A 62,239-nucleotide genomic window follows, 5' to 3' on the forward strand; every position below is an offset into this window, starting at 1 on the left:
ATAGAAATTTCAATGTGGAAATGGGAAATGATCAATATGGATTTTGTGGTAGGGTTACCACGCGCTCCACGTAAGTTTAACTCAATCTGGGTGATCGTGGATCGACTCACGAAATCAGCACACTTCTTACTAGTTAAATCCACCGACACTGCGGAACAATATGCTCGATTGTATATCAAGAAAATAGTCAGGCTTCATGGCACTCCAGTTTCCATCATTTCTGATTGAGGGGCTCTGTTCACAGCTAATTTCTGGAAGAAATTGCAGCAAGTCTTGGGTACACAGGTAAATCTTAGCACGACCTTCCATCCACAGACTGACTAGCAAGCATAGCGGACTATTCAGATGCTTGAGGACATGTTGCGTGCTTGTGTGCTTGACTTCAAGAGTAGCTGGGATGATCATTTACCGCTTATAGAATTTGCTTATAACAACAGTGATGTTCTTAAAGTCAATACCACACAAGACGGGGGGGGGGGGGGGGTGATTTGTGTGGTACCCAATTTTCGCTCTAGAAGAACCTGGGTTCTTCTAGGTGTACTAACTACTACCGTTTGCGGAATAATAAGTACATAAAATAAAGAACACAGAGATTTTTACATGGAAAACACCTGGCTCAAAAGGTGAAAAAACCACGACCTACTACTCAGTAGGATTTTCCCAAACTTCCACTAAAATCACTGAGCCAAAACAACATTTACAAAACTCTTTGTAAACCTAAGGATTAACTCTAATCCTGTTGTAGCACACAGCCTCAACTGTTGTGACAACTTCAAGTTAGCATATAACTTGAACACTCTAAGTACCTAATACAGTTGCTTCTATGAAAGCTGAAAGGTACAAGTTTAAATCACTTACTACAATTGAACTAGAAATAAAGAAAGACACAATGGAATTTGTTCTTCTATCTCGTTCAAGTAGCTTCAGGAGTGCACACTCAAATCTCACATAAATTGCTTGCAAAATCGCCTTGATCTTTTGCTCTCAATTTAGTTTAACTTCTACGTTTGTGCAATCCCTGTAAAAGAGAACAATCACTATTATTTAACAGGTTAGTAATTAGAGTTTGATTGGGACTCAATTGAAGTTGAGTCCTTGAACATCACAAACTCCAACACTATCTTTTATCCGCATTTTGTTCTCTTCACATAAGGAGACTCTCTCCCCTTATCCAATATGCAACCTTTTTGATCATATCAGGAGATATTGCTGCTTAATCAATGGGACTTATCTCCTTCACATGCATCTCACATGTGTAGGTTGATCATGACTGTGCTTCACATGATGGACCTGGTCCATGACTGAGTTCATTTGTCATTCTTCAAAACTTCACCTATTCTTGGGCCAACAAATTCCCCCTTTTTGATGATGACAAACTCTGTGCTTCGAAGCCTGTAAGAAATCAGCTTAACCATCAACACTAATTTAGAAAATTCACTTATCATTAAGGACCAGATTAATTAGGTTATAGACATCACTTATTTCAGAATATGTAAAGCACAATATCTCTTTCCCGTTTTGGCATCATCGAAAAGTTGCATACACAATGTGAATCCCAGATTTTAATAAATACTCATGGCAACAGGGGAAACTGCAAGTGCAATCATGGTAATATCATCAGTAATCAACAAACATATTTAAACTATCAAGGTCAAAATAATCATAGAACAAGAGAAAACAGCAGTTGTCATTGTTAGTGATATGTTGCCATTAACAATCTACAAAAAGAAAGAAAAATATTCAAACCATGAGCAAAAACAGAAAAATCCCTAATCTGGGTCACTGGGGGTCACTGGGGTACTAGACAAGTTCAGGAAATAAGTGCTAGGAGTCCTAAGGCTTGGAGGAATTAGGAGGTTGAGTTTGGAGAAGATTCAGCATGTTCTAAAGGATTCCATCATTCTTCTCCTTTTCTTTGGCAAGCTCAGTTCTAAGAAAATCCCTCTCAGTTTCCAATTCAACCACACGAGCCTTGAGCCTAGCAATTTCAGCATCCTTAGCTCCAGATTCCTGAACCAAAGTTCTAACTTTGCTGTTGATGGGTGTCTTCAGAGATGAACCAGGTTCAACTGGAATGGCATTGACTGGATAATCACAGGCCAGAAGAGTTTTGATGCCAAAGTATTCCTTGCTCGAGGCCATTTCCCATTTCTTCAAGGGCACATTTAGCCTGTCCAGAATTGTGGTCAGGATAAAGCCATATGGAGTAGCATGAGCCTTGGAGCCATTTATGACCCTGTCTAGCAATTTGACAATGAGGGCAGGCCAGTTGATTTGCTTTTCTCTCTCAAGGCACTCCATAAGAACCAGGTCCATGTAATTAGCAGTGTGCCTTCTTTCTTGTCTAGGCAATAAGCACTTGTTGACAAACTCAAACACCACCTTGTGCTCAGGCCTCATCTCACTTTTCTGCACAGCCCTGGCTTCATTCACTTCCTCAGAGTCACAGAACCTTTTGGTGATTTCAAGGGCATTAGGGAGGGAGTCCAGGCATGGCCACCTTTGCCTAATGTAATCATCAAACCCTCTAGAGGGTATGTCCAGAATTTCTCCCAGTTTCTCAGCATCAAACTGCACTGGGACTCCCTTTACCAAACTACTGACTAACCCATCCTTAACAACGCATTGGCCATAAACTCAATTGGCTCATTTCTAGCTAGTCTCCCATCCATCTGAAGGACCATGTCCTTCCAACCTTGAGCAGCTAAAGAGTCAACCAATCTCATCATCCCTGGTTCCACTAGGTCTTTCAACAATCTACCTTTTAAAAATTTTCTTTTGCCAAAGATGGCAAACTTTTCCTGTTCCTTCTCAGATTCATCTTCTTCTTCTTCTTCTTCTCCACTCCACTCTTCATCATCTGAAACTTTTGTTTGTTTAGCTTTCACCGCAGATCTAGTCCTTTTGGCTAGTGAGGGTTCAGCAGACACAGGTTCAGTAGAAGACTTCTTGGAGGAAGTCTTTGGCTTTTTAGGTTTGGGTGTAGGAACCTCCACTGTTGTACCCCTTTCTTGATGGACCAGTTCCATTTCCTCTTCTCTACAACCTCAGAGGATTCTGCTACCTTTCCCTTTCCCTTCTCTATTTTCTTTTTCTTACTTTCTTCTAAGGCATTTTGTAGATCGGCTTCACTTTGTTTTACCCTGCTTCTTGTGGCTCTACCCCTAGGCATTGAAGAGGCAGTAGGTGTTGGGGATGAGGCTTTTCTTTTCTTGGATGGCTTGGGAATATTTTGGGCTTTTGGTGTGGTAGCTTTGCGTTTATTTGGGTCATAACTTGCTCCAACCTTTTTCAGTAGGTCAGCCAAGGTTTCCTCAGTAGATGAAACAGGTTCATCTCTTTGTTTGCTTAGATGAACCAACCCCTCAGCTGCTTCCCCAGAACCACTTCCCCCTGACTTCATGCCACTCTCTTCTACCCTCTCTTGTGCAACCCCATACATAGCCAAAACTTCTCCCTTCCCATTTCCCCTCTCTACACCACTTGCACCCTCTCTCTCTTTTCCTTTCTTTTTACCTCCACTCCTACTCGACTCAGGCAACTTAACATCCCTAATGGGGCCAATCAGAACGAACCTAGTCTCTAAGTTTTCAACCATAGATGAACTTACCTCAGTGGGTGATTCTTGAATTTTCTCAGTGTCAGAAGACCCATGTCCTTCACCTTCAGTCGCAGATTGAAAGAATTCAGACTCAGAACTGGAGTCAGAATTTTGAGCCGGGCTTTCTTTTACTTGGCTAGCTTTCAACCTTTCATTTAAAACCTTCCTCAGAGCCCTAGATGCTACAATTTTTCGAGCAAGCATGTTCTGCCTTCGAAACTTAGGTTTTGGAGATACACTGGGTGGAGTAGATGAGGATGAATTTGAGGGTGATGGTGGTGGAGGAGTGCCAGGATGATCTTGTGGGTTAGACATGATTGTTCATTTCTTGAAAGAATTTGGGAATTTCGGAGAAGAGGGCAGATTGAATTGAAGAAGAATTTTTGACGGTTTTAGAATAATGAAGAAGGCTGGAGATGTGGTGTGTATTTAAAGAGAATTAGACAATAATTAAGTAACGTCAGCTTTTTCAGGGGTCAAATAGAAGTCTAATGAAACTGAGAGTACAGAAATTTTAATGATCAATTTGGCTTCCCTAGATATTAGGAAAAAATTACGGTTTAAAATTTTAGAGGGACGAAACTGGTTCAAAGCCTATGGATAGGATTTTCTAGGAATTTGACAAGTATTGGACTTCTGCTCATGATTGAACCGTTAATCTTTCTAGTTCTGCAAAGTATAGAGAACATACCTGAGCTTTCATATGAGCCTATACTGATGAACCAGGTTCTTCATTTAGAATTCTCTTGAACATGCCTCAAATACCATAATAGAGAAAATTTTGTAAGAGATCAGTGAGTCATATAAACACATGTCACAGGATTATACTAGTTAAAGTATGAAGCTGAGTAAAAGTTAATCTAGATATTTACACAAGTTCAGAATTCCTAGCCAATTTTTTTTTTTTCAATATTTTTTTTTCATTGTGCATTCTGAACTGGACCTCTTAGGTGATCTTTATCATCCCTAATTCCAACCTGTTCCTCTCAAAGTTTTCTCTACTTAGTGCTTTAGTGAAGATGTCAGCAATTTGTTTATCAGTAGCACATAATTCTATGGAGATCAATCCTTTCTCATAGTTATCTCTTAAGAAGTGGTGCCTAACATCTATGTGCTTAGTCCTCTTATGATGAACAGGGTTCTTTGTCATACTTATAGCACTAGTGTTATCACAGAATACAGGAATGCAACCAACTTCAATACCAAATCTACCAGCTGCTGTTTGATCCATAGCAATTGAGCACAACAAGAAGCAGCAACAACATATTCAGCTTCAGCAGTAGACAAGGCCACTGAATTTTGCTTTTTAGTAGCCCATGACACAAGACATGAATCAATGAAGTGTGCCATAACTGAGGTGCTCTTCCTATCTACTAGAAAACCTGCATAATCAGCATCAGCATATCTTACTTGATTGAAATTGCTATCTTTGGAATACCAAAGACACAGATCAGTGGTGCCTTTCAAATATCTTAGTATCCTCTTGACAGCAGTCAGGTGAGACTCTTTAGGATTAGCCTAAAAGCGAGCACAAAGCCCTACACTAAAAACAATGTAAGGTCTGCTAGTAGTAAGATACAAGAGTGAACCAATCATACCCCTATACAGCTTTTGATCAACTGATGAACCAGGTTCATCAACATCTAATTTAGTGGCAGTTGTAATGGGTGTGTCTATTTCTTTAGATTCTTCCATTTTAAACTTTTTGATTAGCTCCTTTGCATACTTCTGCTGATGGATCATGGTTCCATTTGGACTTTGTTTGATCTGTAAGCCTAAGAAGAAGTTAAGCTCACCCATCATGCTCATTTCAAACTCACTCCCCATTAGTTTTGCAAAGTCCTTACTTAGCTTATCAGTGGTGGCCCCAAAGATTATGTCATTAACATATATTTGTACCACAAGGAGATCCTTACCTTTTTCTCTTAAGAATAAGGTACTTTCAATTTTACCTCTTTCGTAGCCATGCTCAAGCAGGAATTTGGACAGTCGTTCATACCATGCTCTTGGGGCCTGCTTGAGTCCATAGAGAGCCTTGTCTAGCTTGTACACATGCTCAGGACATTCCTTCCTCTCAAACCCTGGAGGTTGTTTCACAAACACTTCTTCTTTCAGGTAGCCATTCAGGAAGGCACTTTTGACATCATCCGATGAAGAGTGAATTCCATGTGTACTGCAAAGGCTATGAGAAGTCTGATTGCCTCTAGTCTTGCAACTGGAGCAAAAGTCTCATCATAATCTATGCCCTCCTCTTAGCTGTAACCTTGGACCACTAGTCTTGCCTTGTTTCTTGTAACAGTTCCATCTTCATCAAGTTTGTTTCTAAAGACCCATTTTGTACCAATAACTGATCTATCCTTGGGCCTTGGAACTAGATGCCAAACTTGACTTCTCTCAAACTGATTGAGTTCATCTTGCATTCATTGACCCAATATGCATCCTGCAAAGCTTCAACAACATTTTTAGGTTCAATAAGAGATAAAAAGGCATCAAAGGCACACAGATTCTTCAGTTGTGATCTAGTTTTGATTCTAGATGTTGGATCAGTAATAATGTTCTCAATAGGATGAGAACTTTGATACTTGTGAGGTTTCACAACCAACTGGTTTCTACTAGATGCTTCTCCCATGATCTGTTGCTGAGGGACAGGGTCAGGAACAGGTTCATTTAGGGGATTTATTTCAATTCCTCTTTGACGAGTTCCCCCTGTCAGGTTGCCCTGGATGGAAGAACCTGTTCCATCATGTCGACGCCCCCTTTTTCTCGCGAAATCGGGTTTACGACATTTGGGAGGACAACTCTATTTCCTTTTGGGATTTGGGTTTTTGGAATTGAAGAGTTGGCACCTAATGATTAAGTGCATTAGGACACTAAGGGTTTTTGAGTTGGAAACCAGAGTTTGGGTAAGGGCTAGAAATTATCTTGAGGGGAAGGTGTTAGGCACCCCTCAAGATCCACTAGTGTGGTTCCTGGCCATGTTATATTGTGACTTCACATAATCAAGTAGGCAATTAAGGGCTCAAATAGAAAGGGTTCACATACAATATTGCAAGTAAGTCGAAACTTGAGTAAAGGTAAAGAGGGCAGGAATTTTATGAATAAGATTTAAACAATTCTAAAAAAAATAAACAAAAGCAAGTAAAGGGAGGGGGTCCTAGGTTTATGATTAATATGGATCACGTCAATGCAATACGCAGTAATCACTCCTCTAAAGAGGGGCTACATGAGGTATTATCGCACCGGTCATCATATCCATATCTACCCTTCCCACCCCGTTAAGGTATTAAAGCGCGGATTGGTCTCGGTTACTGTTGCATGCTATTACCCGTCCCATTCCTATCAGTCCCGGAGGCACTTAGGACTACTAGTCCTAAAGGGTGGGATATTAGGCTGATTGGTTTTAAAGGATAAAAATCTAAGGTGACATACAAAAACACATACTGTACGTTGGGGGGGGGGGGCAATGTAAACATATAAAGGCTCATGTATACCTCCTCAAACAAACACATAAATAGCATGACTTAAACACAATTAAGGTCTCAAAGATAGGAACTTTTACAGCAGTTAAAACATGGTTTAAAAAAAGAAGTAGTAACAGTAGTTTAATGAGGTGCAGGACAAATAAAATAGCACGATTCTGGGCAGAGGTTGGTAACACAGTGATTTGAGGACATAAAAATCAGAAACTCAGTAAGAATAAATGGGTGCACCATTTCAAAATCATTTCCAGATGAAGCAGAGTTTTTTTAAGAAAAAAATAGAGTGAACTTTAGAGAATCAGAGCAAAAATGGGGACGGCAGAGTTAAAATTGAAGAAGTTCGTAGGTCTTAAGCTAATAAAAACACGATCAGTTCTTATTGGGCCTAGAGTTTGCCTAGGTGTTATTATACATTGTCTGATTATCTTAAGGGACAGACATGTATAAAGGTACGCGTGATAAGGTATTTGCAGAAAACGTTTCAAACCACTTAGCCATATTTTAACAAAGTTATTAGACAAACGTGAATTAACTATTGCAACTCGAACGAGTGAAAAGTCCTAAGGGCAGGATATCTAATGCACATAGAAGTACCTAAATCATGGTTTCTAACATGCCAATGCAGTAATGTCAAATTATTTAGCTTGTTGTTAATTATCTGCTAGTTATTAACTGATCGTGATTACAAGAGAGCATAATGACAGGCTGAAAGTAAAGAACCTAAAGCAGGATCTCTAATGAATGAGATGCATGGCCTATACAGGTTATCCATTGCGCAGATAAGTAAATAAAATCCTATAAGCATGTTTTATACCCATTATTTATACTAAGCATGCATAACCCTCCCTCATATTCACTATTCAACCCCAATCGTTTGTTTACAAATTATTACAAACCAGTATCATCTGGATTACAGTAAATAAGAACAAAAAAATAAGAAGTTATTCTATAGGGAGCCTTCAATCAGGCCCAGTCTTCCAACCTCAACCCCTTCGAGTTCATAGCCTTTGCCATGGTCTAGGTGCGGCAAAGCTCCCTAGGGCCCCACTGGGTCCCTGGCCAATATCAGCACCTAGACATTTAAAAGAAAATGCATGACATGTGCAGTGTGGAATACCACCCTTGTGTGCCAAAGTTCAGTGAGTACTCAGAGGTACTCAAAGCAATGCTCACACGAAGGGGGCAGAACCTATTTTCTAAGAGTAGTGTGAAGTGCAGGAAGAAGAGTTTTCGAAAATAAGGGGGTTTGTTTTAAAAGAAAACAGCAGAACTATAGTTCAACAGTACATGATTGCATACAAGGATCATGGGGAAAGGGAAACAGATAGATCACACAATGCTGAAGGGGATACAGGTTTAATGAACATGACTACACAAAATCAAGGGATTCAGGGGAACCTGGAAGTAGTAAAATATAGGCATGCTAATGTATAACAACGGACATAGGCATAGCAAGGAATAGACAAAGTCAGACTTAGCATGTAAATCAGAAGACATGGTGAAGTATTAGAGCAAAGAATCAATTACACATTGAGCAGGAGAAGCATAAGTAGAAAAAATCACAAAGATAACGAACTGAAACAAAAATAAACACATTGGTGTGAGACTTGAAAATTAATTAGGACATACCAGTAAAAGAGCAGGATGCAAAGACAAGGTAGTAACACTATATTAGCCTTGGCTTTCAGCCGGCTAATAATAAGCAGGAGCAGAGAATAGCAATAGAACAAAGAGCAAGAGAGAATGCAGATTTTAAAGTATTCAGTGTGTGTAAACCAGGAAGACTTGTCGTCTGCTATGTAAAAGTCTTAGGGTATTTATAGTTGAAAGTAGGTGGTAAAAATAAGGTTAAAAAAATCACAGAAATATGTCAATTTAAGAACTCGGAATCAATTGACTGAAGAATCAAGGAAGTACTCCCATTAATTAAGGGAATCAAAATCAAACGAAAAAATTCAGCACCATATAAGGCAAGTAGAAAAATCAGGGCATGGTTAAATAAGGAATGAGTCAAGGTTCAGTATGCATATAGTAACCAATTAAGACCAAATTCAGGAAAATTACAATTAAGGAAAGGCTAGGTAGAATAGAGTACCATAGAATATAAGGTAACAAAGATCAGTTAATCTAAAACAGGCGAATAGAATGCTAGGGTTTTGAAAGAAAGTTTTTGAATTACCAATCAATAAAGGAAAATCAGAATCAATCATGCGAAGTCATGATTCTGCATTCTCAACGTATAAATAGAGGTGAATGAACAAGAGTAACAAACAAAATCAGCCATATAGACATAAGGGGGACAAGAGATGAACAAACACAACCATCCAGAGATAGTGAAAATAGGTTAGGATTCAACAAGGCATATTCGAAGCATGGTGACCATGAGACATTAACAAGAATCAAGTAAATAGGCTAGCAGACAGAACCAAAGTAAGGAAAATCAGGCTATCACACATAATCAAACGAAGAAACATGCTAACACATACAGACAAGGCAAAGGAAATTAGGCTAACACATATAATCGAAGCAAAGAAGCATGCTAACACACATAATCAAACGAAGAAACATGCTAACACATAGAGACAAGGCAAAGGAAATTAGGCTAACACATATAATCGAAGCAAAGAAGCATGCTAACATACATAATCAAACGAGGAAACATTTTTAGAAATTAGGGTTTTTAGCAGAGTCAAGCTAAAAAATAGTAAGAGCATAAAATCAGTCAAAAATAAACAAGGAAAAGGTTTTAATCATAAAGAAAACTGGTCGAAACATGTGTAAAAGAAATCCAAGAAACCCTAGTTTTTTCAAAGAGAGTAAAAATGGTTCAAAGTAGAGAATCTTTCAGAAGAAACTCGAGAATAAGCAGAACATAGAGAAAAATATGAAAATAGCATGAAAATAACACTGTTTTGAGAGATTCAGGAGAGGGTTAGGGTTTCAAAAAAGGGGGGGAAACCCCTAATAGAAGTGGTGAGAACCTGTTAACACTTCAGAGATAGTGACATATAGGGTGTGATTTCGCCTGAAATCACACCGGAGAACTCACAGGTAGCATATGTACCTCAAAGTCTCCAAAAGCTCTCCCTGCCTCAAGGATGGTAAGCCTGTGCAGAAGTACCTGGATCTGCACATGAAAAACATGCACAGAAAGGGCATGAGTACACCACATCGGTACTCAGTAAGTGCCAAGCCTAACCTCGGTAGTGTAGTGACGAGGAAGGTCATGGCCCTACTGAGGTTAAATAAGGTATAAGGTTTAACAGTGTGAAATAAACAGTGTAAATAAGTAACACAAGATATAAAGGATAGCAAAAACTATCACAAAGGTAAGTAAAACACAGTAAGAGAACACAACTCAGCTCCAAGATAACAACCGGGGATCTCCCAGGATACCATCCTGTAGTCCCCAAATATAAATATCATCTCTAGTGGATCTCCCGGGTGTAGTCCCGTAGTCCAACTCATAAATGTGCAGGGGGATCTCCTGGAATGCAATTCCGTAGTCCCAAAGTAAACATACAGGGGAGCTCCCGGGATACCGTCCCGTAGTCCAAAACTAAAAGTGTAGGGGGATCTCCCGGAATACCGTTCCGTAGTCCCAAAGTAAATACACAGCAACAACAAGAATTCAATCCAATCAATTTCATATCCAAATGAAGCAGGTAATCCTAACCTAGCATGGTTCACGTAATACAATTAAGGCGGTTAAGGCAAATAGAGCAATTTAGTCAAGTAGCCACGTTTCTCTAAGCTACAGCAGGTTAAATGTCCAAACACTGTAAGCAAGGAAAGGAAGAACACAACTCAAGGCTATTTTTAATGAAAAACTGGATTTTCCAATAATTAGCACAACTACGCGCTCGTCACCTCACGTATGAGGAATTTCAATTACCACAATATCAATCCTAAGGGAAAAGGTCCCCCATACAAAGTTAGATAAGCCACTTACCTCGAATAAGGCTCAAAATCAACTAGAAACCACGCTCTTGCCACGAGTGTCCGACTCCAAATGGCCCAAATCTATTCAATTCCATTTCATAATGTAAATAATACTTCAAGAAGCTGAATCTACAATTAAATTCTAACTAATACGCAAAATGATGTAAAATGACCAAAATGCCCCTCGGGCCCACATCTCGAAATCGGGTGAAATTTATATTTTCAGAATCCTCACACTCACACGAATCTATTTATATAAAAATCTCTCAAATCGGATGCCAACAACCCAATCAAAACCCAATAATTCGGTCTATGAAGTTTATCCAATTTTTCCAACAAATTCGAAATTTAAGGGCTAGATTCAAGTTAGGAATCATGGAAATTGATCTAAGTTGGGTAGATATCACTTACCTAAGTTGCCCAGGTGCAAACGTCTTCAAAAATTGCCCCTCTCGAGCTCCCAAATTCGGAATTTTGAAAATAAGCTTAAACCCTCGATTTGGGATTTTTAATAATCTACCCAGGTAATTTATGCATGGCGAACGCGGAAGGACAATCACGTTCGTGAAGAAGGAACTAAAGCTGCCAAGAAAAAGGCCATCGCGAATGCGAGATAAGGGTCGCGAACGCGGAGGGTAAAGAGCAGGGGCTTTCGCGAACGTGGAGGCTGGGTCGCGAACGCGGAGAAGAAAATAGACACAACCCCTCAGCGCCAAATTCTACTACGCGAACGCGAGGGGCTGGACGCGAACGTGAAGAAGGATACCAGCTGACAGTTTTTCTGCAATTCAATAAATTCTAAAAATGACTCGTTGAGCATTCGAAACACGCGCGAGGCCCCCGGGACCTCAACCAAAAGCACCAACATATCCTAAAACCTCATTCAAACTTGTTCCAACCTTTGGAACGCTCAAAACAACATCAAAACACCTATTTTTCATCAGATTTATCCTTAAGAATTTCAAAAACTCTAAAAACACATTTTCGATCAAAAAGTCTACCAAACCTCGACCGAATGACCTGAAACTTTACACGCACATCCCAAATGACATAACGGAACTACTGCAACTCTCGGAATTCCATTCCGACCCTCGGATCAAAATCTCGCTATCGAACCGGAAACTTCCAAAATTCAACCTTCGGCATTTCAAGCCTAAATTAGCTAGGGACCTCCAAAACACAATCCGACCACGCCCCTAAACCTGAAATCACCTAACGGAGCTAACGCAACCATCGAATTTCCATTCTGAGGCCGTCTTCACACTGTTCCGACTACGGTCAATTTTCTAACACTCCAGCTCTCATTCGGGGACTAAGTGTCCCAAAACTCTCCGAAACACAAAACCGAACATCCCGGAAAATCAAAATAGCTGAAATAAACTTGGGAAAAATAGTTAATAGGGGATCGGGGCATAAATTCCAAAAATGACCGGCCGGGTCGTTACAATGCGTCTGATAGATGTTGTCACAACCTATTTATATGGCACATTATACAAGGAAATTTATATAAAAATCCTTGAAGGGCTTAAAGTTCCTAAAACTAATAAACGTTTTCAAGAAACTTCAATAAAGTTTCAAAAATTCTTATACGGATTGAAACAATCAGGCCGAATATGGTATAATCACCTGAGTGAGTATTTGCTGAAAGAAGGGTATAAATATCATTGGAACTCCTGGGGAACTTCCAAAAGCTGTAGAGTGTTTGAAGAAAGAGTTTGAAATGAAAGATCTTGGAAACACAAAATTTTGTCTTGGTCTACAAATTGAGCATGAAGATGGATTTTTTGTCCATCAATCAACTTATACCGAAAAGATCCTAAAGCATTTTTATATGGATAAAGCACATCCATTGGGTACCGCGATGGTTGTGAGATCACTAAATAAAGATCCATTCCAACCTTATGAAAATGATGAAGAGCTTATTGGTGATGAAACTCCATATATCTTGCAAATAATACTCGACCAGATATAGCTTTTGCGGTAAGATTATTAGCAAGATTTAGTTCCTTTCCAACGACAAGACACTGGAATGGTGTTAAGCATATTTTTAGATACCTCCGAGGGACTACTAATATGAGATTATTTTATTCATATGAATCCGATTCATAAATGATTGGCTATGCAGATGCAGGTTATTTGTCTGACCCACATAAATCTCTATCTCAAACAGGCTATCTATTTACTTGTGGAGGTACAGCTATTTCATGTCAACAAAACAAACTTTACCTGCTACATCTTCCAATCATGCAGAGATAATAGTTATTCATGAGGCTAGTCGAGAGTGTATATGGTTGAGATCAGTGACTCAACACATTCAACAACTGTGTAGTCTTTCTCTTAAAACAAAGATTCCAACGATATCGTAAGAAGATAATGTTGCTTGCATAGCTCAACTTAAAGGAGGCTATATCAAAGGAGACAGAACAAAGCACATTTCACCAAAGTTCTTTTTCACATATGATCTTCAGCAAAATGGTGAGATAGATGTTCAACAAATCCGTTCAATTGACAATCTAGAAGATTTATTCTTTAAGGCATTACCAACATCAATGTCACGTTAAAGGCTTTATAAATTTAAAATGTTTGACCAATTTTTGACTTTTTGGAAAACGGGTCAGTATTTTGGTTCCGAAATCCGGTATAGGTCCAATACCAATATTTATGACTTGTATGTGAAATTTGGTGAGAAACGGAGTTGTTTGACGTAGTTCGGACGTTCGGTTGTGAAAATAGAAGTTTCAAAGTTTTCTTGAAAATTTCATTTGATTTAGCGTTCAATCTTTCACTGCTTTTTCTAAGATTTCAACCTAAACTCTAAAGTTTTCATGGTGGAAATTGGGGGTTTTGAGTAGAATTAGGGATTTTTGAAAAATGGGGATTTAGACCTCAAATTGAGGTCGGATTCCAAAACAAATTACATAACCAGGCTCGGGGGTGAATGGGTAACCGGGTTTTGGTCCGAATATTGGATTTCGACCAAGCGGGCCCGGGTGTTGACTTTTCCAATAATGACATAAATTGAATTCTTTACAATCGTGGGTAGCTCTTAAGGCTTAATTTGAATCGTTTGGTTGGTAATTTGCTAGATTCTATTGGTTCGGAGGCTTGTTTGAAAGGAAAGGCCGTGGTTGAGCTTTGAGTTTGGTCTTTGGAGCGAGGTAAGTGTCGTGGTTAACTTTGACTTGAGGGAATTAGGAACCCTCGGATTATGTACTATATGAATTTCATGTGAGCGACGTATATGCGAGGTGACGAGTACTTATACGCCGCCGAATTATCTGTTTTCCCCAATTTTCCGCTTTTACTTAATTATTTCCTTCCCTGTCTTAACTGTTATATGCTCTAAATGCTTTCCCTGCTTAACTGCTACGTGTTAATCAATATCTTCTCCTATTAATGATGTTAGCCCTTCCATAGTTCCATGATTCCCTGCTATGTGCTTAAATTGGCTTACTTGCACCTTCTAATTATCAATTACAGGATTGGTCTCGCTGTGTAGCATTATTCGTATAGATTTCTATATTGTAAAAGTTTTCCTTTTGGTTCAGTTTGGTAATTATTGATCATAAAGGTTTGTGGTTTGAATTGTTGATTTGACTGTGCATTGATTTTTTGTACTGATATGGTGGGATCGGGCTGCACACCGCAACATGTGTAATAAAGGTGAATGATATGATGGAATAAGGGTAAATATGTACTATATAGTGGGAATGTGTTGCAAGCCGCAACAGGTGGAATAAGGGTGGATTGATATGGTGAAATAAGGGTGACTCTTAATACTGTTTAGATATATGGTGGGATCAGGTTGCGCGCCGCAACATTTATATTTTATCTCTGTTGTTGATGTTATTATAGTGAAATAAGGGAGGATTATGTACTGTAAGGTGGGATCGGATTGCGCGCCGCAACAGCCTATGTATTTCCATTTCTTGAGCCGTGTTTGATTTTTTTCAGTGTTCTCATTTGAAATCCTAAGGATTGGTATATTCGGGACGACATTGGTTCATTTCTTGAGGCTGTAGCCATTGTTTATAATTGACTGTTAAATCTTGTTTTGTATTTCCATTTTCTGTCATTATTATATATTGCGTACAGGTTGTAGAGTAGGTGACCCGCCTTAGCCTCGTCACTACTTCGTCGAGGTTAGGATCGACACCTACCAGTACATGGGGTCGGTTGTACTGATACTAAACTCTGCACTACTTGTGCAGATTTTAGAGTCGGTCCCAGCGGCGGCTACTAGAGAGCTCGAATCGGCAACCTGTGGAGACTTGAGGTATAGCTGCTCAGCGCCCGCAGCTCCTGGAGTCCCCTTCCTGTTTTTTTTATTTAGCTGTGTATCTTCTTTTCAGACAACTTGCTGTTATTTCAAACCCTTGTATGTACTATTCTAGTAGCTTGTGCACTCGTGACACCGGATTTAGGGATTTGCAGTAGATATTCACGGTTTTAGCTTCCGTATTTATAAATTTTGGATTATTACAGTTGAAACGGTTCTTATTCATTAATAAATTTTAGACTGTTAAAAAATAAATTGTTCTAACGTTGGCTTGCCTAACAAGTGAAATTGTTAGGCGCCATCACGGTCCCAATGGTGGGAATTCAGGTCGTGACTAGTTGGTATCAGAGCAATAGGTTACATAAGTCTCACGAGTCACGAACAAACTTAGTAGAGTTTGGAGGATCGGTATGGAGACGTCTGTACTTATCTTCCAGAGGCTATGAAGTTAGGAACAATTTCACCTCTATTCTTCTCTATCGTGCGATTTTTATTCTATCATTGCTGATTAGACCCTTCTCTGTTCTCTCGCAGATGGCGAGAACACGTACTACATCCTCAGTTGAGCAACAGCAATAGCCCCTAGTGGTAGCTCCAACAAGGTGCAGAGGTTGAGGCCGAGGCCGTGCCGGAGGCCGAGGCAGGGGCAGGGTTCAGCCTAGAGCTCGAGCGGCAGCACCAGCAGCGAAGCCTCAGGTGGAGTTTGATGAGGAGGCTCCAGCCCATACTGTTCCAGTAGGACCACCTTAGGTCCCGGATGGGTTCATCGCCACCCCAGTGCTACAGGATGCTTTGGTCCGTTTGGTGGGCCTTATGGAGAGTGTGGCCCAGGCCGACACTTTTCCCATGGCACCAGCCATCTCTCAGGCTGGAGGAGGAGCACAGACTCCTGCTACTCCCACCGTGGAGTAGATAGCTCCCCAGTATCAGACTCTAGCAGCTCAGCCAGTTAGAGTAGTTCAGCCAGTTGTTGCGGCACAGGCCGGTGGCGGACATGCTATGTCTCCTGAGGGTTTATTGAGATTGAACAAGTTCACCAAGATTTTCCCAGATCACTACAGTGGGGCACCTTCTGAGGACCCACATGATTATCTTGACAGCTGCCATAAGGTGTTGCGGAACATGGGGATAGTGGAGACCAATGGGGTCGATTTTGCTGTGTTTCAGATGACGGGTTCCGCTAAGAGATGGTGGAATGATTTTCTATTGACCAGACCAGCTAGGTCGCCTTCTTTTACTTGGGACCAGTTCTCTTAGATATTTAATTTCTTGAGAAGTTCCTTCCTATCACTCAGAGAGAGAGCTACCGCACGCAGTTCGAGCGCCTCCAGCATGGCAGTATGACCGTCACCTAGTATGAGACCCGTTTTGTGGACTTAGCCTGTCATGTTATTCTTCTGCTTCCTACCGAGAGAGAGAGGGTGGGGAGGTTTATTGAGGGCCTAGCTCATCCTATCAAGTTGTAGATAGACAAGGAGATCGGGAGTGAGATTTTTTTTAGACGGCTGCCAATGTCGCCAGGCGAATCGAGGATGTTCTTTCATAGGAGAAAGGGCAAGGGTCTGACAAGAGGCCTCGTCATTCCGGCGGCTTTAGTGGCACCTCATCTGGAGGCAAGGGTACTTTTGGTAGGGGTCATCCTCCAAGCCAATTCATTCAGTGCTTCAGGCATCCTATAATGCTTCAGGTAGTCGTGGTCCTTATGTACCTCATTCTGGATAGCCAGCCTACAGTGCACTGCCAGCTCCTATCAATGCACCTCCTATTCGGAGTTATTACCGTGATCATCCACCCCGTTCAGGCCAGTCTCAGTTTCAGCAGCCACAGCACCAGGATGGATGTTATGAGTGTCACACCTCCTTTTTCTTACTACACCCCGTAAATGGTATAATAAAGGGAGTTATTTCCAACTTGAAGTGACAATCGAAACGGGATTATTATTAAAGATTCAGAGTCGCCACTTGGGAGATTTATGGTGTCCCAAGTCACCGGTTTAGAATCCCAAATCGAGGAAAAGAATGACTCTGTTTAACAGTCCGCGAACCAGAAATCCGAGTAAGAAATTCTGCTAACACGGGAGAAGGTGTTAGGCATTCCCGGGTTCCATGGTTCTAGCACGGTCGCTCAACTGTCATATTCGGCTTAAATTATCTGATTTTAAACAATTATGAACCTATGTGCAAATTTTAACTTCAACCGCTTTTATTTATTTTTTTAGAGAAAATTGCAACGTTATTAAAACACGTCTCAAACCACGTCACATAAATGCACCCGTGGTCTTTGACATATTTTAACTTCGTTGGGATTTGGATTTGGGTCACATAAAGGTGCACCCGAATTTAGAAAAGTAATATTATTAAACACGCTCCTAAAGCAACTACGCGTTTGCACTTTGCGAGGGCCATGGAATTTGCTAAATGGCACGCCTCGGAATCTAAGGATCAATTCAAGATTAAATAAAGTGAGGGCCATGCAATTGTCATTTTTGTTTGGCATGGCACACCTCGATTCTAATTTTAAGAGAGAGTTCGAACCAAGTGTTCGAGGACCATAACTATTTGTATTGTGATATATGGCTCACCTCAATTATCTGATGGAAGCCGGTCTTCTAATATTAAACGCAACAACAGATGTTATACTACCAGAATTATATGATGGAAGGAATTATTTAGGGAAGGAAGATTCAAATCAGCGAAATAACTAACAACCTAATAACAGGGCAATCCAGATTCTGTTTCAAACGTTTGGGCCCAAAGGTGAGCCCACATGAATAATGCAAGGTTCACACTGTTGCTCACACGAAAGTATGAACGCAGAAATTGGGCCAGCGTTGAGGCCCAGGCCCGATACTTCATCAGTAGCAATCAAAATCAAGAACTAAAGCTGAGTCAATTTGACTTGGATACTAACAATCACGGTTGAATGCATACTATCATTTCCAAGCTAAACTAACACATGATGGATGAGGACACTTCATGGACAACTATTTGTAATTCAATACTGAATTTAAAGCAGTGCAAACCACGGGTATTCATTTCAAATTCATGCCTAACGAAAAATGCTTTCGAAATGAAAAGGTAAGAGCATGCTTCCTTTTAAAGTTCCAAACCAGTAACTTCATCAAAACGCTGGAGATTAAAACTATACTAAACTAAACACTTGAAAAACATGTTACAAGGCGTTATACTCTATCACTTCTAATTACCCAACTCCACAAAGGAGCTGCCCAGCAAGCATCAAAAATGGAAATCATGAGGCCCACGTTAGCCTCCTTAACACTCACAGATGCAACAAACTATAAACACCATAATGAAAGCCTCTTTATTACAAAACCAAATACTCAGCTATAGAAATAGCAACTAAGAAAACAGTAGTGAAGAGTGAGTGATTACAGAAGATGAATCAGTTATAGCCTTCTCACGTAAATCTAACACCAATCAATGCCACTACGAGGCTATGTATCTCAAGCAGACTTTAATACACAGAAAATCAAACAGGAACTAAAGAAGCAAATAATTCAAGGCAAGTGAACAGCAGTCTCATATTCCAAAGTCAAGCTCTCCATTACATTCAAGTAATATCCACAAGTGTCAGGGTATACCTGGAAGTTGAAAAGCAAAACAGAGAAATGAAGGATCAGCAGTGGAATCAGTAGCAGGAACAGGAGTCAGCCACAAAAGCAGCCCAGAAATGATTGAGAAAAGACCACTTTAACCCAATTTTGAACCCACAATGATATCCATAACGTTCAGAATCAAAATCCACCCAAGAGTGAACCAAAAAACTTGAATACTAAACAGATTCAGCTCATTTTTAACCTTCAGTTGCTCAGAACTTGTCACAGAATGAGTACCACAAAAAAATTCAAAGATTTTCAATGGAACAGTATTTTTTTGTATTTTTGTTTTTAGCCGTCTCTTGTTTCTGATTTTCAACCCCCTCCTCCTTAAAGCCAACTTAATGCCTTTATAGGCCAGCCAAATAGGGCAGCCCTCCTCAAATTAGTTTTCCCCTTAGGCCCTCTTTTAACTTTAATTTTAGCCTAGGTAACCCTCAATTTCTGACTTGTTTTCCAAGTTAGTTATCCAAAAACCAGAAAAATCAAATTAACCCCTATACTAGAAGTTTCCAATCTGTTATGAAAGATTCCCCAACCCGTGCCCCTATTATTACCGTTAAAACCAACTGGGTCAAACTGACCCAAATACCCAACCAAACTGGATTTCATCAAACTAGTTCTTCCCCTTTTCCTTGGGCTTCAAATCAACCAGGCCCCAAACCAAAATTGAACTCAAAAACAAAACGGGCTAAAGGGAATCAAAACCAAAAATTTATTATATTGCAAACAAAACATGATGAAATAAAAATGACAGAACTATCAAACTTGAAACAAACATGAACTAATAATTCTCAACACAAGCAGGCATGGTTGACTTGGAGAAAGAAATGACAGAGAGCAGAAGAGAGAGGCAAACAAAGCGTGGAATTGGAACTGAAAGATAAAAGGAACTGAAATAACCTAATTGCATAACAGGACCAGCTTCCCAACCAATGGCCTTTCAAAACGGACTTCCACTATCCGAGTTCAAGCCAAAATTGGCATTCGTCATGGGTTTTTTTGAAAACCGACGAAAAACACCAATTTCGACCCCGACCGGCCATAAAATTCGAAGAATTTCTGCTACCCGTTTTCAGATTCGAAAGGTTTTGGGGGATATTCGAAGGAAGAACTTTGTGGATTCAACATGAGGGAGGTGTGGGGTTTTCAAAGCGTTAGTTTGGCGGAGTTTAGGAGCCAAAACGCTGATGTCCATGGCGGATTAGGGTTGAGAGGTGCGAAGGAGATGAGAGAGATGGGAGATGAAAGAACTGACCCGTCTCTGAGGTTTTTCGGAAAGATATAAGGAGATTGAATCTTTAGTTTCTAGCCGTTGGATGGATCGAGATGAATGGCCAGGATTGACAAGGGTCAAACGACGTCGTTTAAGCTGGGGAAATGCTGGACCGGGTTACACTTGGGTTGGAATTGGGGCGGGATTTGCATTGGGCTTGGGTGAATTGGCTAAAAGATGGCCCAAGCTAAATCTCTTCTTCTTCCTTTCTTTTATTTGTTTTTTTTATTCCTTTTTTCTAAATTCTTTTAATTCCTTTTTCTTTTATTTTCCACCTTTTTTTTAGAATTAATGCAAATCCTAAAATAATTCCGAGAAACTAATTAACTCAATAAAGTCTCTAAATAATAGTTAACTCAACAAATTAAAAGGAAAATTACTTAAAAATAAAAGTTAAAATTAAAGATGCAAATTACACTATTTTTGTGATTTTCCATTTTTATAAAACAACCAATTTGTTGATTAATCCTAAAATGCAAAGTTAAATCCTGAATGCAAAAAATGCAAGATATTTTTGTATTTTTTTATAAAATAAACATGCACAGACAAATACAAACAATTAACGGAAAATGCCACAAAAATCCACAAAATTGCAAACACTGAAAGAAATTATTTTGTGTTGAATTTATGAGAGTAATTCATGTAGGGCAAAAATCACGTGCTCACTGTTGCTCCAAAACGCACACGCAAGTATACGCGGTCGTCAAGTAATGAAGTGACTAAAAGTCGGATGTCGGTCCCACGAGGACTTGTGATTAAATATAAACTAAATTAGACTATCCTAATTATCTAAACAAGAATTAAACCTAGAAGTTCTAAACTAATTAAATAAAGAATATAAATAATGAACTTTAAACAAAGGAAGAGCAGATTTTTATGATATCAATGTAATGAAAATGATCTAGGGTTATGGGCTATCTAACATTCCTATTGTATTCTTCAATTGAATTGACTAACTAATTTATCTAGTTTATTGGTTGACAGGGTTAATATTGCTCATAAGAATCTGTCGAGTTCTTACTCGCCTATTCAAGCTAACCTAACGCCTATATGTCTATGGAGTTAGAATCAACAAGAACGCATTTATAATTCCTGTATTTCAACCAAGCAAGGCAATTAGGTATATGTCTATCCTAATTGCGAATCCGTTCCCCGATGCCCAGGTTCAAGAACTTGCTCTACTCAATCCTATATGCAATCTAGAATTCCCACTTTCGAGTTCAACTCTAGATTCGTAGATAGTATTCAATTGGTGATCAAGCAATCAAATAATTAAGTGCAGGATTGAATAAATAAACCAATATGATAAACTAAGCAATAAAAATCAATATTCGAATAACAATAGTCATGAAAGAACCACAACCCTAGAACGTGAAGTTTAGCTCCACATAGACATGGTAGCAAAACAACAAATCATACAAAGAAGCATAAAAAGACTAAGTTTGGTGGAAGAAAAGATGAAACTCGGCCTCCACGATGGCTCTGTGCTTGTGTTTTCCTCTCAAAAACGTCCTCCCCCCTCAAAGTGGTGTTTTAGGATGTATTTATATGACCTAGGGTTGATGAGGGGCGGAATTCTTCAATCCAACTTCGGATGGGAGAGCTGGAATCCGTGTCTGCCTTCGCGTCTAGACGCGAACTTTGACGCGGATCCGCGTCTGCCTTCGCGTCTAGACGCGGACTTTGACGCGGATCCAACTTTTGAGATTCTTCCATTTCACGAAGCGCTCCGTGACTTTGCTTCGCTTTGCTGTTTTGTGCCTTAACTTTTCTCCTTTTTCGCGTCCGACTTTGTGCCACGCACGAGAATAGACGAGCTCCCACTCCTTTAATTTCTTCTTTTTGTGTCGAATTGCCATCTTTTGATCATTTAGCATCCAAACTCGTTCCTACACATAAGAAACACATAATGAGTATATTTCACTTCGAAAATCATGTAATCTCCCGCGACACACACAAAAATTAATATGCAAATATACTAAAAAATATGCACTTTTCATCATTTATCACCAAACATCACTTACAGTTGCCCCTCTTTGCTCGGGAACACGAAGAGTTTTCGTGCAAAGATAAGTGAGCGGATATTTTTGCCCGTTTGAACACTCCGTGGGAAGCATTTTTGAAAGATTTGACCGCACCCTGCTTCTGAGGTTGCCTACATATCCTTGGCTAAACAGGAATCAAGTCAGTGTAGTTCGGGAAGGTCTGGTAGCTGGGACTACCATGAAGCTGTGGCTTCACTGTTACTGCTGCTGCTGCTACTGCTTACTGAACCCCTTAATTACACCATGTCACAATAAAAAGAACCTAGACTATGCTATGATAGATGAATCACAAAAGATCCTATTTATATCTTCAAACTTGCTCTTGTGGTTCTTGTTGCCTTGTTGACTTGTATTCTCCCAGTGAAATCCCTTTGTTGCCGCCTTGAATTGTAATCTGAGATGTTTTCTCTTTCTCTAGGTGGATGCCTAACTTCAACTTGAAATGTATTCTCCTGCTCTCCAGGCGGGCTTCTGACTTCAAAACTTGAGATGTATTCCTCTGCTATACAGGCGGACTCCTGACTTCAACACTTGAAATGTATTCCTCTGCTATACAGGCGGGCTACCGACTTCAAAACTTGAAATGTATTCCTCTGCTATCCAGGCGGGCTCCCGACTTCAAAACTTGAAATGTATTCCTCTGCTATCCAGGCGGGCTCCCGACTTCAAACTTGAAATGTATTCCTCTGCTATACAGGCGGGCTCCTGACTTCAAAACTTGAAATGTATTACTCTGCTATACAGGAGGGCTCCTCACTTCCAAACTTGAAATGTATTCCTCTGCTATACAGGCGGGCTCCTGACTTCAAAACTTGAATGTATTCCTCTGCTATACAGGCGGGCTCCTGACCTCCAAACTTGAATGTATTCCTCTGCTATACAGGCGGGCTCCTGACTTCAAAACTTGAATGTATTCCTCTGCTATACAGGCGGGCTCCTGACTTCAAAACTTGAAATGTATTCCTCTGCTATACATGCGGGTTCCTGACTTCAAAAATTGAAATGTATTCCTCTGCTATACAGGCGGGCTCCTGACATCAAAACTTGAAACGTATTCCTCTACTATGCAGGCGGGCTCATGACTTCAAAACTTGAAATGTATTCCTCTGCTATACAGGCGGGCTCCTGACTTCAAAACTTGAAATGTATTCCTCTGCTATACAGGCGGGATCCTGACTTCAAACTTGAATGTATTCCTTTGCTATACAGGCGGGCTCCTGACTTCAAACTTTAAATGTATTCCTCTGCTATACAGGCGGGATCCTGACTTCAAACTTGAAATGTATTCCTCTGCTATCTAGGCGGGCACCTGACTTCAACAAAATAGACAAAAACAAGGAAAATTTTCTGTCCCAGTTTGGTAGCTGGGCACATGGGTGAGTGTAAAACATGAATCATTCTACCAACTATTGCTAAGAATTTAAAAGCTAAGCCCTATTATACAGGGAGGTCCCGACAACTGACAGTTATAGATCTAAGCTGCATCTTCTAAAGGTATTACTTTCGCTAAGTTCTGTTATCTAAGAGGGTTGTAAACTACATCCTATTATCCAGGAAGGCCCTGAAAACTCCTAATTGAATCCTATCTTAAACGTGCAAATTTTGAAACCAACTTATATTCCTTTGGGGTGTATTTATGCTAAATTATGCTACTCATGATTGTTTTGAAAATTTAAACTAGGTCCCATTTTCCAGGAGGGTCCTGAGAGTTTACGGTCAAACCTGTTTTGGTGCTTGCTCTTTCCCCTACGGAGGGTTCCTCCGAAACAAACGAAATTTTCTGCCCCTGTTTCAATCAAAGAAAAATCTTGTCAGTTTAAAATGTGGTGGTTGGTTTGTGGCCTTGAACTTTGAGGGAGATTGCTCCTTCACTTCCAATGATGACTAATTTCCACTCGAAGACCTTGCTTGTTTATGGACTAACCCCTTTTCTGTCGTCCTCATAAAATACCCTTTCTTTGTTTAAACCCAATATCCTCTATTTGTTGCATTGCATGAACCGGCACCTCCCCAACCTTTGTTTCTCACATAAATCCCAAAGCACGTCCATTGCTCCCCACTCCGTGTATATGTTTTTCTTTCTTGACTTATCCACTGGCCTTGGCCTTGAGGTCTGTTGCTCCTTCACTTGTCATGATAACTTTGATTTCTGCTTGGAAGACCTCGCTTGTCGCTGGTTAACCATTTTTGTCAATCTTTCCGCCGAAAATACCTTTGATCTGTTCACCCTAACCCTTCATCTGTTGCATTATTCATGAATTGATATACCAAGCCTCTTTGTATTTCACAAGGATCCCCAAAGCATGATGATTATTACCAGCTCAGTGCTCTTGTTGTTTTTCCTGACTTGTGACACTTTGATGTGCTAGCCAGACCCCGTTTTGTGCAGTTGGAAAGCTGGTGGCAGATTTTGAAGGCATTTCTCACTTGTAATGACCAAACAGACTCAGGAGGAGGAAATAAACAAAACAAAAGAACCAGAGTGAAGGACAAAAGGAAGAGATGATTCCTAAAAAGAAAACTACAAAGTAGAAACCTATCAGATATGGATACCAACTCTAATGACCATGACATGCACCTATAGATATTCTGTCAAGCACATCTGATGTTCAGCTCTTGTTGTACCTTTTCGCCGTGAAACTGGGCTTCAATGCTCCGCTTATCCAATCTGATTCACAATCCTTATTTGACTGTAGTGCCCGAAGGGTTTTCACCGTCAAGCCTCTCTCGTTTGATTCTTTCTCTCAACTTACCGTCGCCTCAAGGTGCACGTGAAGGTTTTCACCAATAAGACTCTCTCATTTTCCATTTCTCTCAGCTTTCATCACCTTACGGTGCCTGTGAGGGTTTTCACCAATAAGACTCTCTCATTTTCATTTTCCTCGTTTGGACCGGAGTGTTGCCCCTGATATGATTCACCTTTACCCGCTCGCCTTGTCATCTCTCGAAGACTGATCGGAAGGTCTTTCTTTGGACCATAATGTGGGCTTTTGGGTGGGGTTAGAAAGAAAGGGTATCAAAGAGGGTCAAAACAATTCAAATGGGTTCAAAATTACAACTTTCGGAATCAAATCTCTTGCACAACCACAGCTTCTGCCCCAGTTTCTTTCTTGGGGACTTTTGGATTTTCAAGATGATGAGACCGAACCGTGAGGCTGCCTACGTATCCTTTAAAGGAATCAGGTCGAACGTAGTTCGTGTCGTATGAGTTGCTTTGTTGTTGTGATTTTTCTTTTCTTTTTCTTCCTCTTTCTCTTCTTTTTCTTTTCTTTCTTTCTTTTCTCTTTCTTTGTTTTGTTGTTTTTGTTGTTTTTCTTTTTTCTTTTTCTTCTCTTTTCTTTTCTTTTCTTTTTTTTTCTTCCATTTTACTTCTCTCTTTTTTTGTTCCTTTTCTTTCTTTTCCCTTTACTTATCTTTCATGCTTGTGTTTCTGATCTTTGCTGCTGATTCCGATAGAGAGGTATGAAAGAAACTAAGTAAGGCTCAAAAGGGGTAATGAAGGGTAAGGTGTTTAGATAGCAGAACAAAATGCCTTCATCATTCCAATATTCAAAACATGCCAAGTACAACAACACAATTAAACAAACACTCGTAACATCTTCTGATTATGCCAGACTTGATAACCATATCCACACATTCGCCTTTTCCATTTGTCAATTTTAAAGCTATTGGACAACACTCTCACTCTCATTACCACGAACGGCCCCTGTCAATTTGGCCAACTTGATTTTACGGTTTCTTTATGTTTTATATGCCCCAGTTTCACATGGCTCGGGCTTCAAATACTCTCAAAATGTCCAAATCTGTTCTTATTTTCAAAAATGGTTTCATTGCTTCCTGACTTTCAAATATCAGACTGAGAATTATGCATGCGTCTTATGTCACTAGAATCGGCACTAAACAAAAAGACAAAACAAAAGGATAAAAAGAACTAAACAAAGAAAATGACTGGAATTAACAAAAGACCGGAATTTGCATTAGACAAACGATGAAACGGTTCGCATAACAAAACAAGCAAAACAAACTGGAGTACAACCTTGGAATAGACCTTAAACAAACCTGGACAACACTAAACAAACCACTACGACTAAACAGGCTAGACAAAATGAAAGGATAAGAGGGTTTGACCACAAGACAATATCCGGATTACAACCCTAAAAATAACCCAGACAACAGAAACGACCACAAAATGAACCACCAAGACTCCTCCCTGGCTAACCAAGAAAAGAGCGTCTTTCCAATCGATTAGCCCACCATCTTAGCCACTGACTTTTGCATCAAGAGTACTGGGACCTTCTCAAGTCTCCATCACATTGTTCTTAACGAATTCCCTTTCCAAATAAATCATACCCAACATGTGCGTCTCATTTTGCACAGGTGATGGACTTTGGCTGATGTCTGCCGCATCTGGATTTGGCGCGACAATGTCGCCTGCATTGATAAGCTTCTGAATCGCATTCTTCAGATTCCAACACTTCTCTATGTCATGTCCCGGGGCATTCGAGCAATATGCGCACCTTTGGGAAAAGTCAAACTTCTTTGGAAGAGGGTTTGGTATTTTTATCTGGATCGGCTTCAACATGCCCGAACTCCTTAGCCTCTGGAACAGATTGGCGTATGACCCTTCCAATAGAGTGTAGGCTTTCTTCTTCCGCAACCTCTCATCCCTACATGCTTGATTGGGCCGGAAACCTGATCCAGGGGGTTTCTGGCAGGCTCGTGGGGGTAGAGATGCATTTTGTGGAGCCGGGTACCGGAAAAGTGATGTATGACTCTGGGAGCTCTGTGGAGAGAAGTAGCATTGGGAAGGGTCACCTGGTGCACAAAGATATCCACGGGGACAGTGTCGGGGCTGGGAGTGTTGATTAGGAAAACTCATCGGATCATCTTTTCTGCTTCCCCCTCCCCCACCCAAGCTTGCTGGGATATTCTGAATGTCTTTCGACTAACTCATGATCTTGCTTGACTTGATTCCCTCTTCTACTAACTCCCCCATTCTTAACACCTCATCGAAAGGTCTACCCACGGCCGGTATCAAATGATTGAAGCAGGTGGGCCCCTGGGCTTGCAGGAAAAGCTCAACCATTTCTTTTTCACCAATCGGGGTACTGACTCGAGCAGCTTGCTCCCTCCATCTGAGCCCAAACTCTCTAAATCTTTCCTCCGATTTCTTTTCCATTCTAGATAGGGAGGAACGGTCTGGGGTAACGCCTGATTTGCATTGGAAGTATCGAACAAAATCCTGAGCCAAGTCACCCAATATAGGCCACTTACCAACATCTTGACGCGTATGCCAGTCCAAAGCTGCCCCAGTCAGGTTCTTACTGAAATATGCCATCATCAAGTCATCTTTTTCTCCAATAATTCTCATTTCATTGCAATAAGCCTTCAAGTGGGCTACCGGATCTCCAAACCCACCATACAAGTTGAATTTTGGCACTTTAAACCCCACGGGCAAACGAACGTCAGGCAACGCAGACAGTTCTTTGTAAGCCACGCTACCCGGATTTCCCCTTCCTTGCCTGTCCCTTAAGGACTGTTCTATGCTTTTCAGCTTCTTGGGTACCCCATCTAACCCTTCTCTTCCTGTGAATTTTCCATTTTCACATGAGGCTCGTCCCGTGGGCCTTGCTTGTGCGAGTTGGGAACCTTTTGAGCAACCTCGGAGGGGTAATATTGGGCGTTATGAGCTTTGGGCGGGTGTTCATTGTCGAGAACAGTGGATGTGATCGGAGGGCACTTTTGGGAAAAGATATTTGGACGACGAGTGGTGGAGCTACTAGGGTGGCTGGGAAAGATGTGATAGGCGAGTAAATATGGAGAGTGTGGAGGATCGCCTCGCGTTGTGTCCGGAGTTTGGGTAAGGACAACGTCTAGGAAGCTGGGTGGTGGCGGGGGTGGTGCTTTCCCAGTCATCCATGCCCGATACATGTCCGCCACGTGTTGTCTCAACATCTTTACCTCTTCTACCAACCTGTTATCCTGTTCAACCAGCTGCTTTCGGGCATCGGTATCAACCCACTCAGTTCTGTTGTTCTCTGCCATTGTCTTTTGCCTTTGTGTTGTAGGGAAGAGTTACTTTAAAAACCACAAACCAACCACCTTTCTGAAATGATATGACAAAATGAAACCATCACGTTAGCGTTAGGGCATTTAACATATTGGTACCCGCACATTTGGGGAATGAATACACCTAAGCAGTTAACAGTTTCTATTACGCATTTGCTCGACTGCTTGCGTCATCCCAGCCTTTTCCCTATTTCCAATTACAAACTTCTCTCTTTTTCTTCTTTTCTTTTCCTTCCTTTTACTCTTCTTTTTTCTTTCATTCTTGCCTTTTATTTCTCATTCCCTCTTGTTTTTCCATTGTCTCTTTCTTTTGGTTTCTTATTTTTCTCTTTTTGTTTTTCTTTTCTCTCTTGCTTTTCCTCTCTTTTCTTTTCTCTTTTCATTTGGCTACGGTCGAATCCTATGGAGATTGCCTACATATCATGACCCCGCATGAATCAGACCAAGCGTAGTTCTTGGAAAATAAATGTAAAATAAATAACAAAATATTTTGGGGTTTTCAATTTTTATAAAAAGAAAATACTTTGATTACAAAGACTCAAAACTGAAAAACTAACAGACTCGAAATACAGACTCCAAAATAAACTATCATACTTCAAAAAAGAAAATACAGACTCGAAAACAAATGACAGACTCCAACGGGAAGAAAGTACAGACTCAAAACAACTGACAGACTCTAGCAGAAAAGGAAATACAGACTCAAAACAACTGGCAGACTCCAAAGGGATCTTGTTCCTAATTGTTATTGGCACATTTGGGCTCGTGCTCATTCTGCACATTTATTAAGGTGATTAAGCAAAATCAAGACTCATTTGACTCAAAAACAGAGTTGACACTTTTTCTTTTTTCAAATTAAGAACACAGACCCGGTTTTGCGCATACGGCCTTTCAGCACCTCGGGGACGAGGATTTTAAGGCTGTGTTGGCTAACCGGCCAAAACCTTGAAAAATGACCAAAGGTGGCTGTTCTAGCAAAAGCAGCCTTCCGGCGCCCTTTAGGGACATTCGACTATTTTTGGCAAGAATGGCGTCACCTTAATTATTTTAAAATAAAAAACAAAATTTTGTTCTTTTCGGGCTATTTTTGCAAAAAGGGAAGTTGGACCCGATGAGGGTTGCCTACGTATCCCACACCCTGTGAGAATCAAACTGGCGTAGTTCGGGCAAATAAAACAAAACCAACTATTTTTTAAAAACAAAACCCTTTCCTTCTCTTTTTTTTCGTTTTTCTCAAAAATTCGACAGAGTTTCAGTACCGTTTGGACATTGGTTTTTTATCAAAACAGGTGATTACCTCTCTCAACCCTCACACTGCTATTTTCTTTCTCAAAAAAAAACCGGTCAGCATGCAAATCCAAAGCAGATAAATGCACAAGTAGGATGCATCAGGATGGTCTGTTATTTTGGGTACACCTGCCCTAGACGGACCCAACCCCTGTGTTGAATCCCCTAAGTCAAATGCGCATGATGCAAACAAACGTCCCTACTAGAGATCCGGCATGAGGCTGAGTTATTCTAGGTTCAAACCTGGGTATCTGTTCTAGACTGTGTACCCGAGCGGACAACTCGAGTCGAGCAGGGGGCTACGTACCGGGGACCCGAAAGATCATCCGGCTTAGTAACTTGTCCGAGCCTCTTTCTTATTTCAAGGTATGACGCTAACAGAATAGGGAGTCTCGACCAGCGAGCACATCCCCGAAGATAAGAAGAAAAGGGTTTCGTAATAGTTTATATGTACAGTTCAAATAATATCAAAGCGATAAAAACGTCATTTTGCACATTAAGCCCAACATGTAAAAATATCAGATAATAAACAAAGCTAAATACAACAATTATTCTAAGCTCGAATTCTGAACCCTGAACCAGAAGTTCTGGGTTCTTGTCCCCAACAGAGTCGCCAGAGCTGTCACACCTCCTTTTTCTTACTACACCCCGTAAAGGGTATAATAAAGGGAGTTATTTCCAACCTGAAGTGACAATCGAAACGGGATTATTATTAAAGATTCAGAGTCGCCACTTGGGAGATTTATGGTGTCCCAAGTCACCGGTTTAGAATCTCGAATCGAGGAAAAGAATGACTCTGTTTAACAGTCCACGAACCAGAAATCCGAGTAAGGAATTCTGTTAACCCGGGAGAAGGTGTTAGGCATTCCCGGGTTCCGTGGTTCTAGCACGGTCGCTCAAATGTCATATTCGGCTTAAATTATCTGATTTTAAACAATTATGAACCTATGTGCAAATTTCAACTTTAACCGCTTTTATTTATTATTTTAGAGAAAATTGCAACGTTATTAAAACACGTCTCAAACCACGTCACATAAATGCACCCGTGGTCTTTGACATATTTTAACTTCGTTGGGATTTGGATTTGGGTCACATAAATGCGCACCCGAATTTAGGAAAGTAATATTATTAAACACGCGCCTAAAGCAACTACGCGTTTGCACTTTGCGAGGGCCATGGAATTTGCTAAGTGGCACGCCTCGGAATCTAAGGATCAATTCAAGATTAAATAAAGCGAGGGCCATGCAATTGTCATTTTTGTTTGGCATGGCACACCTCGATTCTAATTTTAAGAGAGAGTTCGAACCAAGTGTTTGAGGGCCATAACTATTTGTATTGTGATATATGGCTCACCTCAATTATCTAATGGAAGCCGGTCTTCTAATATTAAACGCAACAGCAGATGTTATACTACCAGAATTATATGATGGAAGGAATTATTTAGGGAAGGAAGATTCAAATCAGCGAAATAACTAACAACCTAATAACAGGGCAATCCAGATTCTGTTTCAAACGTTTGGGCCCAAAGGTGAGCCCACATGAATAATGCAAGGTTCACACTGTTGCTCACACGAAAGTATGAACGCAGAAATTGGGCCAGCGTTGAGGCCCAGGCCCGATACTTCATCAGTAGCAATCAAAATCAAGAGGCTTTCCTTACTAAAGCTGAGTCAATTTGACTTGGATACTAACAATCACGGTTGAATGCATACTATCATTTCCAAGCTAAACTAACACGTGATGGATGAGGACACTTCATGGACAACTATTTGTAATTCAATACTGAATTTAAAGCAGTGCAAACCACGGGTATTCATTTCAAATTCATGCCTAACGAAAAATGCTTTCGAAATGAAAAGGTAAGAGCATGCTTCCTTTTAAAGTTCCAAACCAGTAACTTCATCAAAACGCTGGAGATTAAAACTATACTAAACTAAACACTTGAAAAACATGTTACAAGGCGTTATACTCTATCACTTCTAATTACCCAACTCCACAAAGGAGCTGCCCAGCAAGCATCAAAAATGGAAATCATGAGGCCCACGTTAGCCTCCTTAACACTCACAGATGCAACAAACTATAAACACCATAATGAAAGCCTCTTTATTACAAAACCAAATACTCAGCTATAGAAATAGCAACTAAGAAAACAGTAGTGAAGAGTGATTACAGAAGATGAACCAGTTATAGCCTTCTCACGTAAATCTAACACCAATCAATGCCACTACGAGGCTATGTATCTCAAGCATACTTTAATACACAGAAAATTAAACATGAACTAAAGAAGCAAATAATTCAAGGCAAGTGAACAACAGTCTCATATTCCAAAGTCAAGCTCTCCATTACATTCAAGTAATATCCACAAGTGTCAGGGTATACCTGGAAGTTGAAAAGCAAAACAGAGAAATGAAGGATCAGCAGTGGAATCAGTAGCAGGAACAGGAGTCAGCCACAAAATCAGCCCAGAAATGATTGAGAAAAGACCACTTTAACCCAATTTTGAACCCACAATGATATCCATAAAGTTCAGAATCAAAATCCACCCAAGAGTGAACCAAAAAACTTGAATACTAAACAGATTCACTCATTTTTAACCTTCAGTTGCTCAGAACTTGTCACAGAATGAGTACCACAAAAATTTTCAAAGATTTTCAATGGAATAGTATTTTTTTTTTTGTATTTTGTTTTTAGCCGTCTCTTATTTCTGATTTTCAACCCCCTCCTCCTTAAAGCCAACTTAATGCCTTTATAGGCCAGCCAAATAGGGCAGTCCTCCTCAAATTAGTTTTCTCCTTAGGCCCTCTTTTAACTTTCATTTTAGCCTAGGTAACCCTCAATTTCTGACTTGTTTTCCAAGTTAGTTATCCAAAAACCATAAAAATCAAATTAACCCCTATACTAGAAGTTTCTAAATCTGTTATGAAAGATTCCCCAACCCCAAATACCTAAACTACCCTCCCAGTGCCCCTATTATTACCGTTCAACCCAACTGGGTCAAACTGACCCAAATACCCAACCAAACTGGATTTCATCAAACTAGTTCTTCCCCTTTTCCTTGGGCTTCAAATCAACCAGGCCCCAAACCAAAATTGAACTCAAAAACAAAACGGGCTAAAGGGAATCAAAACCAAAAATTTATTCTATTGCAAACAAAACATGATGAAATAAAAATGACAGAACTATCAAACTTGAAACAAACATGAACTAATAATTCTCAACACAAGCAGGCATGGTTGACTTGGAGAAAGAAATGACAGAGAGCAGAAGAGAGAGGCAAACAAAGCGTGGAATTGAAACTGAAAGAATAAAAGGAACTGAAATACCTAATTGCAAACGGACAGGCTTCCACCATGGCTTCAAACGGACTTCCACTATCCGAGTTCAAGCCAAAATTGGCATTCGTCAGGGGTTTTGTTGAAAACCGGTGAAAAACACCAATTTCGACCCCGACCGGCCATAAAATTCGAAGAATTTCTGCTACCCGTTTTCAGATTCGAAAGGTTTTGGGGGATATTCGAAGGAAGAACTTTGTGGATTCAACATGAGGGAGGTGTGGGGTTTTCAAAGCGTCAGTTTGGCGGAGTTTAGGAGCCAAAACACTGATGTCCATGGCGGATTAGTGTTGAGAGGTGCGAAGGAGATGAGAGAGATGGGAGATGAAAGAACTGACCCGTCTCTGAGGTTTTTCGGAAAGATATAAGGAGATTGAATCTTTAGTTCCTAGCCGTTGGATGGATCGAGATAAATGGCCAGGATTGACAAGGGTCAAACGGCGTCGTTTAGGCTGGGAAAATGCTGGACCGGGTTACACTTGGGTTGGAATTGGGGCGGGATTTGCATTGGGCCTGGGTGAATTGGCTAAAAGATGGCCCAAGCTGAATCTCTTCTTCTTCCTTTCTTTTATTTGTTTTTTTAATTCCTTTTTTCTAAATTCTTTTAATTTCCTTTTCTTTTCCCCTTTTTTTAGAATTAATGCAAATCCTAAAATAATTCTGAGAAACTAATTAACTCAATAAAGTCTCTAAATAATAGTTAACTCAACAAATTAAAAGGAAAACTACTTAAAAATAAAAGTTAAAATTAAAGATACAAATTACACCATTTTTGTGATTTTCCATTTTTATAAAACAACCAATTTGTTGATTAATCCTAAAATGCAAAGTTAAATCCTGAATGCAAAAAATGCAAGATATTTTTGTATTTTTTTATAAAATAAACATGCACAGACAAATGCAAACAATTAACGGGAAATGCCACAAAAATCCACAAAATTGCAAACATTGAAAGAAATTATTTTGTTTTGAATTTATGGGAGTAATTCATATAGGGCAAAAATCACGTGCTCACAATGAGTGTGGTGGTTTTGGGCATATCAGGAGGTCTTGTCCGAGATTATTGGGCGGCACGCCATAGCAGATTTCTCGTGCCATGATTCCGGCATCGGGTGCACCACCGCCTGCTCAGCCAGCTAGAGGTAGGGGTCAGCCAGCCAGAGGTAGAGGCCAGGGCGCTAGAGGTGGAGGTCAGGCTGTTAGAGGTGGAGTCAGGCCGCTAGAGGTGGAGGCCAGCCAGCAGGAGGTCGTCCAAGGGATTGGGTTCAGAGTGGTAGGACCCAGCCTCGATGTTATGCTTTACCAGTCAGGCCTAAGGTGGAGTCGTCTGATGTTGTTATCACAGGTACTATTATAGTTTGCAGTAGAGATGCTTCAGTTCTATTTGATCCGAGTTCTACTTATTCATATGTGTCATCCTATTTTGCTTCATATCTAGTTATGCCTCGTGACTCTTTGAGTGCTCCTGTGTATGTGTCCACATCTTTGGGAGATTCTATTGTTGTAGATCGTGTCTATCATTCGTGTGGTTATCATTGGAGGTCTTGACACTAGCGTAGATCTTCTACTTTTTGATATGGTAGACTTTGATGTTATTTTGGGTATGAATTGTCACCTTATCACGCTATATTAGATTCTCACACCAAGACGATGAACTTAGCCTTGCCGGGGTTGCCTCGATTAGAGTGGAGAGGGACTCTTGGCCATTTTACCAGCAGATTTATCTCTTATATGAAGGCTCGGCATATGGTTGAGAAGGGGTGCCTAACTTCTTTGGCTTATGTCCGCGATTCTAGTGCGGAGGTTCCTTCCATGGATTTTGTACCAGTTGTCCGAGAATTTCCAGAGGCATTTCTTGCAGACCTGCCGGAGATGCCACCCAACAGGGATATCGACTTCTGTATTGACTTGGTTCCGGGCACTCAGTCCATTTCTATTCCGCCATACCGTATGGCCCCGCCAGAGTTGAAAGATTTGAAAGAGCAGTTGCAAGATTTGCTTGATAAGGGCTTTATTAGACCCAGTGTCTTGCCTTGGGGTGCGCTCATGTTGTTTGTGAAGAAGAAAGATGGATCGATGAGGATGTGCATAGATTACCGGCAGCTGAACAAAGTCACCATCAAAAAACAAGTATCCATTACCGAGGATTGGTGACTTATTCGATCAGCTTCAGGGTGCCAAGGTGTTTTCAAAGATCGATTTGAGGTCTGGCTACCATTAGTTGAGTATTAGGGCATCCGATGTCCCTAAGACAGCTTTTCGGACTCGATATGGGCATTATGAGTTTCTGGTGATGTTATTTGTGTTGACAAATGCCCCAGCGGCATTTATGGATTTGATGAACTGGGTGTTCAAGCCTTATTTGGATTCTTTCGTGATTTTTTTTATTGATGATATCTTGATCTACTCCCGCAGTAGAGAGGAGCACGAGCAGCATCTCTGGATCATACTTCAGACTCTGAGAGACAACCAGTTATATGCTAAGTTCTCAAAGTATGAGGTTTGGTTGGGTTCAGTCGCTTTCTTAGGGCACATTGTATCAACAGAGGGCATTCAGGTGAACCTTAAGAAGATTGAGGCAGTTCAGAACTGGCCTAGACCTACTTCAGCCACGGAATTCCAGAGTTTCTTGGGTTTGGCGGGTTATTATCGTCAGTTTGTGGAGGGGTTCTCGTCTATAGCAACCCCGTTGACCAGGTTAACCCAGAAGGGTGCATCGTATCGATGGTCAGGCAAGTGTGAGGTAAGATTTCAGAAGCTTAAGATTGCTTTGTCTACGACGCCGGTGTTGGTGTTGCCCACAGGTTTAGGATCTTATATGGTATATTGTGATGTATCTCGTATTGGACTTGGTACGGTATTGATGCAGGATGGCAAGGTGATTGCAAATGCTTTGCGGTAGCTGAAAGTTCACGAGAAGAATTAACCTGTTCATGACCTAGAGCTGGCAGCCATTGTTCATGCACTGAATATTTGAAGGTACTATCTTTACGTCGTGTCGTGCGAGGTATTCACAGATCATCGGATCTTGCAGTACTTGTTCAAGCAGAAGGAGCTCAATTTGAGGCAGAGGAGGTGGTTGGAGCTATTGAAAGTCTATGATATCACCATCTTGTATCATCACGGGAAGGCCAATGTGGTGGCCGATCGAGTATAGGCAGCCTTGCATACATTCCAATCGGTGAGAGACCGCTTGCATTAGATGTTCAAGCCTTGGCCAATCAGTTCGTGAAGTTGGATGTTTCTGAGCCCAGTTGTGTTCTAGCTTGTACAGACGCTCGGTCTTCTTTGTTTGACCGCATCAGAGATCGGCAGTATGATGACCCTCATTTGCTCGTCCTTAGGGACACAATGCGGTACGATGGTGCCAAGCAGGTTACTGTTGGAGATGATGGAGTTTTGAGGATGCAGGGTCATGTTTGTGTGCCTAATATGGATGGACTTCATGAGTTGATTCTTGAGGAGGCCCACAGTTCCCGGTATTCTATTCACCCAAGCGCCGCCAAGATGTATCAGGACTTGACGCAAAATTATTGGTGGAGGAGAATGAAGAAAGATATAGTTTCATATGTAGCTCGGTGTCTAAATTGTCAGCAGGTAAAGTGTGGGCATCAGAGACTCGGTGGTTTGCTTCAGAAGTTGGAGATTCTTGAGTGGAAGGGGGAGCGTATCTCTATGGATTTCGTTGTTGGAATCCCACGGACTCAGAGGAAGTTCGATGTAGTTTGGGTCATTATGGACAGGCTGACCAAGTCAGCGCACTTCATTCCTATGGCAGTTATTTATTCTTCAGAGTGGTTGGCAGAGATTTATATCTGCGAGATCGTCGGTCTTCATGGTGTGCCTGTGTCTATCATTTCTGATCGAGGTACGTAGTTCACCTCGCACTTCTGGAGGGCATTACAGCGTGAGTTGGGCACTCAGGTTGAGCTGAACATAGCATTTCATCCTCAAATGTACGGACAGTCCGAGCGCACTATTCAGATATTGGAGTATATGCTCCGCGCTTGTGTTATATACTTCGGAGGTTCTTGGGATCAGTTCTTGCCGCTTGTAGAGTTTGCCTACAACAACAGTTACAAGTCGAGCATTTAGATGGCTCCCTATGAAGCATTATATGGTAGGCGGTACTGATCACCAATTGGATGGTTTGAACCGGGGGAGGCTCGGTTGTTGGGTATGGACTTAGTATAGGATGCCTTGGATAAGGTCAAGATTGTTCAGGATCGACTTTGCAGAGCTCCGTCCAGGAAAATGAGTTATGTTGATCGTAGAGTTCGTAATGTTTCATTCATGGTCGGAGAGAGAGTGTTGCTCCGGGTATCACCCATGAAGGGTGTGATGAGGTTCAGAAAGAATGGCAATTTAAGTCCTAGGTATATCGGACCTTTTGAGATTCTTGAGCAAGTGGGAGAGGTGGCCTACAGACTTGCGTTGCCACTTGGTTTATCAGTAGTTCATCCGGTGTTCCATGTGTCCATGCTCCGGAAGCATCACGGCGATCCATCCCACGTGTTACATTTCAGCACTGTCCACTTGGACAAGGATTTGACTTATGAGGAGGAGCCGGTGGCTATTCTAGCCCGACAGGTTCGCCAGTTGAGATTGAAGAGTTATCCTTCATTTCGAGTGCAGTGGAGCGGTCAACCCGTTGAGGCAGCTACCTGGGAGTCCGAATCGAACATGCGGAGTAGATATCCTTACTTTTCACTAGTCCAGGTACTTTTCTATGTCCGTTCGAGGACGAACAGTTGTTTTAGAGGTGGAGAATGTGATGACCCAAAAGGTCATCTTATGTTTTAGAACCCAATTCTGCACTTTTAAGCTTTAAATACCTTATTTTATCCCTCCTCGATTTGCGTGCACAGTCCGAGCGTGTTTACGAAAAGCTTTTATGCTAAAAACTGATAAAAACAAGAATTTTATTTAAAACTTCATTTGAGTTGACTTTGGTCAACATTTTAGTAAATGAACCCGGATTCGTATTTTGACGGTCCCGGTGGCTCTGTATCGCGATTTGGGACTTGAGCATATGCCCGGAATCGAATTCAGAAGTCCCTAGCCCGAGATGTCAGACTTTATCGAAATTGATTAATTATCGGGTAACAGGACATTACCTAATTACCTAATAAGTGGATAAAGATTAATAATTCCCACCCCCACCCCCACGTGGTAGCAAGCTACTACTAAAGCCTATGACTCTTAGTCATATTGGCTTAGTGGCCATCTAAAGTAATAAGACATTTACGTGTAAGTAAGTGTAAGACATTATAGATTTGGTTTCATAAGACATTGCAAAGTTTTGTTTCTTCCTAAATTCATATTCAAGACAGTTTCAAATCAGGCGCTCAAACTTCATCCAACAAGCTTTCAACGAGACTCTTGCAACCAAACAATTCCAACGAGAATTGTTAGAACCGTAGCAACGTAAAATTTTGCGGTTCTAAAGGAGTACGGTGCAATCTTTTCCAAGAACATTATACGGATTTTTTCCTACTCCAGGTATGTTAAGACTAAGCCCTTCTTTCCTTTGGCATGATCTATACGACATGAACGAAACGAGAAAATGCACAACTTCCATAAATGACTCTATTCATAGAAGTATTTGAGGTACCTATGTTCTTGATTCTCCATGTGTCTTATTATTCTTTCGTCTGTTCATGGGTCTCAGAAAATACGTAAGTTGATAAAGTTTACTTCATGATATTAATCAAAGGCAAAATGGTCTTATGCCACGAAAAATATAATTTTAGTATATTAATGCTAATCAAATGTCAACTTTGAACAGATTATGGTATAGTCATCGGGCAATCATTGGTCAACATGTAAACATAAAGTTTACATACTACAAACTCTCATAGGAATAATATAAAGGATCTTACTTTTACTTTTTAATCTTAAATATAAAATTTACACGAGAGATGTTTATTACTTATATATATCTTTAACTACTTCTCCCTTAAAACTGTGAAAAGATCTTAAAATAATTATTAATGTTTTCATGTTCAATTTGTTTATATATGAAGGATTTTATTGACGTACTTCTCATGCATTGCATTCATTTATACATGTACATTTATTCATGAACAGACGGTATTATACATGCGTATATATGTATATACATGCATATGGAAAATGGAAAAAGGTTACGGAGTTATATACGCACCACCACCTGATCAGTTGGTATATGTTGATGATTTTGGGGACAGTGGCCGAGGTGATATGATGGGTTGCCCTCAGAGGCTTGATGATGTTATGTACACCTATACCTATGCATGACACGACATTTACACTCATGTGCATGTTGTTATAATTGTTTCAGGATTTGCAAAGTTATGTAAACTTACAGGCAAAATTCCATATTCTATGTTTCATCTATGTCTCTTATGTACTGATTTTCATGCCTTACATACTCAGTACATTAGTCGTACTGACGCCCTATTTTCCCGGGGCCTGCATTTCATGCCCGCAGGTTGTACTGATACTATACTCTGCATTACTTGTGCAGATTTTGGAGTCGGTCCCAGCGACGGCTACTAGAGAGCTCGGATCGGACAACCTGCGGAGACTTGAGCAACCCTTTCTTGTTTTTTTTATTTAGCTGTGTATCTTCTTTTCAGACAGCTTACTGTTATTCTAGTAGCCCCTGCACTCGTGACATTGGGTTCAGGAATTTGTAGTAGATGTTTACAGTTTTAGCTTCCGTATTTATAAATTTTGGATTATTGCAGTTGAATCGGTTCTTATTCATTAATAAATGTTAGACTGTTAAAAGATAAATTGTTCTAACGTTGGCTTGCCTAGCAAGTGAAATGTTAGGCACCATCACGGTCCCGATGGTAGGAATTCCGGGTCGTGACTAGTTTGTATCAAAGCACTAGATTACATAGGTCTCACGAATCACGAGCAAACTTAGTAGAGTCTGAAGGATCAGTAAGAGACGTCTGTACTTATCATCCAGAGGCTATGAAATTAGGAACAATTTCATTTCTATACTTTTCTATCATGTGATTTTTATTCTATCATTGCTAATTGAACCCTTTTATTTTGTTCTCTGGATGGCGAGAACTTGTATCTAGCGAGATATTTTTCTATGTATATTTTGGATTTGAAGTACACATCGAAAATCTGGCCTAGTGAAACGTCTGTCCCATATTTGGGGAACACTTATATATTTCATCCCTATCAAATCCTTTTCCTTCTTAATTTAATGATTTGGAAAAATTGATAGGTTTTACGTGAAATTTATATCAAAGAAGAAAACAATGACATGAATGAGTTTTACAGGTTTAATGTTTTGGCCCCTCAGTGGACACTCCTTTTAAAAAATTTCGTTTCAATCCTATTATTTTTTTCAACACTTTTTAATAACTAAGAACTATTATTACATTTACAGTCATGTACCTTTTTTTCAGTTTTCAGCCACATTAAAGACTGTTTCTTGTGTCTCTTATCCTATGGCCAGGGGCGGATTTATATGGATCCAAGTGGTGTCGCGGGATATTGCTTCGTCGAATTTTTTTATTATTTATATATATAAAAATAATAAGTAAAATAGAAATACAAGATAAAAACATTAAAAGTAACACCACTTGTAACAAAACAACTTAGTAGTCTAGTGGTTGATAGCTTTAAGTTTGTTGTGATAGGTCTTGGGTTCAAATTCTCTTGGCTCCACAAATTTTTTTTTGACTGTTACGGGCCTCTTACTAAAAATAGTGACACCGCTTATGAAATATTCTGCGTACGCTATTTCAACAATGACGTATGTGATTCCATAAGTGGGTCGGAAGGTATGGTGTATATAATCTTACCCTTACTTTGTGTGAGGTAAAGACGATAAATTATCGACTCAAGAAAAGCGTTTCCAAAACATATTTAAAAATATAAATATGTGATAAAAATACCGAAAAAAGAAAAGTATTAACTGCAAACATTACTATACGGATAATATTTGAGTGCACAAAATATGGACATGAGTTCGTGAAATTATAGTATTTCTAGCCAAAACTACGTTTCTCATGCCCGCTTATGAATTTGCAAGAGTGAAAAAGAATCGATATTGTAATAATATAATACCAAATTTCACATCACTTTCCTTTTAATTAGAAAATCAATAAGATTTGATACTATATTGAAAAACAAGTATTGATAAAAAAATAAAAAATATATATATATTATTGTAGAATTATTATATTACACATTTACATGTTAAATTTATTATCCAAATTTTCCATTTTATAATTTAAAGTAAGATACATAATGAAGAAGAGAACGATAGTGGAGCCACTTTTAACCAAGAGAATGTCAATTGACACTCCTCATCTCAAAATTACACTTTATTTGTATCCACAAAACATAATGAGTACTAGGTTAGTTGCCAACTTTCATTTGTATCCACAAAACAAATATGGTACCACTACAAAATCTTTTCTTACAAAAAAAACATGCTTTTCTCATGCCAAAACACAAAACTCCCAACTTTAACTCTGTTTAAATTCTCATAACATTGTTTCTTTCACCAAGTCATTTGAACTAATTATTTCAACTAGTACTCCTCCTTCTTTTTCTTCTTCTTCTCCATAATAATGAATTCGGGCGGTCACAAGGTCATTTCTTGTAAAGGTGAAATTTTCTCTCTACTTATTAGGAAATAAAAAAAGAAAATATTTTTGTCTTCCAACGAGTGACAAAATCAGAAATTTCACTAAGGGGTGTACATAATATATACGGTAATATATATATATAATTTGACCTATGTGCAATAGTATAATTTTTTGATGAAGTTTGTTCAACTAACCATCCTTGGTGGTTGTAGCTTCACTCGTGAATGGTTAAGCGAGTAATTAATATTTTATTTTTATTTTGATGGTATATATATATATATATATATATATATATATATATATATATATATATATATATATATATATATATCAATTAATGGCTGATTTAATTTAATTTGCACCAAAAAATGCAGCTGCAGTAGTATGGAAATCAGGAGAGGAATTGAAATTGGAAGAAATAGAAGTGGATCCACCAAATTCTACAGAAGTTAGAATTAAGATGATTTATGCAAGTCTGTGTGGAACTGATGTATTATGCTGCAATGGCTTTCCTAAGGTGGGTTTGTTTTCTCTTGAATCAACGTCGGACGGTCCGACCTATGCTGTTCGGATTCTTCAAAATGTTGTTGAGTGTGTGTCCGATCCTTCAAAAGTTATGTATTTTTGAAGATCCGGCACGAGTGCAACAACATATTTGGAGAGTACAAGCCGCGTAACATATGCCAATATTTTTATAAGTAATCTTTAATTTGTCATATTACACACATATATTAATTTCTAACCATCTCTCTATTTTATTTTTCTTCCTTTTTGGTTCTTTTTTGTTGTCTCAATTCCCAGCCTTTGTTTCCTCGCATTCCTGGGCATGAAGGAGTTGGGTAAATCTCTCTCTCTCTCACTCACTCTCACTCAACACAGGCAAACACTTTTTTTTTTAATTTTGGTTTTTTCACCTAGTGTTCGGAACTCGCATTTTGTCTCGTTTAATTGGATTAACGCCGCGTAATAAGGCTCATTATTAGAGGGGGAAGTCCTCCCTACCAAAAAAAAAAAAAAAAAATCCATTCGTAGGGATCAAATCCAAGAAAGATGGACTATAATTAAGAGTGAAGAGATCCTATCCACCTCTCCACAACCCTCGGTGGTAACACGGACAAATATATTTAATTTGCTTCAAAAAGTAATATTATATATACTATTAAATGATTTGTATTACAATATAATTAGGGAAATTTGTAGTAGTCTTATAGCCTGTTTGGCCAAGTTGCAAAAATCAGCTTATTTTGAGAAGTGATTTTCTCAAAAGTACTTTTGGTGAGAAGCAGCTTGTGTTTGGATAATTAATTTGAAAAATACTTCCGAGCAATAATTAGTGTTTGGCCAAGCTTTTAAAAACTGCTTCTAAGTGTATTATTTTTCTCAAAAGTGCTTTTCCAAAATGTGCTTGTGGAGAGAAGCTATTTTTTTCTGCTTCTCTTCAAAAGCATTTTTTTTTTCTTCCAAAAACTTGACCAAACAACTCAATTATTTGAACTAAAAAAATAGTAGGTCGGATTCACTATTTACTTTTTCTAGCCAGTTTACATAAATCATAGTAATGATTATACACGATTATGTACATAATATACGTGGATTATCCATATATTATACATACACCGGTTATTTTAAGTTTGACTGCTTGGGTAGGCGGTTATTTAAGTTAATTCCCTGTCGAGGCCTTGGTGGATAGAGTTACCCGTACTTGTAGTGGTGGGAGATAGCAGGTACTCTTTGGAAGTAGTCGAGGTGCACGCAAGATCAAGAGCGGAGCTAGCCCTCTGCTTACGCGTTCGGTCGAACCCAGTAGCTGTTATGAAATATGTACAAATTATTATTTTAGAACCCAATAACTTAAAAGAACTAGAGTCCCGAACCCATAATAAGTTTCAAATCCTGGCTCCGCCTCTGTGCAAGCTGGTCCGACCCCACAATAAAAAAAAATGTACTTAGAAACTTAGAAATTTCTTCCAAGTTAATATTGTGCATTTCTTCAATGATTTTTTTTTTTTTTTTTTTTTTTTTTTTTTTTTTTTTTGCAGTGTGGTAGAAAGTGTGGGTGAAAAGGTCAAAAATTTAAAAGAAGGAGACATAGTGATACCACATTTCTTGGGAGAATGTGGAGAATGTCCCAATTGCAAGTCTAAAAAGTCCAATTTATGCCACAAATACCCTTTAAATTTCAGTGGATTATTGTTGGATGGAACATCAAGAATGTCAATTAAAGGCCAAAGGATTTATCACCATGTTAGCTGCTCAACATTATCAGAATACTTAGTTGTTGATGAAAACTATGTTATTAAGGTTGATCCTAGGCTCCCTGTTGAGCATGCTGCTTTCCTTTGTTGTGCATTTACTACTGGATTTGGAGCAACATTTAAGGATGTTAATATTGAAAAAGGATCAACTGTTGCTGTTCTTGGTCTTGGAGGTGTTGGACTTGGTGTAAGTATATTCACTAAATAATTCCGTTATTATTTAATGACTCTATCATTATAATCTCGAGATAATTAACACTATTAAGGGCAGCTAGGTGCACAAAGTATTTAGCGTTCATGCAGGGTCGGGGGAAGGGTTGCACCCCAAGGGGTGTGATGTAGACAACCTATCCTAATACAAGTATCAGTGGCTGATTTTATGGTTCGAACGCATGACCTATAGGTCACACGGAGACAACTTGACTGTTGCTCCAAGGTTTTCCTTCAAATGACCCCAAGTGTTCTCAACCTACACTTTACCCTTAAACTTTTGAATAATTGTAAACACATTTTATATCCTTGAGTTTCTTGAATTCTAAGTGATTAATTTTCCAAAAGGTAATAGTTTGTATTTAAAGTGAAATTTTCATTCCCCATCCTAACTAATATTGATTAAAAGAGTAGAATTTGCGAGGAATTATTTTAAATAATACTATAGCTTTGTTGACAAAAGCTACTGAGAGGTGAGGTATTTGTTTTCCAAAGCCAGATCAAAACACTTATTTAGTTATTTGGTAGTTTAGTTATAAGCTTTTTAAATACACACGGATACTTTCAAAAAAATTTACACTATCAATATAATTTAACATGTTATAACATTTACCAATAACACTATCAATTGCTAATAGTATATACTTATCATAGAGATGTACCTATAGCCATTGCTTCTTTTCTTTAGCCGAGGGTCTATCCAAAACAGCTTCTCTATCCTTCCAGGGTAGGGGTAAGGCTGCGAACATCCTATCTTGTTCCTAGACCCTACTTGTGGGAATTCATTGGATTTGTTATTGTTGTTGTTGTTGTATAGAGATGTACTTATATAATTGTTGTACTATGAATTGATTGTGTAAATATCTTTTATACTGTTAGTAGAGACAGATCTAGGATTTCTAATGTATGAGTGCACTACTAAACAAAAGGAGAAAAAATGCATTAAGTGAGAATTGATTCCTATTCTTCTTGGTAAATAACTCAACCTTCAACAAGGTCTACCATTCAACATTCGTGGAGCATGGGTGCCAACAATTAATATTATATCAATTCTAAAATATCTAATTTTGCGAAGAGGCCATGGGTTCACGTGCCCTATAATTTTCGCGTAAATTCGCCCCCTGATTGTTAGTGCTTAGAAGGTGAACTCTTTTCTTTTTTGTTTTGGTTTCTCACCCGGTGTTCGGTATCCGCATTGGAGGCCTACTATATGCGGATTCGCGCCGCGTAGGACCCCATTCGGGGGGAAGCGCTCCCTACCAAGAATTCTTCCATACCTAGGGCTCGAACTCGAGACCTCTGGTTAAGGGAAGAGCAGTCCCATCCACTGCACCACATCCTTTGGCGGTGAACTCTCTTTTCTTAAAGAACATGGAGTAATTCATTTCTCTTTTTTGTCTTTTAACTTTTCTCACAATTTCTAAAGAAATATTATTCTTGAAAATACAGGTAGTAGAAGGAGCTAAACAAAAAGAAGCAGCCAAAATTATTGGGATTGATATACACGAAATGAAGAGTGAAAAAGCAAAAAAATTTGGAATTACTGATTTTATAAATATTAAAGTCAGTGAAAAATCAGTTTCAGAATTAGTTAAAGATGCCACTGGTGGACTTGGTGTTGACTACTTCTTTGAGTGTACAAATGTGCCTGACCTTATGATCAATGAAGCCATTCAATCCACAAGAATGGTATGTTTACATCATCCTACAAAATATTATCAAATTTTACAATATTTAGAGAGGAAATATAATTTTTGTTAAAGAAATTAAGCATATACGTTCTAGAATAGTAAAATAATTTGGCCGATCATATACTTTACGCTAGAATTTGGACATAAAAATTGTAATTTTAAGGAAAAAAAAATAGTATTTGGAGTTAAGTTGAAAATTTGTATTTGGAATTTGAAATTATGTTTTGACCATGCATTTCACTTGAAAAAATATTGCAATTATGTGAGTGGGAAAAAAAAATCTAAATTTTTTGAAAAAGTGGCTTAAAAATCTCATTTTCGAAAAATTCCCAAAAACTTGCAAAATTTTATGGATAAACATTTTTTAATTTTTATTTTATTTTATGGACAAACGGGGCTTTAAGAGAAAGATGGCGGTAGATCTTTATTTTTTTGGCTATAATATCCCTTTAGAGGCTCGTATATACATTTGTCCAAAAATCTAATTATATAATAGCTAGGCATAGCTTAAAACCTTTAATTAAAACCTCTTTGAGTGCACTAATTTACCAAATATGTCAGTATGTTACATTGTATAACTTCTTTTTTGAAAATTTAAAAACATTATTTTAATTTTTCATTTTGTATTTAATTTTACTATATTAATTAACTATGTTTGTATGACTTGAAAAATATTGGGACAACCAATTATTAGGGTTATGGGACAGTGATACTGCTTGGAGCTGGACTTGAGTTAGATTGGCAAATGAGTTATGTTCCTATCATGTTTGGTCGAACACTCAAAGGATCCATCTATGGTGGCATTAGAACTCGCACAGACCTTCCATCTGTATTTGACAAATGTATTAACAAGGTATGAAATACTAGAAAATATATGTTATTTGGGAAAGATGGTCAAATCATCTAATCTTGACTTTAAATATTATCTCATCAATTTTTATTATTGAAACTTATATATTTGGAAACTACATAGTATCAGAGATGTTTGGAAAAACAAAACCATGTAGTCAAAGAAAAACTTATGAACTTCTCAAATATTAATAATGTCGTATAAAATGGAACATAAAATAGTTTAAGAAGGCGAAAAAAAATCATTGTTGTTATATAAACTAGCAATATATCATGTTTAATTTCTCAAAAAAATTAATAATGTGATATGAGAAAGTACATGCAAACATGTCAAATGGTTGCATAATCTAATTTTATATCTATTGTAAAATAGACCATATAGTGCATAGTACATACTCAATCAAATAACACACAAGCCATTTTTAATTAAATCTTGATTTATATATGCATATTGAATGTAAGTTTTTAACACTTTCTGCAGGAGATCAAACTAGATGAATTATTGACTCATGAAGTTTCACTAAATGATATAAACAAGGCATTTGAGTACTTGAAAGAACCGAATTGTGTGAAGGTTCTTATCAAGTTTTAAGCTCAACCAATCACCCTACCCGCGTCCTCCATAATGGAAGTATGTCGAAACTTTGATCTGTTTACTTCCTACTTTAATAAGATCAAGACGAGGGGTGAACTTTTACTGGACCTCGAGGATCGACTTAAACTTGAAACTGCTTCTATTTTTTGTGATGGATAATGTACTTGCTATATATTAAGGTGGTGTACTGATGTTAAAGATTCAAGTCCAGCAGTGTAGAAAGAGAGAAGAAAAAAAAAACATATATTGAGTTTAAGGGATTGTATTGACATTTGTGCTCTAAACTATGTTAGCTCTTTTGGGAAATAACAAAAGAATTTGGAAACGTTTAAAGATAGATTAATGCTTATCAATGCAAATTCGATTGACCTCTTTTATAGTACAGAAGTTAATCATTTATCCCCTTCATATTAGGTTGGGCGGCCCGGGCACGAAGCATCCTGCATTCATGCAGGATCCGTGGAAAGGCTGCCCAAGGGGATGTGATGTAGGCAACTAACCCTAATGCAAACATCAGTGGCCGATTAGCTGATTCCACTCTCGAACCCGTGACCTATAGGTCACACGGAGATAACTTTACCATTGCTCCTAGGCTCTCCTTCCTTAAGTTGACATATAAAAAAAGATAATCACAGTTAAGTATTTCCAAGTTCCTTAAATTTTGAACCAAGTTCCTCTTTCAATTTAACCATGCTTGGTCTGAAAACATTTGAGGTGAATCTGTGGGTTCTACTTCAAAAGCTCATTACCTTAGCAAAGAGTTTAGTTTACAACAACAACAACAAACCCATTGAAATCCTACAAGTGGGGTCTCGGGAGGGTAGTGTGTATGCAGACCTTACCCCTACCTTGTGTTTCCGATAGATCCTTGGTTCAGTATAGTCGTAGCAACAAAGAGTTTAGTTTGTGTAGGAAAAAGTTATTGGAACTGAAAGATGATCATATCTAGCAGAGTATCAACAGCAATGATAAAGATCCACATTTTATGAGTAACTTCAATTGGTACCCTCAAATATATCGTCAGACAAATGTCTTGCATTCATTTGTTCGCGGACCAGTTTTTTCCTTGTTGCAGTTGTCTCAACTTACTGGTGACCAAAAAAGCCAATTTTAAATGGCCAACTCAGGAGAAACTTGACAGCCAAACATTTCCACAATAAAATTAGCAACAAGCACAGAAGTTGCCACTTCCGTGTATACAATATATATACGCACACGCATGTAAATCTTAAAATTGTTACTGCCAAAAGTTCTACCTTAAAAAGACTTGTTATCTGCAATATTTCAACAGGTAGGAGGAGGGACTTGAAAAACTGTTGTTGCTGTCAAATTTGGTAGTTTCCTTTCCCTTTCCTGGAGTTCCACATTCATTGAAATCGAGTGTGCGTCTCTCACTCTGTAGAGGGAAAGATATATAATCAGATACACAGATCCTAGTTTGTCATTCTGCTGCTATAATGCGAGACAGGGATATAGCTATGTTCCGCGTGACATTTGAGAGAAAAGATTTACTATATTAAAGACTATATGAAGCTACAAGAAAGCTGTGTTCCTAATAAGTCATAACTTACAGTAGAATGATAATGATGGTCAAGTGTTTTAAGTAAAAAACTGCAAGGTTACTGACTTACTGTTTAAAACATGCCAATAAATTAGTATAGGATATAAAAGACTAGAGAAAAAATGAGGAAGAGAAATGTTTAAATAGATTACTATATTTAAACATAACGATTGTGCAAAAACAACAATATATACGGGATATGAAACGTTTTCAGATCAAAAGGAAGCCCGATGCACTAAGCTCCTGCTATGCGCGGGGTCGGGGGAAGGGTCGACCACAAGGGTCTATTATACGCAACATTACCCTGCATTTCTTCAAGAGGCTGTTTCCACGGCTCGAACACGTGATGAGGAAGATAAACGTTTTAAATAGATTACTGTATTTAAACATACGTTTTGTAAAAATAACAATATGTATGGGATATGAAAGACACGTTTTCAGATCATTTGTATAAAAAATTTGTAATATGCTTGACTTTGGGACCAAACATACCGTAGCATTTGAATCCAGAAGGGTACAATTTTCATCTGCTTTCTGTTTTTTGGAATTCCTTTTCGACATGTTTGTTTCTGGAATTTCACTTCCCAAGATCTGATGGGCATCTGCAATTGAAGGCGCTGTCTGCTCACTTAATTGCTTCATTAACCCAATAGCATCATAGCTTCTGTCACCCGGGCTCATAAAAAGGGCAAGATCCTATCCAAGTAAAGAAAACAAACAAACAAATCAAAGCACTAAAACAACAACAACAACAACAACAAAATACACAGTGAATCCCACAAGTGGGGTCTGGGGAGGGTAGTGTGTACGCAGACCTTACCCCTACCTTATGAACAGCAAAGGGAGGAATAAACAAACAAAAGCACTAAGACATGAGCATAGAAATGCACCGTTATCAACCAAAAACAAAAGAGCATGAATACATAAATATGAAAAGAACTGGCAAACACAATGATATTGGTAACAGAGTAGAACACATAATGTATTATACCTCAAATTCAAGTTCTGTATCATATCTTGTGCTTGGCGGAAAAGAATTCATGAACCATGGAGATTTCCATGCTGAAGGAGATTCAAAACTCCTTTTATAAGGTGTCTCTCCAGATCTGTAAACCAATCATTAGGTCAATGGATCATTAGAAACGGATATGCAGAAAATCTCCTTTTAACCAATCATTATGTAAAATGGACCGATAGGAAAAACTTTGTAGGCAAGAAATGCTATGTTGAGCAAGAAGTGAGAGAAAACAGAACAGAAAGCAACGGAACAAAATATTCAGTACTCTTACATGCTTAAAGTCTCAGCACCAAATCTATTTTCAGAATCTTCAGCTGTATTCCCCAATGCAGCTGATGTAGCTATGACAACACTGCTTCTACGCTTCCCACGTATGTCAGGAGAGCAAACAACAGACAAGCATGAAGTCTCGAAAGAGGACGAAACAATAACTTGATTTGATGCAGCTTCAAGTCGTCTAGCATACTGCTTACCCAGAGCTTTATTACTTAGACTTGTAGCTCTATCACACTTGATCAAGAAACGATCAGGAGATAAGAACAGGTCATTTGAGCTAAGCTCAACCAGAACTCCAGGAGGCTGTTTTACCTGATACCAGGAATCAGAACTCAAAAGCTGTAACTAAGTTAAAAAGAGGATACAACAACAATAACTACACCTCAATCCCAAACAAGATGAAGTCGGCTATATGAATCCTCATTTTTTTCAGTTAAGCTCAACTCATCTCATCATCATACTAAATAAAATAAAAGTGAAAAAAAAGGTTAATTATATATATATAAACAATAGTAACAATAATAGTATTAGAAGTTCTAACACAATAACTAGTCTAAAATCTATTCCCAACTAGTAGATGTCACCTATTTCTTCCATCCTGTAAGTTAAAACGAGGATGCTTTGCCTAAGTAAGCTGAATGGGTTTTATAAACCACATGGTTCAAAAATCAGCCAAGAGCAAATTTGCCTGAATCACATTAAAAAACTTAAAAATTGACTTCGAAAGAAATGCAAATAGCAGAAACAGAAGTGATGAATATCGAATTATTCAGCATCCCGAGACTATCTGTAACCAAGAAAATGTAGCCAGTGGAGAGCTCTGATAGTAACTAAAGACTTCATTCACCATGTGAGATTTAGTACTCCGACTGTGAAATTGCGGGGATATACTTCTTTACAGAAAAACACTATCTTGAATGGAGGTCCTCAACTGTCATGCCATCACCCCATTCCCAAAAACAAAAAGAGCGACGCCAGGGAAGAAAAATATAATGACAAATTTTAACTCACCTTTCCCGTTGCATCATTGGCTCCAGAAATTTCACCCTCCTCTTTTCTTCCATCTTCTGAGGATGGATGTAAATTTTCTTTGTCTTCCATAGACGCCTTTTCATTTGCTGACTCATCAAACATATCGTCTAGTCGGGAAAAGTTTGTAGTCATATTAGAGAATGATTTCTGATTGAGATCGCTTTCAAGCTTTTTCTCACATCTCTTTTCTGACAAAGGCGACAGTAAATGACGATGTCGCTTCTTTAGTATAGAAGGTGTCCCTGTAAAAGTTTTGGCAGCACTTTTCAAGATAGCATCTGGACTATCTCTTGATGGTGAATCCCACAACCTTAATGGAGTAAGGCAGTTCGCTGAAGCCATCATCAACTGCCGGATGCCAAAAGGGCTATACTCTTCCTGTGTATCTGAACCAGATTGTATAAGATCACAACAAAAGAAAGGAACATCCGAGCTAGGAAAACGGGGAGGGTCATAGCATAAAGCTCCTCCATCTTTCTGCTCTCCTTGTACAAATAAATTTTCATTCAGCAGACATGTTTGAACAGTGTTTGATGTAGTTGAGCCAAGATCATTCACAGGAACTATCCTTGAGGAATCTTTCATATGATCTGGGCCTTCAAGCGGAGGATTATGGAACTGATTTAAAACAATGTCAAACACAGGCGATCTATCCTCTGAAGAAAATTGTGAAGGAACAGAAAATGGCTGATGGAATGAAGCTTCAAAATCATCAAAACTTAAAGCATTGCAGTTTTGTGGAACCATATCTCCTACTTCAGGGATCTGATAGTTTGATGATTGGTAAAATAAAGAATATGTAGGTTGACCACAACCATTAACCCCAGTTTCAGACGGAGAACATTGAGGAATTCCTTCTTCGGGGCATACCATCATGGAACCGTCCACAGAAACAAACATTTCGTTGGGCTTATATGGACCCTCAACCACGTTTCCTACATTAGCAGTTGCTACCATGTCATGGTTGTCATTGCCATTTAAACAGTGCATGGAAATCCCTGAAGATTCCTGAATAAACTCCAGAGGAGAAATATTAGGTATGTCATCCCTATTAAACTGCCAATCTTCTTCCATGGAATTGCCCCAGTCATGTGATAAATTATGCTCAAGGAACTTGGAATCCACAAGTTCACTAGGAACTTTTAGCATTGAACAAGAAACATCTTGAAAAACCGGGCTATAGTTCCTACAACATGGAGCAGTGCTGGAGGTTGCATCCTTTTTACAAATTGATTCCTCTGACATCCCACCGTTCTCTCTTATATGCACAAATGTGTTGCCCAAGTCACTTGTAGACTGAGAACAGCCAGCAAAATTCGAGCCTTGACTGCATTCAGGCACTTCCTCCGCTTCCGCTCCTTCTTTGTGAACGCTTTCATCTTCACTATTTTGTTGCAATGTCATAGAAGAAGAAGGGACTGATTGGTTCTGATGGTTGACATTAGGCAGAGCAGGGAACTCTCCAAGTAGACCTGATGCCAAATATGAGTCCAGTTTCTTTTTAACAGAGCTATCCTCCGCTTCTGTTCCTTCTTTGTGAACGCTTTCATCTTCACTATTTTGTTGCAACGTCATAGAAGAAGAAGGGACTGATTGGTTCTGATGGTTGACATTAGGTAGAGCAGGGAACTGTGCAAGTAAACCTGATGCCAAATAAGAGTCCAGTTTCTTTTTAACAGAACTATGCCAATGATTCTTTATTGCATTGTCACTCCTGAAATTGACCATAAGATTTTTCATGTCATAAGGAGCTTTGAAAGAAATCTCTCAACAAGAACTCAAAAGAAAATCAAGACGGAAACAAACTCTTGCCGGCATAAAAGTAACACCTCAAAAATACCTTCCATGCAAAACTTTTGCTAACTCTGCCCACTTGTTTCCATAAACTTGGTGGGCACGAATTAGAGTCAATTCCTCCTCTTGTGTCCAAGGTTCTTTGTTTATTGCAGGATTCAGATGATTGTGCCACCTGAAAAGATGATTCATTAAAGTTATTATAACATTCTTAATCATATAAGCAGATGAATCAAAAGCTTATTTTTTCAGTGACTTGCAACCTCTATGTCAATAAATCAAAGGAAGTAGAAAAAATGTGACCCCTACAGAAGTCCTATGAAGTCAAAGGATACACATTATAAGTTATATTTCCAAAAATAAGAAGTAATAAATATTCTTGGACGGCAAGTGGCAGTAGTTATCTGCCTTCAGCTTATCATGCCATCAGCATGCATATATTTAAGGTTTTATGAGGTTTGTTAAGTCATTAGTCGGGGAACAGTGATGGTAGGCTAGTAAACCCGTATTTAGTCATAGTTTGCACTCTAATCACTGCATTTTACTTGGAGTTGAGCTTAAATAATCGTGATTTGCACTTATTACGTGTTTTATGCTTTGGAGGAAATGATTCCGATCTATTAAGATAATTTGGAGTTAATTTGAAAAAGTTGTAGCTTTGAAGTCTCAGTAAAAGTCCAAGAAATTAAGCCGGGATCAAGTTTGGGGTCGAGCAGAAAGTCTGGATGTCAAAAAGTGAGAAAACCAAAATTACTCTGAGAAAACTACACTACCGCGCCGCGCCATGCGTAGCGGGGCTCGGGGCGCTAGTGTAAAATTCCTGCAGAGTATAAAATCAACTCTCTAAACTTCTCCACAAGCGCACCGCGTGGGGCGGCGTGCTATGCGCCGCGCATGTGCAAATTTTACAGAGTATTTCTCCTACTTCGGCTTGGAAAGGATAATTTTGTCCGGGCCCTTTCCTACATGGTATAAATACATAAAAAACATGATATTTAGAGGACTTTTGACCTTGGAAGCTTTGGGAGAGCATTGGAAGCTACAAGACACAGGTTTGCATTGTAACGTTATATTGATGTTTTCTTACTCGTTAATTATATTTGTGATGACTTCCTCCATGATTATGGAGTAGTTTACCTTAGAGTTTGACGGATATGGGGTTTTGATTAATATTTGTGGAATTCAACTCTAGCTCTTGCTTGAATTCGTTTGTGAAGTTTTGAATTGTTGCAACTTTATTCACCGGTTTATTTAATCGAAAGAGGAATATTTTGGTGATTATCTTTGCATTATTTTGTTTGATTTAATTCTGTGATTCTCTTAAGTAATCGAAAGAGCTTGTTGAATTGTTGATTAAACCAAGTTAGGAAAATATTCGAGAGACGTTTTCCTAAAGACTAATCCATTAAGACATGCTTGCATACCTTCACAGTGCTTATATTAGTTTACCTCGTAGAGTTAAGATTAAATCGAGAGAGGAGTCTTGACTATACGTTTGAACTAATCATCGAGTGAATTCGCGAGAATCATTAGGACATTAGGTGAATTAAACTAGAGGTAGATCCCAAATAGCTATCTTGCACCTATCCTGTCAACACCCTTATTTCTCACATTGATAAAAAACTAACTCTGCTAATCTCTAGTTCTTTGCAGTCAATTGTCAATTGCTTTATTTTTAATAGTTAGTTGTAGTTCGTAATCAATTCAAATCAGGATTTGATCATCCTGAATAGCAGCTAAACTAGAAATTACTAGAGCATTATTTAAATCCAATCCATGTGTAGACGATAATTATACTATACTATCTTTGGCTAGCGGGCATCAATTTTGTGTTGTGTTTTGCGCTCGTCAAACAACATCTAACTAGTTAGTGAAAAGGGTTCGGGTAGGAAGATATCAGTCACATACACTTGAAAAATGAACGTTCTTTGCAGGAAGAATGCATAAAAGTGCGCTTGTGATGTCAAAAGAGCAGCTAGGAATGCAAAATTCTCATTAGAGTGAGTGAGACAATAATGTCAAATTAGCAAGCAGAAACTCCACAAGCTAACGCTCTTGACATTTCACTTGCCGAACATATTCTGAAAACTTTGGAATTTTATCATAGAAGAAGAAAAAAGATACATTGAATCATTAGATAAACAGAAAATTGCCGTGCTTACCTTTCCCGGCATTGCTTTCCAATACGTCCTGCTAACTCTTGTGCAATTGTGGACCATTTTTTGGGGCCATATCTGTTCACTAATTCGATTAGTTTATCATCCTCCTGCATATAATTCAAAAGAGTTAAATTAGCATGCATAAGGACATGGATTACAAGTTCTCAAGAATTGTACTTCCTCTGCCCCAAAAATAAAACGCTGGTCAAAACATCTATTTTTCATTCTCAATTCTGTCAATGGTTTCAGAATTCTTTTTAAAAAAATAAAACTTAGGTATTTGAAGACTACATGAAAAGTAATACAAGTCATAAATTGTATAATTATAAAATTTAGAAACTGTTTGAATAAAATCATAGTTTGACTCCCAAAATAGTATAGTGTCATATAAAATGGGACCAAAGGAGTACTAACATATCATTCAAAGAGGCTTATAGGAATACACAGTGTTTTACCTCCTTAGTCCATGAGCCTTTGACAAGTTCAGGATCAAGAACTTTCTGCCACCTGTGCAAGCATTGCACATCTGTCCGGTCCTTAAAACATTCCGCTGCAAGTTAAATCTTAGATTTTGTAAGCATTCAACGTTTTTCATTTTTCATGAAAAATATAACTAGCTAAATGAGTAGAACAAATAGGGCAAGTTAGCAATGAATATTTGTTGCAGAAGCTGATAACAACACAAGTCTTAAGCTATCAGATGTTTATGATTCTGGCCTGAGTTGGAGTTGGTTTCCAACCTGCAACTGTCAGTTTTGACAAGTAACACTTACTAAGAAAGGATACAAAGTGCGTTATTGCATGTCAAATGGAGAAAAAAATGTGGATGCTACAAGTTACTTTTTGTTTTTAAGTTTTATTATAGGAAAAGAAGAATTGTCCAAAGCAAAGATGGAATTTCCCTTCCAGCAAAGGAGGCATTGCTTTTGAAATGATCCTTACAGAAAAGAAAGAGACATTCAAAACACAGAAAAATCAAAAGAACTAAATAAACATAAAATGAAATCCTTAAGTTTAATCCCTCTATCACTCATTTGAGAGAACTCTAGATCTTGCTGAAAATATGAGCAGTACGCCCATAGTGCGTAAGACGTAGTAGGTTAAAGAGAAGAAAGGAACAATGTTTTTACCAATCCTTTTCCAACTTTTCCCCTTAAACTGTTGGACAGCTTGGCGCAAGATTTCATCCTGAAAGGGATAAAGAAATTTGCTCTGTAATACAACAAAATTGAGATTTAAACATTAAACTTAAAATAATGCATGGTCTCTGACAAGTTTAAAAAGCCACTACCTTCATAAGAAGGAAGAGTTCAGCCTATGGTTTTAGAAGTGAACCATAAAAGTCCAGAACTAATATATTCAGAAAAAGTTACTAAGATGAGCTTGTACAAGCTTTTGACAGTTTTTGGCTTCTCCTTTATACTAAACCCATGACTTTGCAGTTGCTAGCCAAAGCATTTTCCAGCATTTGTTTTTGGGCCTTGATCTACATTCATTGAGATCATTAGTGGAAGGCAAACGAGAACTAGAGTGACTCAATACCCCTCGACCAAGAAACAATTCTGGTACAAATTTAAATACTATAACAAATATAAAACAAACAGAATTAAGTAGCAATAATTTTGAACTTTGGTTTGAAGCATCATTGTTTTCTCCTCAAAGGCTAAGCTGCTCGGACTCTCCCAAAATGTCTCCGGGTGCGTGTCGGATCCTCCAAAAGTAGTGCACTTTGGAGGATCCGACACGGTGCGGTGGCATTTTGGAGCGTCCATGAAACATAGCTCAACGGCGATAGACAAGTAATTTTAATCGGCTACCAGCATTATGCCATGTTCATATGTCATGGTGTTCTGAATTTCCATACTAGGAACGAATCACCACCCTCCTACCCCCCTAAAAACAGATAGAGCTAAACTATCTGAATCCTTAACACAGCATATTACATTAAACATACACGAAAAGTAGCGGAAAAAAGAAGAAAAGAACCCGAGTTTTACCACAAAAAGCAAAAGAACATAAAACTAAAAAGAAAAACACTGAAAAATGCACATGTTTGCTAATTCATTAGGAAAAGCCTGCTTAGAGCTTACCTCCTCTGGAGTCCACTGACTGGAACGTCTCTTAGGACCACTCGTCCTCCTGCAACATTAGCAAGAAATAATAAAAAATTCCGCAAACTTTTTGAAGTGCACTTTTCGGAAGTTCAAAATGACAACAGAAAGGGTGTGAATATAATAATCCTCTCAAAGCTCACAATCAAGTATAACTTTCAATACAGTTCAAATTATTTCATGGCAAGTATAGAACAAGTTAACTGAACTGACTAGTAATATTCAAGAAAATAGATAGATCATCGAATGTCCCCAAACATCCAAACTAGACAGCCAATATTTGAGAAGAACTACCAACCTTTAACGGATCTCATGAAGCACCAGAATTCCTAGTGTACTTTGTCAAAGATTAGCAAAGTGTATTATAGCAGAGCAAAAAGGTTGTGTTACCTTGACCCTTAAATTGAACATTAGGAAGTCATTTTTGTCATCGAAAATTATAGATACTAATGAAAATTATATCTTGTCTGAACATATGTTACAGAGGTAACACAACAAACTTATTCTGGCTTCTTCTCCTACATCTCCAATCTACTTTTTTTAAGCATCTCTGATTTCTAGCTACCTAGGAAAAGTCAAAGAAAGTCAATGTGACTTGGTGAATTACCCGTGCGAAGGCTGAACTCTTTGCAGACTACTGATATCATCTGAAGGCGTCGTGCTGGTTTTATCACTTTCCATGGTCGCTTGAGACAAAGGCAAATCTGGATAATCCAATATCCAAAGGTCGAAAACTCTCTCCAAAATGTCTTCCCAAATTCATTATGTGTCACACCTTAAGATGTAAGAGATCCTACCTGATCTAATGACATAATAAGGTGAACTGTTAAAGCACAACAGATAACGTGATAGTTGCTATGAAGCTGATATAACAAAGCATGAAATAAGAACATTTGTAGAATTTCCTTGGAGGAAAAATGAGAGAGGAAAATAATATGTTATTCCATCAATTAATATGCCAGAACTGCTTTGTCATGAATCTACCAGATATGATAAATTCAAGCATTACGATGGTTTCATACGAAGCTAAATTTTTAGAGTCAGTTGCTCTGATGGTAAGCACCCTCCACTTCCAACCAAGAGGTTGTGAGTTCGAGTCACCCCAAGAGTAAGGTGGGGAGTTCTTGGAGGGAAGGATGCCGGGGGTCTATTGGAAACAGCCTCTCTACCCCAGGGTAGGGGTAAGGTCTGCGTACACACTACCCTCCCCAGACCCCACTAGTGGGATTATACTGGGTTGTTGTTGTTGTTGTAACCTGGATTACCAAAAAAACTTAAACAAAACAATGAAAGTCCTTATTCCTAGCACCAGAAAGTAGTCTATGCAATGAATTTTTTTTCTGAAAATTCAGAACTAAAGCCAAAAGATACTTTTAGCCTCTGATTATGCACATGTGTAAACATTTTCAATTTAACAGAAACACGAATCACCATTTATCCATCCCTTTCCTGCTCATCTATTGATCAGAAAACCTTAAGTTTGTGTACTGAAAAACTACAAGGCAGAATCAAGCAAGCAGAATATATAAAATACAAGAACATTCTGGAGCAAATTAGCGTCCTCTAAATACTAGCTAAATATTTAAAATGAACTCTCATAAATTACAACAAAAGGTCATAAGTAAACCAGGAAAACTACTTAATCGCTGGTCTCTACATCTAAATGCAAGCAACACAAAGGCTCCTTTTTCCAATAATCAAGAGCTAGCACCAAACAAGAAACTATTCATCCCCTGTCACAGAACCATGTGGATAAAATTTGCATGAATAAGAAATCACAAGGCACAAGTCAGCTGTACAGAATTTTGCAAATATTCTGAGTCATCTGAACACTAGTATGTGAAAAACCCCAATTGAGCCGGCATATTTGATCTAAGACACAAGAAAAAGAATCTCATGGTGCACCAAAAACTAACTAACAATAATAGATCATCCCGTACATGTATAAAAGTTAATTTTTCATCACTCAAAAACTCTGCTATTTCTCTTCTTTCACAGGATTCACATGTTGGCAACGGGGCAATGTCTCGTCCCAGCATCTTCTCTTCCTTCTTCTAAAGACCCAACTATGTAGGATGTCCTTTCACTGTACAGGCTACAACCAGAACCAGTTCAATTCAATTCATCACATCTTTGTTTAAACATCTACACAAAGAGCACTAGCTAACATATGTAATCTTTCTCTTCCTCAAGTTCTCAATGTTTGAGTCGCTCCCCTTACTACCATGCAAACGAGGAAGTTCATCTGCGCGGACTAGGAATTCAAACTGAAACATGCGGGAAGCCCAACTCCTCCCTCACAAAAAGCCTATGGTAATAAAATTTAGTTACAATGTGTAATCACTTCTCAACCCCCTAGTGAGTATCTTTTTTTGTTTGTAGAGCGTTTTCACCAATCTCACAAAATGTCTATAATGAGATAAAGATTATGGACTTGGGATCAATAAAATATTAAAAATTGAAGTTTAATGAAACTAAGTAAAAATGATAATTTTAAATCTATAAATTTCCCCATTGACTAGGTAACACTCTTTCCGCGTCCCAACTAATATTGACATTTCATCCTTTTTTTTCCTCTTCTGATAATAAACTTAAAATCTTACCTTCATATGCCACTACTACAACAAAGTAAAGCCATCTTTCTTAAAAAGTTAATATTGCTGCATTCTTCTTAGCTCAAAGCTGAAAAAGATGAACAACTAATACTGTCATCATCAGAACCACCAATGTTCCAAACACATTTGTATCCATTTTTTATTTTATAGGACGATTGCACTAAAGCTTTCTGTTGATGATAATGATATATTGTCTCTTTTTTCTTCGTCTTCTTGAGACGAGGGTCTTTCGGAAACAACCTCTCTACTCTCTCGGGGTAGGGATAAGTCCTGCTTACACACTACCCTCCTCAGACCCCACTAGTGGAATTTTACTGGGTCGTTGTTGTTGTTGTTGTTGTTGTTGACGATTGCACTAAGCCGAAGACTAACGTAAAACTAGTTTGATCATAAATGAATCCACTAAATGGTGAATTCGTCGGGATATGAAATGGACATGAATAGAGTGGAATTGATAAAAGAAATTAAGCTCTATGAATTGACTTTGTAAAAAATATTTACACAATCAGGTAAAAATTTGCAATTGAGGCTTAAGGTGATCGATTTGATCTGATGGGTAAGTAAAATTAGAACATTCAAATTTGAGACAGAAAGACAGAAAAGAAATTACATATATGAGACACTAAGCTAAATGAACAAAAAGCACAAAAATTTAATCCATCAACAGAAAACCCATACACAGAAAATTAAAACACTTAATTAAACTAAAATCAGATCACTTCACTAGGTATTATTTAATTCAATCACAAACTCAAATTAGGATTCAAGAGGCAAATTTTATATGAAAAGTACAACGATTTGACCTCTTTTTTCAAGAATGCAAGAAATCATCAATAATAATTCGAACTACAATGATAAAGCAATTAACTTTCAATCAAAAACACCAAGCAGATATACTGAGAGGAACATTTAAAAAGGTGTACTCACCAATGGTACGATGAACTCGGTGAACATTAGAGAGACAATGTGTGTGTGTGTGAGAGAGAGAGAGAGAGAGAGAGAGAGAGAGAGAGAGATAAATGGTCATAGGAATTCAAATTGTTAGGAGTTAGGACTTAGGACCGGTTGACAGTAAATTTTTTGTAGACGAGTTAATCTCAGCCGTTTGATTGTTTTCTATTTTGGTAACTTTTTTCAAAAATTTCAAGTGCAACGGTAAGTTCTACTTGCTACCGCTTTTATGGGTCTTTTTTTTCTCTTTTTCTTTTGAAGGAAAATGATCTAATTTTTGGTTTAAATACGAATATTGATTTCTTAATTGTTTAGAGAAATCAAAAATCTATCTATATCTATATTCTATTCTATATTATATTAAAAGGAGAGCAGTGAAGCATGTGGTTAAGCCAAGTGGCAAGCTAAAATGAAGCCACTTGGCAATTTTAAGACAACATTAAAAATTTAAATTATAAATGGAAACATATTTAATGGAAATGGTTTAATGAATATTATACATAATCTAAATAGATCTTAGAAAAATATAATTTATATATCTATATTTATATTTATATTTATATTTATATTTATATTTATATTTGTATTTATATTTATATCTATATGTATATTTATATCTATATATTGATCTAGCCATAGATTTTCTTCTATGTTAGCTAGAAATATGGAGATAAAAATTAATTAAAAAATATAATAAAAAATAAAAAAAATATATAAGAATACGTAATTTGAGATAACCTATGACTATTTATATTTTGGAGTAAGTTAAAATATAAATAAAACTAAAATTAACTTAAGATGTTAAAGATTTATTGAGTTTGAAATTAAAACAATTCAAGCAGCAAAATAAGATCTTACATAAAGTATACAAATTATCTATAAGTTAAGAAAAAATTAAATAATCAGTAAAAACTATTTTAATAACAAGAATAATAAAGTCATATTAATATTGATAAATCGAGCAAAGAAATATTTTATACGTAAAATATTACAACGTTTAGATATAATGTGTCCAAATAATTAAGAAAATATTTTTGTATGATTAATATTTGATTTGAGTGCAGTCAGTTTAAGTTTGAAAGCAATTTAAAAAATAGAATGATAAAAATTATTTGAGTTTGAGAAGAGAAGGTTATTTAATTTTATCTATATTATATTAGAATGAGTGTGGTAGAAATCTATATCTATACTATATTAAAAGCACGAAGGCCTTTAGCGAAATGTCGTTCGCCTTTTTTATCCTTTAAAACATGTAGTTCACGTTGGACAAAATAGTAATTTGAGTATTTTATTAATATTTAGGTATAATTTTTTAATTAATTTCCTACAATTTAGTAATAGTCATTTATTGTTAATAGAATTTTGCCTAAACGTTCACTACACGCTAGTAAAGTTAGTCTTTCTATTTCCATTTATACTTTGGAGTACTAAATTTCTCCATTCTCCTTCTAATTAGGTTTAAGAGACTTCTTTTTGTATTTAATACGATTTTGCCTAAACTAGAAAAGTTTGTCGTTCAACTGCATTTATAATGCATTATTAAAATTTCCCTTTTAAATTTTTAAGCTTAGGAGATTTTTCTGTAATTAATAA

General features: G+C 38.3%; 2 protein-coding genes across 4 annotated transcripts; one reads left to right on the forward strand and one right to left on the reverse strand.

Moving 5' to 3' along the window:
- The first annotated feature begins 41,376 nt into the window (after positions 1-41,376).
- LOC109208045 (alcohol dehydrogenase-like) lies at positions 41,377-47,466 on the forward strand. Of its 2 annotated transcripts, XM_019371047.1 has the most exons (7): positions 41,377-41,548; positions 41,904-42,046; positions 42,331-42,368; positions 43,569-43,971; positions 45,444-45,683; positions 46,380-46,538; positions 47,016-47,466. In XM_019371047.1, the coding sequence occupies exons 1-7, from the start codon at positions 41,512-41,514 to the stop codon at positions 47,124-47,126; spliced, it is 1,131 nt and encodes a 376-aa protein (XP_019226592.1). In that variant the 5' UTR covers positions 41,377-41,511; the 3' UTR covers positions 47,127-47,466. The 2 variants fall into 2 exon arrangements, with proteins under 2 accessions (XP_019226592.1, XP_019226594.1); XM_019371049.1 differs by lacking the exons at positions 41,377-41,548; positions 42,331-42,368 and having other exon boundaries at positions 41,968-42,046.
- Positions 47,467-48,054: 588 nt separating this feature from the next.
- Positions 48,055-60,743, reverse strand: LOC109208046 (myb-related protein 3R-1-like). 2 transcript variants are annotated; one of them, XM_019371051.1, is made up of 12 exons: positions 60,623-60,743; positions 57,688-57,877; positions 57,060-57,108; positions 56,100-56,157; positions 55,425-55,519; positions 54,973-55,076; positions 52,857-52,985; positions 50,996-52,730; positions 49,980-50,296; positions 49,682-49,796; positions 49,183-49,386; positions 48,055-48,525 (listed from the first exon to the last, which is right to left on the reverse strand). In XM_019371051.1, exons 2-12 carry the CDS (start codon positions 57,759-57,761, stop codon positions 48,400-48,402), a joined length of 3,006 nt encoding a protein of 1,001 aa, XP_019226596.1. In that variant the 5' UTR covers positions 57,762-57,877; positions 60,623-60,743; the 3' UTR covers positions 48,055-48,399. The 2 variants fall into 2 exon arrangements, with proteins under 2 accessions (XP_019226596.1, XP_019226595.1); XM_019371050.1 differs by having other exon boundaries at positions 57,688-57,882.
- Positions 60,744-62,239: the final 1,496 nt, after the last annotated feature.

The sequence above is a fragment of the Nicotiana attenuata genome, unplaced genomic scaffold, assembly GCF_001879085.1.
Source record: "Nicotiana attenuata strain UT unplaced genomic scaffold, NIATTr2, whole genome shotgun sequence".
Lineage (NCBI taxonomy): Eukaryota > Viridiplantae > Streptophyta > Magnoliopsida > Solanales > Solanaceae > Nicotiana > Nicotiana attenuata.

Bases quoted from the DNA above. Each gene is read 5' to 3' on its own strand.
- LOC109208046 (XM_019371051.1), bottom strand. From the start codon at position 57,761: ATGGAAAGTGATAAAACCAGCACGACGCCTTCAGATGATATCAGTAGT. The intron at 55,077-55,424 runs GTAAAACACTGT...AATTATATGCAG, and splicing joins AAGGCTCATGGACTAAGGAG to GAGGATGATAAACTAATCGA. The intron at 49,387-49,681 runs GTATAATACATT...TTACTTGGATAG, and splicing joins ATACAGAACTTGAATTTGAG to GATCTTGCCCTTTTTATGAG.
- LOC109208045 (XM_019371047.1), top strand. From the start codon at position 41,512: ATGAATTCGGGCGGTCACAAGGTCATTTCTTGTAAAG. The intron at 41,549-41,903 runs GTGAAATTTTCT...CAAAAAATGCAG, and splicing joins CAAGGTCATTTCTTGTAAAG to CTGCAGTAGTATGGAAATCA. The intron at 45,684-46,379 runs GTATGTTTACAT...ACCAATTATTAG, and splicing joins CCATTCAATCCACAAGAATG to GGTTATGGGACAGTGATACT.